The sequence below is a fragment of the Rattus rattus genome, chromosome 18 (assembly GCF_011064425.1).
Source record: "Rattus rattus isolate New Zealand chromosome 18, Rrattus_CSIRO_v1, whole genome shotgun sequence".
NCBI classification, from domain to species: domain Eukaryota; kingdom Metazoa; phylum Chordata; class Mammalia; order Rodentia; family Muridae; genus Rattus; species Rattus rattus.
This window is the reverse complement of record NC_046171.1, coordinates 10,005,349-10,075,473: the sequence shown is the minus strand read 5'-3', so window position 1 is coordinate 10,075,473 and position 70,125 is coordinate 10,005,349. Positions and strand designations below refer to the sequence as shown.

At 47.6% G+C, this 70,125-nt stretch overlaps 3 protein-coding genes and 1 long non-coding RNA gene across 5 annotated transcripts in view; 2 read left to right on the top strand and 2 right to left on the bottom strand.

The window, feature by feature from the left end:
- Positions 1 to 10,409: 10,409 nt before the first annotated feature.
- Positions 10,410 to 38,628, bottom strand: Gabbr1 (gamma-aminobutyric acid type B receptor subunit 1). 2 transcript variants are annotated; one of them, XM_032888309.1, is made up of 24 exons: positions 38,327 to 38,628; positions 37,828 to 37,909; positions 36,965 to 37,168; positions 36,025 to 36,210; positions 34,822 to 34,842; positions 33,448 to 33,608; positions 30,404 to 30,538; positions 29,834 to 30,004; positions 28,840 to 28,941; positions 28,479 to 28,544; positions 27,755 to 27,946; positions 21,720 to 21,962; positions 21,067 to 21,130; positions 19,670 to 19,747; positions 16,635 to 16,785; positions 16,072 to 16,204; positions 14,735 to 14,851; positions 14,543 to 14,650; positions 13,917 to 14,010; positions 13,688 to 13,780; positions 13,218 to 13,345; positions 11,681 to 11,809; positions 11,428 to 11,571; positions 10,410 to 10,863 (listed from the first exon to the last, which is right to left on the bottom strand). In XM_032888309.1, the coding sequence occupies exons 2-24, from the start codon at positions 37,907 to 37,909 to the stop codon at positions 10,690 to 10,692; spliced, it is 2,976 nt and encodes a 991-aa protein (XP_032744200.1). In that variant the 5' UTR covers positions 38,327 to 38,628; the 3' UTR covers positions 10,410 to 10,689. The 2 variants fall into 2 exon arrangements, with proteins under 2 accessions (XP_032744200.1, XP_032744201.1); XM_032888310.1 differs by lacking the exon at positions 13,688 to 13,780 and having other exon boundaries at positions 38,327 to 38,626.
- LOC116886856 lies at positions 34,322 to 36,869 on the top strand. The gene is made up of 2 exons (XR_004386190.1): positions 34,322 to 34,669; positions 36,658 to 36,869. It is a non-coding gene; the product is annotated as an uncharacterized LOC116886856 (long non-coding RNA).
- Positions 38,629 to 57,568: 18,940 nt separating the features above from the next.
- On the top strand, positions 57,569 to 68,842 carry Mog (myelin oligodendrocyte glycoprotein). Its single transcript, XM_032888441.1, has 8 exons — positions 57,569 to 57,804; positions 60,197 to 60,544; positions 63,666 to 63,779; positions 64,639 to 64,659; positions 64,948 to 64,968; positions 67,121 to 67,237; positions 67,505 to 67,525; positions 68,049 to 68,842. Exons 1-8 carry the CDS (start codon positions 57,723 to 57,725, stop codon positions 68,060 to 68,062), a joined length of 738 nt encoding a protein of 245 aa, XP_032744332.1. The 5' UTR covers positions 57,569 to 57,722; the 3' UTR covers positions 68,063 to 68,842.
- The window catches only part of Zfp57 (ZFP57 zinc finger protein), a 6,442-nt gene continuing 5,063 nt past the window's right edge, over positions 68,747 to 70,125 (bottom strand). Inside the window, exon 5 of the mRNA XM_032888442.1 lies at positions 68,747 to 70,125. This exon is cut by the window's right edge and continues 8 nt beyond it. Within this exon, the coding sequence (XP_032744333.1) occupies positions 69,085 to 70,125 (1,041 nt within the window). The 3' untranslated portion in view covers positions 68,747 to 69,084.

Here is a 70,125-nt window from a genome sequence, read left to right as displayed (position 1 = left end):
AAGACACAAAGAAGAGAGGTTCAGTAAAGGAGCATAACTGTGTGAAACCTTACCACATGAATCAACATACTCTATCTGTATCTTCATTTTATTAATTCACCCTTGTCCTCAAACGCCCTGTCGCACCCAGTGACTTTGTTTCTAATTCCCTTCCCTTGCCAGAGTGTTGCTATTCTTTTTTTAAAGGTTACTTTTTAAAGAATTGTTTATTTTATGAGTACAATGTAGCTGTCTTCAGACACACCGGAAGAGGGCATCAGATCCCATTACAGATGGTTGTGAGCCACCATGTGGTAAGGGGAATTGAACTCACGACCTCTGGAAGAGCAGTCGGTGCTCTTCACCGCTGAGCCATCAAGGTTTGATTTTTATGATATGTCTCTGTGTGAGAGTGTGTACGATGTCTGTGGAAGCAAGAAGAGGTTCCCTGAAATTAGCAGACAGTTGAGTTATCCAACATGGGTGCCTACCTTGAACTCTGGTCCTGGAAAAAGCACAAATGCTCTTAATGCTGAGCCATCTCTCTGGCTCCTTGTCATGTCCGTGTTGCTGCTCCCACACCATAATAAAATGACCCTGTATTGTTCGCTGGATGCCAGATAAAAAGAACCTTGGGGAGCAGCCTGAAATGCAGTCAGTGGTCTCCTTACCAGTACCAGCCAGCCAGCTCACAAACAGGAATGGCTTCTCCTCAAAGGAGGGAGAACATTTTCTGCCCTGGGATTTTGGTGCCATCTACTGGCCACATCTGGAACTGCATTGATATACCGAAAAATCACCAAAGTCCCCTCCCTAAATAGAAGCACACACCAGGGTTGCTGGGGGGTAATTAACGTTATAGTTGGTGTGATATACTCATGCTTTGCGATGTTCCAGGTACTGTCTAAAGTTACTTACACTCCTTGACCCACTTCATTCTTGTAGTATTATGAAGATTTATTCGGAAGCAAAAACGAAGAGTTCAAAACCATCTCTCTCAAAGTTCTCGGCTAGTACTGGCACCCACCCAGCTAGTAATCCTGCTTTGATATAAATAGAGCCCTCCTAGCTCAAACGAGAAGCCTCAATTTGTCCTCAAGCTTAAGAGGAGTCAATCTTAACTAGACACATGTCCACAATGAAGCTAGCCTCCATATAGGTTTTCCAAGGGTTTCAAAGCCCCCTGTGAGAGCACTAGAGACAGAAGACAACTTCGGCAAGAAATTTGAGCCTGGAGGTTCGTCCCAGGACAGCGCTTCCTTGCACGTGCAAGGCAATGGGCTGGATTTCCAGTATCTATGATGATCTGAGAACTAGGAAGCTGGATGAAGGGAGTAGGAAGGCAGGGAGGGGGGTCACCATAAATCTGTCGCCTGCCTGGGCTAAATAGGAAGGCCCCATGGGAAAAAATAAGGATAATTTGTCTCAATGTGTTCCTGCCTTGGCTCTACAATTTCAAAGCTTTTGGTCATGAGTGGAACTTGAAAGCTGGATACAAAGTGGCATGAAATTTTATTCCTGGAACTATGTGTAAGGTTCTAATCTATCTAGCTTTCCTGTTAAATGTAGCAATACCAAACTCCCTTTGGGCACAGGATACCAGTGAAGGAGGAAGAGGGAAATCCTAGTTTCATATCTACTTCAAGTGTTAGCATTTACTCTGGCATGAGCCCAGAGTGTCAGTATTAGCTCTAACCTAACCCCAATCGTCACTGCAGCCTTTCCTGAGCCATAGTATGTCTGCTCAGCTACATTTTGGGGCTGTCCTAATGCAGGGCTCCTTCTAGTATGTTTAATAACCCTAATCTTAGACCTGTAAGTAATGCAACCTTATAATTTTTTTTTAATTTAGGATATTTCGGTTTTTGTTTTTGTTGGGTTTTGTTTGTTGATACAGCATTACGTAGGCTTGGCTGGTCTGAAGGCTTGATACGAAGACCAGGTTGGCTTCAGACTCACAGAGAGCTCTGCCTGCTTCCGCCTCCCAAGTGCTGGAATTAAAGGCCTGCATGTGCCACCATGCAACTTGGCCTGCATGTATATGCCCTGCCGGTGTGCCTGATGCCTACAGTGGACCCACGTGTGACACTAGGAACCAAACCCAAGCTCTCAGAAAGAGCAACAAGTGCTCTTAACTACTGAGCACTAGTCCAGAACTTTTGAAACAGGCACTCCAAGCTGCTCTAATGCCCCTGAAAGGAAGGCTTCTTGGCTCTGGAAGCCTGCAGTCCAGGAAAGAACTGTGACTTTGGCTGGCCTACCCCACCCCCATACCTCTAGCTTTTCTCAACTAGTGCTAAACCCTGACAATGTCAGTTTGCTTGGAAAAGAGGCTTCTGACCATCTTCCCCGAATGTCCCATGCTCCTGCCATCCCCTAGACATCTCATCACAGATTCCAAGTCCTTGTAGATCATGGTGTAGGGCAGAGGTCAGCAAACCAGTCTATGACCATGTGTAGCCACTACTTGTTTTTTTGTAAAGTTTTATTGGAATGGCAGAAAATACTGTAAAGTTACCAAAGCATAGTATAGGCTTAGAAGCTAACCCAAATAGAACTATCAGTCACCAGGATAAGAAGCTGCCCCTCAGGAATGCTGCCCTACTTAAAGATATGTTAAGATGAAAAGACTAACTACCCCCCCAATGAAACGCGTATGCTAGAATCCCTTTTCTCCACATAGTAACTTAAAATCCTCATTGCTAATCCTTCCTGCTTTTCTGTTTCCTAAGCATGATGTCTCCTTTTGACCTCTATCTTGGTTATTAGCCAGTCAAAATCTTAAACCTCTTGCCCTGACAGTTTCTGTCTCTGAAGAGCCACGCCACCCACCCCACCCCCCATACAAGTCCTGAAACATCCACTGTTGAACCCATGCTTGCTAGATTTCAATCCAGAGAGCTTAACTCTCCCCCCTCTTAGCCATCTCTCCTCTTGGCACAGCTAAAATTTTGGGCTTGCCTGTCTTTTCTTCCTCCACCCCCAAGCTCCAAATTGTCCTCAATGTTCCTCTGAGTTCTCTTTTAAATATCTTTTTTTTTTTTTTTTTCAAATCTATGAGACCAGGAACCCTTGGAAGGAACCCAGTGTTCTCCAGGGCAGGGCATTTTTCTTGAAACCTGTCCCACAGCAAAGAGAACAAAATTTGAATTATCTGCTGACTTGGAGAATCGGCATTATCTGAGAAGGAACTGTGGCCTTAGATGTGTAGAGAGAATAATGCAAACTGTGGCCTTAGCTACAGTTAGAACTATGCAGGATGCACATCAAGGTGGGAGTTAGATAAATGGAGGAATGCAAAAGCTGCTGGGTCAGATACAACTTCTCAAAAGATCCTTCCTTTAGTTTCCAACCTTCAGTAGTTAGGGTTTCCAGAGAGTAAGCACCGTAAAGGCTAGGCGGACTCCATGTCAGGCTTCAAAGCCCAGGCAAATCCAGGCCTTGAAACTGCCCCACCACTTGGCCCGAGGCAAGGACAAATGGGTCAGCAGCAGTTTCCAGACTTCCTCAGCAAGTTTCCAGTCCCCACACCCTGGTAATGGAACGTCCATAGAGATGGACCCAACAGATTAACACAGAGGTCACCTACCCCAGAATTCCATAATGTCCTTTAAGTCAGGACTGCAAGCTCACTTGGTTGTTTCTCTAGTCTGGTAATGGGAGACCCCAGCGTGCTGGATTTCCGCAGAATAAAACACTCTTTGTGTTTACGTACTATTTGAATCCAGGGTGTTATTCTTTGGGGAATCATGGACCCTTACAGCACTTAGCACAGATACCTATGAATACCACAGGAATCTGAGACATTAGTGTGGAAGCTTGGGGCTACACCTGCATGTCATTTCTGGCTATCAGTTCACTTCTGAGTCACCAACAAAGCTAGCCTCTCTGTGCACAACTGCCCTAAACCCGTAGTAGAATAATTCCTCAAAACACACAGCTTTATTGTCTATATTTGCGTTGTGAGGATAACATAAACCCCATTTGTCTCCACATAAGGACCCTGTGTGACTCCATTTAAGGACCAGGCGTTATTTTGAGAAAAGGCCAGAAGTCACCAAATCTAGACCAAAAAACACCCCTCCCAGGGAACAGCCTGGGGATAACCACAACAATGGGGAAATGTCTCAGAATAGGCCATCTGCACTGGGCAGTCCTGTTTCATCACTCAGTTAAACATTCTTGATATAGGAATGCAGACTACAGACCCCTGTGAACCCCTTAGAACACACCAATGAAACTTCAGATTATCTAATCCTTCTAGAGAGCTCCCCTGGTTCCCTATAAAGCCTGGGTGCCTTTGTCTGGAGTTGCCATTTCAAAGAATGGTCGACCCCCATGGGCTGGTTGTTTGAGGAATAAACACTCTTTGTCTTTGCATACTGAGTCTGGGGTCTTCCTTCAGGGACTTTCGAACCCTTATAGTAATTTATTTTTGTCTCGCCAGGTAGCCCTGGCTGGCCTGAAACTCTCAGGTGAGGCTCCAGCTTCTGACTTCAGAGATAAAAGGCACAACACCACACCCTGCACAACAGGAGACTTTAACACAGGCCTCTAGCGATTACTTGGAGGTAAAGGCTACAGGAAATCAAGGAATTCCTCCCCAAGGAATGCTGCCCAGCAGGGAACAAAATTTCCTTTTCTAAAGGAAACTCGCATTTGAAAAGGTCTTATCTTAGCAAGCAAGAGGGCTCATGTTTAAATCTACATAACAAAGTTCTACTCACAGGCGGTATTTACCGCTTTCCCAGATCGTGTTGCTCTCACACTTTTTCCCCTCTACCAGCTCACTCAGAAATGAAATTCATCCCCTTTGGGTAGACTAACTTTTACAGCCATCCTCCCCAGTCTCTATGTGTTCCTTACTAGTATTCTCAGAAGAATGTGTGTAGCTGGTCTTTGCTACCTTATGGGTTCTTCTTTCTTCCACAACTCTCCACTAACTTAACTCCCTAACACTAAACGGAAGGGAAACCAAGTGGGAGGGGACAGAGGAAAGAGACCCCTAAATCTAATTTTGTTTTTCATTCCTCCTTGTAGCACGATTCCTAACAAACCCCACGAAATGACCAACAACCAACCCAGTCCGCTTCTCGAGGCACTACCATTTATACTCCCTCTGAAAAGTTCCCAGAATGCTGCTGGGTCCGTTCTTGATAACTGACATAGTCTTATTCTACCTTTTATCATTAAATCAGAAACTTTTTTCTGTATAAGTCTTTGTGTGCGTGCGTGTGTGTGTGTGTGTGTGTGTGTGTGTGTGTGTGTGTGTGTGTGTGTGTGTGTGCTTGTGTATGTATAAGAAAATCCAATCCAAAATACTCTTCCTTTGCATGGTGAGTCCAGTAAGTTGTGTTGGGTTTCAGACCTCTGACCAGCAGATGCCTATTTAACATACCAAAGCAGTCCTGGCTCCAGGTTCTCCCAGCATCCCTCAGTCCCTACCTATTGCAGGGAAAGGCTGGCATACCCTGCCCTCATCCCTGAACTTTCCAGCCCTGGGGCTGGGTTCTTCACTATATAATCCAGACATTTTGGTTCATATTCATTCATTCACTCATTCTCCCTTCCTCCCATACCCCCCTCCTCTCTCTCTCTCTCTCTCTCTCTCTCTCTCCTCTCTCTCTCTCCCTCTCTCTCTCTCTCTCTCTCTCTCTCTCTCTCTCTCTCTCTCTCTCTCTCACACACACACACACACACACACAGAGCTGCCCCAACAAACCTAAATTTTGTCTGTGGGGAAAAACACTTATCAAGTTGAAGGCAAAAAGAAAAAGAGAAAAGTTTGAGATCTGCGCAATCACATATGCGCCTTGCAGTATACTCTACCAGAGTTAACTCTGCTTCAGCTGTCCTGGCATCCATGCCTCTGCTAGATCACAAGGCCAACTAGAGTCAGCTACTGCAGACAGCCTGAAGCAGCCCCGTATCCCACACCTGGAATTAAAATGAGACTACACTCTTACAATACTTGTTCTTATAAAGAAACCAAAATTCCAAATGTGTGCACAAAGCATGTGTTAATTTCACATCTGTCTCTTAGTAATCTTCTACCTGCCTGCAAGACCTCAGCGGGAAAACTTATGACAGAGGATTTTTCCTTCTTCCACAGTACACCCACCAGAAGATGCATACCATTTTCCTGCTCGGGAGACCATCAGACCTGTCTGTATTCCCGTCTAACAGTACCTGCACTGGGAATCACCTTCCCTCAGCCTCTAGTCACTAAAACAGTGGTTCTCGGCCTTCCTATTGCTGTGATCCTTTAATACAGTTCTTCTTTGGACCCCAACCGTAAAGCTATTCCATTGCTACTTCATAACTTCAACTCTGCCACTGTTGAGCCGTAGTGTAAATATCTGATATGCAGGATATCTGAAACGTGACCCCTGTGAAAGGGTCATTTGGCTTCCAAAAGGGGTCATGATCCACAGGTTGAAAATGGAGGCACTGGACTCCAGTGTTACTTCTTGCTCCAGCGGGGGGCGGTAAGGGTGAATGCATTTACAATGGCTGTCAATGAGTTTTTAAAATCACATGCTTGAGGCAGCATGATGTGGAGACCACTTTTTTGGTTGAAGGACAAAGTGAAGAATTCTCTGCTCTAAAAGGCCTTGGTGAATAAGCCAAAATTCACCTGTTTGGGGCAGCCTAAGGTTATTCTGATTATTGTCAGGGGAAGCTGCAATTAGCAGAGTCATCTTCAAACTAGACAGGAAGGGAAGGTCTAGGGTGGCAGCCGGACCCCCTGAAACCTCCAAAAAGAAGAACCTGGTGAAACACTGAATGTCAGATGAGATAAACAAAACTGGCTTGGTTAACGGGCTCCATACAATGGCACACACTGGTAGTTCCAGCAATCCAGAGGCAGAAGCAGGTGGATTTCTGAGTTCGAGGTCACCCTGGTCTACACAGTGAATTCTGGATCACAGTGAGACAGTTAGGATCCTGTCTCAAAAAGTAAAAGGGGGCTGGGGGGTGGGGTGGGGTGGGGAGAGGCACAAACCTGGGTGACCATCCAAAGAGAAGGTGCACGGTATGGGAAGGTTATGACACTGCCTTTGCAGAGGGAAGACCAGCCTCAGCGGGCCATGTTTCCAGATGAAGCTGCAATGATACACTTAACTCTGTTCTCCATGTGTTTTCCCCAGAGCTACCCTTTGAACCTAGCACGGTAGAACGCGCTAGAAACCGTGCCGTGTGACTTCCAAGGGCTGCTGACAAATTGCCTGTCTCTCCCGCCTCCAGGGAGACTCAACTTTGGAGACCTGAGTAGGGGTTTTAGCCCACACCCTAGGCAAGCAGGGTAGTTCCAAGACAAAACTCACCTCCAGAGGTTAAAGAGGACTTGATTGCTCCCTTTCTTCAAGCCTGCATGCCGTTGTGTAGTGTGGACCCCCAACCCACCCCCTGTAGCTTATCCCATAGAAGCAAAGATGTTGCTGCTGTTAGGCTGCTGTGGCTACCAGGCTATCCAGTAGCCCATGCGTAGTCTGCATGTTGGCTCCACCCTTCCTGCTGACAATGTTCCTCTACCCCGGTTGCACGCTCCTGGCCCGGTAATGAGCGTGAGACCCCCTTCCATAAGACTGTCCTGAGGGGGTCTGTTTCTCTCTCCCCTCCCCCTTACAGAGGCCATCTTGCTCACTTCTCTCTCCCAGTTCTTAGAAGCACACCCTGCCACAGTAACTGACTTGTCCAGCCAGCACTTCCTAACTGCAATCCCCAGGGAGGCTGCAGCAGGATTCCTGTAACATTCCAGCCTGGACTACCCAGCCGGAGCCCCTTCTAGGAAATAAGATAAAATTCTGTTACCAGACGCAGTGCTTAACACCTATAACCCAATACTTGGAAGGCCGGGGCGAGAAGACTACCATGGGTTCAAGACAAGCTTGGGTTATTGATTCAGGTAGAGCTGTATGACAAGACCCTGGATCAAAACAAAACACCCTCCCTACCTCTTAACAGGCGTGGCAGTACGCCCCGGTAACAGGATACTTGAGAAGTTTCCACAAGAGGACAGACGGTTCAAGGACAGACAGTTCACTGTGAGCTACATAGTGAGGGTGAGGCTAGCCTCAATGCAGTATTCACGGGAAGCTCTAGTGGCCGGGGCTAGGGCAGAGCTGAGAACGATGTCACAGGGATGTGACAGAGCATGGGGACTAGCTGGCAGCCTAGAATGCAGGATACACTGCCTGAGGAAAAGCCACGGGTAGAGTCAGCCCCACAGAGCCCAGGGACGGATGCTTCCAGAGTTCCCTCAGACCTTTGAACTCTGCACTCTTTGTACTTCTCAACTCTGCTGCTTGGGGTTACTGCATTCTCTTGCTACCCTCTGCCTCACCCTTGGCTGTCCTGGGACTTCTGAGTTTCCATTAACTATTCACTTCCCACCTAAGTGCGATATAGGTTTAGGAAGTAGGTTTAGGACGTAGCTTTAGTCTACCCAGGGGCCGTTCTGTGGCTACGGATGCAGCTTCTAAAGCAGACTGTTAATGTCTACACTGTGGGTTTCTCTACTGCACAGACCTCTCCTTTCTCTAAGAATATTCCACTGCAGGAAGAAGGGGAACTCAAATTAAATCCATTTGGTCCAGGGTGGACAATCACTACGGGTTGTTTTCAAAGGAAGCCTAAGATCTAACTGCCATAAAGAGGACAGTGAAACAATAGGGCCCACCCAACCCTTGAAACTTTCATGCAGCAAGAGAGGAGAGTCACCCTAAACAAAAATCCCAAGTTTTCTCCTCCAGGCCTTTCAAACATTCATCCTGATCGAAAATTCTTCCCAGGATGCTCAGCGTTCCTTAGATAATGGTTTTCAAGCTCAGAGGCACTTATCCAGAACCTGGCAGTCATCGTTTGCTTGTGAGTCTTCCTTTCCGAGGAGCAGACTCCTCACGTCTGCTCAGCTGCCTGCTCCAGGTTCCCAGAGCATGCCCACCGCAGTCAGGGAATCCGGGAGGCAGCCATAACAGAGGCTACCCTGGACCAAGCAGATCCAAGCATTGGGATGCATAATTAGTCCAGTTCTTGTATGCTGCACTCCATGGAGAAATGCATCATCACCATTACTGTTATGATCAGATCACAAACGTGGAGAATATAGATTAGGGGACATTTCTGCATTCGGTGCAGGCCTGACTCCAGAGCCCACACTTTTAACCACTAATGCCATCACTCACTAATCGGGCCCTTCATCTTATCCAGCTCTGCCCTCGCTAATCCCTGCATGGATCAATCGCACAGCTCTCTGCACCTCTCTGCCTCAAAGCCTTTTCATCAAGTCCAATCCTGAGAGCCTGGGCTTCTCCCTTGGCGGAGTCCACTCAGTTCACAGGACAGAGGATGAGGTGCTGAGTCATACTGTTCACTGCTTTATTGAGATTCGGGGAGATCCTTCCCCCCAAGAGACACCACAGTGTGAAAGGGACGCCGCCTCCCGCCCCGTCAGTCCATCTGTCCGTGCCTTCATTTGGTCAGGACGCGCACCCACTATTCCACTGGAAACAGCCTCCAACCTGTCCCCATTTCTTTTTCCCTTAAGTTCTGAAAAATAAAGACGACGATGATAATGAAGGAAAGGAAACCACGACACAGCAGTTCTGAGAGATGACTGAAGAGAATGAAGGTGGATGCACGAGAGCAAAGAACAGAGGGAACATCTGAGGATGAACCTAAGGCCAAGGAGAGGGTTTGGATGGCTCAGAAAACATGGACTGGGGGGAGCCTGATTAACTGTGTGTGTCGGGTGTTCACGGCTCTACTGGAAGAAGACAGGAGATGAGCTAGACAGACAACTGGAATCCCAATTACTCAGAAGGCTGAGACAGCCAGTCAGGACAACACGAACGCATGCACACGGGCGCACACGTGGGCACACACACACACACACACACACACGCACACGCACACGCACACGCGTACATGCATGCACATACACAGTACACAGAGGCATACAAGTAAAACATAGGCAGACACAACGCGTGCACATGAGGGAGACAGCGTAGCGTGCTCAACGCATCATACACACCTACCGGAGCACGCCGCTGCACGCACCCACAAACCACCGTGCACTCACAGACCCAGCTTATGCAGACAGCACAAGTGAACGGCCGCACAAAGCTCTCAGAAGCGAGCACATTTGTACAGGACAACATGCAGCCCTAGGAGAGGGGAGGATGCGGGGGGTGTGTGTGTGTGTGTGTGTGTGTGTGTGTGTGTGTGTAGAACGAGTCCCCTGGGAGAAGCAATGTCTAAGGAAAGGAAGCCATGGGGACATGTAGAAGGAGAAGAATAATGGAAGGAGATTCTGAGGCTGAAAAATGGAGAGAGAGCCCTGCTAGTGTAGGAAGACCCCTGCTGCTGAAATGACAGGAGTTGCTGTGGTAACTGTACAAGACAGGCTACAGGAGAAAAATGAGATGCCCCTCTGGAGCCATGAGTGAATAATAACTCCAAGCAGGGTTCAAACAAAACCTGTGAAGTGGAGATATAAAATTATAGGGAAGAAAGAAAACAGTCTGTTTCCCAGAGTACTGGAGACCCAAATAACCCCAGATGCACAGAGCGACATGTATTTATAAGAGGGGGATTGGAGCGCGTGCTCTCCAGGTTGGAGATAGTAGTCCTTACCCTCCTCCCAGGCCCCCACCCTCTTCCCAGACCCTTCCCTCCCCTACTGGCTCGATCCTTCTCCATGCCCCCTCACTTGTAAAGCAAATGTACTCGACTCCCATCACAGCTAAGCCGGTCAGGGGGCTCCGAGGGTCCCCTGGGAAGGCCCCCAGAGGGATCTGGGGGTGTTGGGGGGTGGCGCCGTGAGCGGAGTTGCTGCCGAGACTGGAGCTGATGGCGCAGTTCAGAGACGCGCTCCTCTTTCTGGAGGAAGAAACACAATCGGGAGTGTGGGAGGAGGGCGATGTAGAATGGAAGGGGGGGGCGTTGAAACGAGATGTACGAGTAAGAAAGGAAATTAAAAAATGTGAATCAGGGGAGAACAAAGGAAGCCCACAGAACGTACTGGCACCGAGAGAATAGATGGAGAAAAAATCAGTGATTTAAAAAAAAAAAAAAAAAAAAAAAGGAATAAATGAAGATTGCATCAGACAAGTGGAAAGGCCATTTCCCGCCCCCACCCAGCACTGCACGGTCCCTAACTACAGCCTGGACACAGTAACACTGTGGGCAACCAATGTCTCACAATGGCCTCCCCCTAACTACTGCTGGTGACTGCTCTTTTGCCTCAGGTGGGCTGAAGTCTGCAGAACCCCCTCCCTCTCCTCGGCTAACGGGACTGAAACTCAACCTTTCCCCTCTCCCTCTCCGGTTCCTCTGCAGGCCGAGACCCTCTGTGAACCACCAACACTCGCGCCTCTATCGAAGGCCCCACTACGGGCAACCCACCCTCAGACACGGGGGCCCCGGTTGTTTGTCACCGCACACCTCAGCGATGATCTTTTCCAATTCTCGGTTTTCCTTCTCCAACAGTCGGGACTTCTCTTCCTCGTTGTTGTTGGTGGATGATCCTGTTTTCATGGTGTCCTGCGCTTCGGACTGCCATTCCCCTCGGGTGATCAGCCTGCGCATCTGGGGGGCGGGGCAAACAAACGTCTGGGCGTGGGGTGGCTGGGCGAGGCTGCATGAGTGAAAAGAGTAATGAAACACTGGAAGTCCTGCCTCCATCTGGAGACCTCACCTTGGGCACAAAGAGCACAACCAGAGTGATGTAGGAAGAGAACACGATGGCCAGAGAGGCAAAGGCGAAGGCGGCGTCCTGCTGACTGGAAAGGATCATGGTCACAGGAGCGGTGATGAGACACAGGACCTAGGAAGACAGCGTTTGGGAGACTCAGGGCTACAGCTCAAGTGAGATGCGGGGTTTTCTACCCACCCCCACCCCCCAAGAGTCAAGTCAGTAAACGCAGACTTTCGATGAACACTCCACAAATCCTCAACTTTAAAAAGCTAAAAAGAAAAAAAAAATCGGAGATAAACTACCAAACCAGCTCTCAGCTCTAGATCAACCCTTCCCTCAAGACTTTCAGCATCCTCTGTCCTTCGGACGACATCACTAGGTCGCCGCAAAATGATATAAGGTAGCATGGTTTTTTTAAAAGCTTTTTTTTCTTATCTCTTATATCATATGTGTACATGCACATGCATCGGGGTGCACGTACGTGTATACCAAGGCTAGAGGGAAACCTCAGTTTTCATTTCTCCTCCACCTTGGTTTTTTCATACAGGGTCCCTCACTGACTGGAAGCTGCCTTATCCCTGAGAGCGGAGGATCTACGAGTCTGCCTCTTATCAGAGCTGGGATCACAAGCACACGTCATTACACCTGGTTTTTCTGATGTGGGTTCTAAAGTTGACTTGTAAGCACCAGAACCTATCACCCCCAGTCCCCGGTGTAATGTGCTTTCTAAACCGCTGTGTAGTATATCCTCTGAGTTCAAACATTCCTTTCTCAAAGAAAGAGGGAGACGTGTTTGAAAATCAGTCAATGCGTTAAGTTATGTAAGCAGTACCCAATTCCCGGTGAGAGAGAATGCTCTCCTGCGCGTACAAGTCGGGCAGTGGACTCTGCGTGTGCCTTTACTGTGAGTTTGCTGTAGTGGGCATTTTAGACAATCATAAATGTCATTAAGACCCTCGTACTCCTGCAGTAACCGACGTACGGGTTCACCAAGTGTGATGGTCAGCTTTGTCAGTTTGACAGTCTAGATTCTAGACTCTGGAATCACTCAGGTGATAATCAATGAGGCCTGGTTATATGAGCATGTTCTGGGGGGATTTCAGGTTGAGCGTGAGTAGGCATGAATGCTGCTATGTCTCTCCACTCCTGGATGACCAGCCTCAAGGTCCTGTGCTGGCTTCCCACAGTGATGGACTAGAGCCTGGAACTGTGAGCTGAAATAAGCCCTTTCCCCTCAAAGTTGCTTTTTTATCCAAGTATTTTTGTACAACAGCAGAAATGGAAACAGAGCGCCAAGCCAGGCTCTGGTAGAATCGTTTCTATTGTGATTCTCTATTTAGGGTTGAGTCAACATTTGCTCACCTCTTCTTGGGAAAAGTCATAAAAAAAAAAAATGACCTTATAGATCAGACATTAGTCAGTGTTTTATGACTTCTACACAAACGGCCTCAGATCTAATTTTCTGATTCTTCTGGTTCTATCACCTTAACCGTGCCACGCGTTTCCATGACCAACTCCAGGCATCGAGAGAGCTTACCGCGACATTGTAGATAGCCATGCCCACGGCCCTGTGGTCATTGATCTTTTCAGTGGACACGCTCTTGGTTTCGTAAGCAAGAAAGATTCCCAGCAGCAGCAGCAGCCCCTTGTAACCATAGAAAATGCCTAGAAGAGCAGGAAAGGGTCACGGGGGCAACAAGGACCATCGTACTCCCAACCCAATCCTCTCCCTCTCTTTCCTCTCTTTGTAGCTCACTACTGTTCTTTGTAGCTCCTCTGTGTAAAAAAAAAGCCCCCGCTTTCCATTCCAGACCCTCTGCCTGTGGCTTCCTGTGGAGCAGCTAGGAAGGATCCAATGGATGTTACCCCAGTATCTCAACCCGTCCCCTCCAGGCAGCAACACACAGCTAAGGGTCTTAGTTCATCGGGGTGGATTTGTAGACTGGATGAATGTTGGTCAGGCTGAAGGGAGGCTAAGCCCACAACCTCGCGACCTTGGTCACTTACTCTCAGGAGCTGGCCAGACACAGATGGGTGAGTCACCGCCTACAGTGGCCCTCCGCTGAACATCACTACTCACAGCAAAAGACCAAAGCTCTCCTATTGGAAAAGTTTAGTGTAGTCACAGGGCACTGAAGCTGTCTCCTCGGAATGTTCCTTCCCTGGTCTGTTGCTGTTACCCTTCTCTCCTGCTTATGTTTCCTCCCTCCCCTCCTCCTACCCGTGTCCCACACACCAAGCCACGTATTCATCTTCTTGGAGCTGCAGTGCTCCAACTGGGGCAGAATGGAGACATCGATGTCTTCCTTTGGTTCCTCCTTGGCAAAAGTCTAAGGGAGAAAAAGGAGCAGGATGACGACCGTATTCTTACCCAGCTCCTGGGTCTTCCCGCTGAGACTCAGTACTGTGCCAGGTCCTACTCCAGGCCTGGGGACATCCTCCTGAACACACTAGAAGGGCTTGCTCCCCACTTTCCCCAAGGCTCGGAAACCCTACGCACCCTCCCGGATCCCCGACTTCCCTTCTTTAGATAAACCTAGACGCTTCTGATAAGGCTCCACCAGGCAAAGACAGAGGCAACCCTAATAGATAGAAGATGGAAAAGTTCTCTCCCTGAGTAGCTTCCTTTTCTTTTTAAAGGTGGGGAGGTCTCGCTATGTAGCCCTGGCAGGCCTGGAATGGAACTCACCATGTAGACCAGGCTAGCCTCAAATTCACACAAATCCGTCTGTCCCTGCCCCCCCCCACCGAGTTTTGGGATTGAAACCATACTGGGATTAAAGGATGTGCGACCCTGGAAATGCTAAGCTGGTGAGCCCTGCCTAGTTTCCTGACCCCAGCAACTCCTCAAGTGACAGATACCTCAATGGTTCGGTGCAAGGGGTCCACAATCTGCCAGATGGCAAGAGTCAGGACGTCCATGCCCACCAGCAGGCCCACAGTGGCATACAGTTTCCAGGGCTCTAGGGTCTGAGTAGACAGCCAGAGAGAAGACAGGTCAGGAGGAGGTCTTCTCCGCCCGGGATCAAAGGCTGCGTCTGGGAAGTAACTCACCTTCCGCCACTCCTTCTTCTCCTCCTTCTTCGTGAAGACGGTGTGGACCCACCAGATCTTGGTGAACATAGAGCCATAGCCCAGACTAAAGCCCAAGCCCAAGAGCCAAAGGCGGGCCTAGAAGGGGAGAAAGGGAGGGAGATAGGTTGGGACTGAGGCCATGGTGGGTGGAACTGCAGGAGGCAGCGGGAGTAATGACCAGATGGCCAAAAGCAAGCAGGATACAGCAAGCAGAGCACCTTGGATGGGAGGGGAGGGGACGTAAGGGGAAGGGGTCTGCACTCACCCATTCCTCCCATCTGTCTGCTCTACTGCTACAGCACCAGGCTATTCTTGCTAAACCCTTACCGACCTAATCTAGAACCTACAGTTACCACCTGCACACATCTGACTACGACACAGCATGGTCCATCACCTCCCAGGCCCTCACTGACCCTGTGCTCACCCACGCGGCTACGCTGAACTGTGCTCAGTCTCCCTTGCCTGCTCTTTCAGATCCCATGCGTCCTTGCACAAAACCCATCTCCTTCCTGGGGCCCACTCAAGCACGGACAGTGAGCCACTTCCCTTCCCTTCTACAGTCAGTCCTGCTGCAGCCGGTTGGCTATCCCTCCCGCAGTATGCCGACCCCACTAGGAACAGACACCTCCGAAGATGTGAACGCATGTATGTGTCCACATGCTGTATGCATAGCGCAAGGTCAGGACAGAAACACAGTGAAGGGAGGAGCCGGTGGGAAGAACCAGGGAAAGGGTAGATGCCTCATAGAGGAGAGAAAAACACTCAAGAAACATTCAAGAGAAACATCATCGAAGCCAGCCTTTCCTCATAATCCCAGAAACTCCATGAGTCCAGTCCCGGAGGCTTCCTCCCTCTCTGATGAAATGTCCTTTGCCCAAACAGTCTGTCTGCTTGCATTCTGCCTTCAACAAACATTTCAAACTCCGACCCAGGCTCCCACGGGAAAGCCCAGTTTTGTTTCTCAGCCCACACACCACAGACAAGCCACTATTGTTCACAGGTTCCGTGCACAGACCCCTTCCTTTCTTTGTCCTCAGTATGTCACCCTCTCCTCTCCAAGGCATGCCTAGCAACCTTGCAACCAGCCAGGGATCTGTAGAATAGAATAGGTCTGGAGCCCAGAAAGAAGAGCCAGGGCCAAAGCCAGAGAGAGAGAGAGAGAGAGAGAGAGAGAGAGAGAGAGGCAGCAGAGAGTGACAATAGGAGGCAGGAAAGGAGACATGAGTCAGGGAAAGAGGAGAGACAGGGAGGGTGCTCCTGAGAGGGCTAGGAAAGCCATATTCTGCAAGGTCTACACTGGCCCACCATATACTCACCTGGCAGACAAACGGGAACTGGCTTCTCCCTATGTGGTAACCATCCAGCCCGAGAGGGAAGACAGCAGCCAGTGCCAGGGAGCAGCCCACAGCAGTCAGATTGTTCAGGTTGGGCTGGGAGTTCTGGATATAACTAGGGCAGAGGCGGAGAAGGTGGGAGAAAGAGCAGAATTACTCCATCTCCTCCGGGGAGGCTTGGCTCTCCAAAAATGCCATCAATAGCACGACCCTATCCCCAGGGCCGAGAAAGGAGACAGGCCAGGGATGGGCGAAAAGAACACCCAGGGTAAGAACACCACTAGGCCAGAGGGCTGGACCTAGGGGAGCACAGGGCTTCTGCAACATAATGTCCTCCAGGAATGTTTTTGTTTTTCTAGCTGACTACTTTGAAACAAGGGTAGGGGTCATGCCTCATTCCCTTACATTTCCAGTGAGTCATCGCACGACTCTCTACGACTCGCACAGGGCCTTGAGAGTCACTATTTTCTTACTCTTCGGAGAGTACGACGGTCAGTATTTGCAGAGCCAGCCAGGACAGGGATCAAGTCAGAAGAGAAACTTACCGAACGTGGGAGTTGTAGATGTTAAAGGACAGACAGACAACAGCAAGAACAATGCCCAGGCTGGAGAGAACTGAGACGGAGATAAAGAGTTTCTGTGACAGGAAGCGGAATGTCTTGATGACCAAGGTCTGGTCAGCTGGGGGAGACCCTCCTGCAGGGCACAGGGGAGAAGGGGGGGGAGAAAAAGGAGGGAGGACGCGGCATCAAGGCAGGATAGGAGAGAGTGGTGAAAGACAAGCTTCTGAGGGAAGAGTCGGTGTGGGCTGAAGGAGGCACGAGGCCCTCAACACACTGAGGGGCTGTGGTAGCCAGAACGCTGGAGGGCACTGGGGACCTTGAGAAACACTAGAAATAGGACAATGGGGTCTGTGCTGAAGAGGGGCCCAGCCTTTGACTGTTCGTTCCCTTGGGGGGTTTTTTGTCTTGTTTTTGTTTGGTTGGTTGGTTTTTGGTTCTTCAAGACAGGGTTTCTCCATTTTCTCCATGTAGCCCTGGCTGCCTCGGAACTCTTGCCTGGATAGGCTGGCCTCAAACTCAGAGATCTAACTGCCTCTGTCTCCTGAGTGCTGGGATTAAAGCCATGAGCCACCACAGCCAGCTTTTAGTGCTTGTTCTTGTTGTTTCTTTGCCTTACAGCAAAGGAAAATAAGAGACGAAAGAAGGATGGGGTTGGGGATTTAGCTCAGTGGTAGAGCGCTTGCTTAGGAAGCGCAAGGCCTGGGTTCGGTCCCCAGATTCGAAAAAAAGAACCAAAAAAAAAAAAAAAAAAAAAAAAAAAGACGAAAGAAGGAAAAAGAGCTGAAATAACCCTATAAGGTCACCAATCACTTCATTAAAAGGTGCAAAAGACAATTACAGAAGCAGAAAATCAGAGGAGCCTCCAAGTACCCAGTGTGGTCTTCTAGCCTCCAGCAAAGGTCAGGAGACCAGTCCTAGCAGGGATGTGTTCCCCAAAACTGTTTTCCAGTTACTATTAAGAGGAAGCTCGGGGTTTAGGGATTTAGCTCAGTGGTAGAGCACTTGCCTAGCAAGCACAAGGCCCTGAGTTCGGTCCCCAGCTCCGAAAAAAAAAATAAAAAAAAAAAAAAAAAAAAAGAGGAAGCTCACATGTGTAAGGGGGTAGGGATGGGGTAGATGCAAAGTGCCTACTTAATTTCAATTTGCTCAGCTTTTAAAAGAAAAAAATTAAAAAAGCCAATTTAGGCCATGCGGTGTTCATAACCGTACAGAGCAGTGACCTGAATTCAGGCTACAAAACTAAAGAGATAATAGAAACGGAAGTGAGGTCTAGACATGTTAGCTCACACAGTAATGGAGACAACCTTTGGGAGGGCTAGGGCACGACTGACATAACTTTGAGGTCAGTTTGGTCTACAAAGTAAGAATCTGTCTCAAAATAAAACAGGGGTTTGGGGGGAAGGGAGATGGCCCACCAGTTAAGAACACTCTGCTCTTCCAGAGGACCTGAGTTCAGTTCCCAGCACCCACGTGGTAGGTCACCACCATCTGTAACTCCAGGGATTCTGGTGGCTTGTTTCACAGAGCACCGGGCACACAAATGGTGTACACACACACACACACACACACACAAGCAAAACACTTACTGACCCATAAAAATTAGTTAAATTTGTAAAGTTAAGCCAGAAAGATAGCTCAGCGGGTAAAAGCAATTGTTACGTAAACCTAGCAACATTAAGTTGGATCGGAAGAACCCGGTAAAGACCAGAAATGAGAGGACCAACTTCACAAAGCTGCCTTCTAAGCTCTACAGGAACACCACGGCTACACAGCGTGAATGTACACACACATGCTAGCTAACTTTCCCAGCAGTGCTGGGAATAATGAGACTTTACAGTAGACAAGGCTGCCTTCAATGGGCCTTTCTACCACTCCTCATCGGTAGGAACTTCTTTTTTGCCTACCTCCTGTCATTCTTTCCTATTTCCTATCATTTAGCACATCAAAAGTAACAGCTCTTTTTCCCTCTTGAAAAAGTATGTGGTAGGTAGGGGGCTGGAGAGATGGCTCAGGGATTAAGAGCACTGGATGCTCTTCAAGAGGCCCAGAGTTCAATTCCCAGCAACTGCATAGTGGCTTGCAACCATCTATAATGGGATCTGATGCCCTCTTCTGGCCTGCACCAGATATGCACACAGAACACTCATAAGTAAATAAGTTTTTAAAAAGTGCATGGTGGGTCGGGTGTGCATACACTTTTTTTTTTTTTCGGAGCTGGGGACCGAACCCAGGGCCTTGCGCTTCCTAGGCAAGGGCTCTACCACTGAGCTAAATCCCCAACCCCGAGCATACACTTTTAATCCCAGCACTTGGAAGGAAGAGGATTCCTGTGGATCTCTATGAATTGGAGGCCAGCCTAGTCTACATTGCAAATTCTGGGGCAGGCAGTCAGAGATTCACAACTCTCAAAACAACAAAACAAAACAAAACCCTGCAAGATAAGCCAGGCATTGTGATTCACACCTGAACTCCCAACACTTAAGAGGCTGAGGCAGGAAGGTCATCCCGACTTCAAGATGGACCTGGGCTACCACAATGAGCTCAAGCCCAGCTTGAGCTATGGGATGAAGCCCTGCTTCAAAAAAGAGGGCGGGGGCGGGAACCAAAAACCAAAATCCAAAGCTGGCATAAATGACTCAGGGCATAAAAGTTCTTGCTAACAAGCCTGATGATCTGAGTTCAATTCCCAGGACCCACACGGTGGTAGGAGAGGCCACTTATGAGTTGTCCTCTGACCTCCGCAGGTACGCGAACGAAATGTATAAAATGTGAGGGGAAGACAAAACAAAAGAGCACAAAAGAGCCAATGGGAACAGCGTGAAACTGCCTCCCTTCCTCCAGTTAAACAGATAAGTGAGGTCCTCGATAGGGTAACCCCTGGCCCACTCCAGCTTCACCCCAACTCACCTCTCCTCCCTCCTTGGCGGCTATGTTCACTCCCAATGCCCGCCGGACCCACATGCCATTTCAACCTAAAAGCACCCTCCCTTATTCAGAAACACCAAAGAAGAGCTCACCAATCCACTTGTCCGTTTTGGACCAGGAAAGATCATCCTTGGTGCTGTCGTAGTAGCCGATCTTCTTGTAGCTGCCTCCTGAGCAAAGGACAAGGGGTTGCCGTACATAAGGAGAGGCCATTTTTCAAGTGCCCATTACCCTCAAGGTCGCTCTCCGTGGTTGCGTATAATAACACATAATAAGCAACTCAAGGATGCCCGTAAGGACGCAAGTCACCTGGTTAGGCAACCTAAATCCACAGCAATGCAAGGTGGTTCCCAAGGCAGTAAGTATACATGAATAAGCAGGAGGTATATATGAATAAATAAATATGTATGTGCGTGTATACATGAATAAGTAATAAAACCCCTAAGCACACAAGGCTCTCTACAGAGGAAGGAGACTTGGCACGTCTACCACATATTCTACTGCCTCACACCTCTCCCAGCAACACGTCTCTCGCTTCCAAAGCTTTAAACAATTTCCTGCCCGTTCTCCCTCTTATGACGGACAGAATTGCAGGATCCTCACCCCCCACCCCCCGCAACCCCCCAATGGCTTTAATTTTAGAACCTTCTCTCCCTCGGGTTCTAATGCCTTGGCTGGGATACATCTGCCTCTTAAAGTACCAGTCAGTAAAATGCAGTAGCCACTCCTAAGACGTCTCTTTGCAGAATGGCCACAGTTAATACAACTTTCCTTCCAAACACCAACTCACACCCACTTCGCCCCGGCTGAAGTCCAGCCCCACTTGTCCTATATACAAAGAGAGCTGAGAGGATTCGGTGGCAGAGCCGGGAGGTGGGGGTTGGGAAGTGGAGGTGGGGGTTGGGGCGGGGAGAGAAACTTTTCACAGAGGCTAAGAAATGGGTCTCTTGGCCACACCACAAGAGGCTAAGTCAGGTGGGAACTGAAGGATTAACTCACTGAAGCTCTCTCTGTAGACTCCTCAGAACTAAGTTACGACAGGGAATGCTATCTAGAAGGGGCCGGCTATTTGTATGACTGGAATGCTGTTCTCACATAGCAAGGGACTGAGTGGATTCCTTTTAAACGGAGCCAGCTTCCCAGGGCCAGCTTTCCTTGATTTTTTTAGGACACATTAACAGCTCTTCACCTTTCAACCCAGCCTCAGGCAGGCAACTTCTGGGACTAAAACTCAAGCCACTGGGAAGAAAGAACAGCTGTTTTTTTTTTATAACCCGCACGCCCCTTGAAAGAAGAGAATCACTGCAAAAGGCCCATCCGTGTTCTTTTTTATCATTACTTAAAGCTTGATGCAAGGTAGGCAAAATGTACGGGGCAACCTTGTGGAGGTTCATCACTGTTCTTCCCAGTGCTCACTCAGCCCAGCCCCTGCCAGCCCCTGCCTGTCCCCCCCCACCCCCACCCCCAGCTCCCTCACACCCGGGCTCACCCTGTAGCTGCTCGATAAGTGTCCATGCCATCCGGGAGCCGCTGGCATCAAAGACCACATGGCCCTGAGGAGAAACATGTGGAGGAAGGCAGAGGGGATAAAAGCAGGAGGGAAAGAGAACATCAGGGACTCCTAAAACCTTCTGGTTTTTGATGTAATTGAGCTTCTGAATGAAGGCTATTTATGGCATCGGCTGCATGTAGGACACACCCCAGATGCACATACCCTAGATTCTGGAAACGGTATTCTTTGGAGAAGAAGCTTCACCCTTAAGATCTGAGTCAGCGAGTCCCCAGAGAGAGGGTCAGGAGCAGTCACTAAACTCTACTGGGTACTAATTTCCTGACTTTAAAAGGAATGGGGAGATGTACCCTCAAGCCGTCTCTTTTTAAAAGCGTGTATTTCTCATCTAACCTGTAAACACCTTGACCAGCTTGGAGAAGCGCTAGAATACAGTGATTCTTTTCACTGCCATATTGTGTATGGCTTTCTGGTTTGGTGGGGGGCGGGGTGGGGGTGGGGTCCCTCCTCCATAGTCTAAGACTGCTTCATTGACTCTTACAGAAAAATAACTGAGAAAATGCATGTTATCTAGGGACTCTCCAAGCATTTCCCTTTTCATGGGGTGCACAACAGAAGCCGCTGTAACTCACAGAAACGCCCTCAAAGGAGGAGGAGTTCATGGCCCGGTAGATCTGGTCTGTAATGGTCTGGTTGTTGTAGTTAAAGTCCTCCAGGCGAACGCCCGAACGGCCACCTCCTCCAGACGTCTTGTTCAAGGCCAAAGCCAAGGCCCAGATAGCATCATAGGCCAGTGGTGCCTCCTGGAAGCCTCCAGTCTCCTCGGGGTGTCTTTTCAGCCGCTTGGTTAGTTTCTCCACAAATTCCTGTGACGTCTGGAGAGAAGAACAAGAGGAGAGAGCATTGAAATGAAGCGCGTGGGCGCGGGGCGGGGGGAGAGGCCTCAGTTCTGGCTCAGACACTGTGACTCGAGCGGATGGTTTGTGTTCATGTTGTGGGGTAGACCATATGTACAGACAAAATCGTTAGCTATACCCATGTGTCTATCTTGGGTTGGAAGCTACAAGACTAAAGCGGGGATTAGCTGAGTCCAATGGTCTTAAGAGTGTACAGCTGCTAGCTCAGAACTACAAACAACAGAGAAATCTGATGAATAAACACTCTGGGAAACGAATGGCACATGAGAAAAGCAAAGACCCAGCCAAGGGAAGAATGGCAGCTGGCGTTCTCCCAACCCTCCGGCTCTTACAGCAGGGGTGACCTGGGAGCTAACAGCTCCTACCATTTTTTTGAGAGATCCAGAAAAGGCGACACCACAGCCTTTTGCACCCTGCCTGCCAACCAGGAAGATAGCTCTTCAGGGAGCTAACTTCCCGCTACCCTGGTATGACTTCTGTCGGCTGCCATCCCTTGGACTGGCGACAGCCACAGGGAACAGCCTTCACACCGTAGAAGGCCTAGATTCAGTCCTATTCACACCCCTCTTGGCACCCCCAACCTTCCCACCCCACCCCACCCCACTCCCGCCCGCAAGAAATCGTAAAAGAATGGCAGTCCCTTTAACTTTCATGGATGAAGAGATCTGGCTTACGATAGCTCTGCTTGGCTTTCTTACTCATGGGCGAACGAATTCCTGAACCTCTCAGAATCCCCTTCCACACAACAGAGGGCGTCACGCCTTCCCTTCCTGACCACGGTAGGAAAATGTTTAAATGTTTCTCGGCAGAACACGCGCACGACGCAGAATCGCCACACAGATAATTTTTTTTGGATTTAGAAACGTTCACGGGCTCACTCTAGCGAAGGGATGATAGACGAATGAAGAATCTTTGTTCCTGGCCAGTGAGATGATTCAGCAGTGTGAAAGCACCTACTTTACTGCCAAGCCCAAGTTGGATTTCTGGTGCACACATAGTGGAGGGAGAGAGCCAACACCCAAAGGTTAAATTCTGACCTCCGCACGTGCACCTCGGTGTGGACACTTACATAAAATAAATGGATAAAATGTAATTCAAAAAAGTTTTTTAAACCTTGTTCCCATGCCCTAAAGACATTTTATTTTCTGTCCAGTTTTCTAGAAATAGCCTAGGTCTTGAAACACAAGGGTCCAGGCTCAACTACCCTAGAACAGGAGCAGGGTTCATTTCTCTCCTGGGGACCAGAACCTGGCATTGCACACAGCTCGCAGTGGACATACTATAAACGCCCCTGGAACTCAGTACTTCACATGACACTGTGAAGGAAGATACATGTCACATGTACCCATGGAATGCAAAGCCGCCAACAGCTGGGCCTAATATAAGCCATGGGCTTTGGATGACAATGGCTGGTTGATAAAGATCACCAACTTCCACAAGTACACTCGTGTGGTGGTGTGACCTGATACATGGAGAAGTCGTGCGTGGGGAATTATGGGAAGTCCGGGGCTTTCCTTTCGATTTTGCGCGAACCTAAAACAATACCGTCTCTAAGTAAAAAGAAAGTCCACTGGATGAATGAGTAGATGACTGGATTCTAACTCTAATTAAACCATTTACCTACTAAGAAATCTCAGGTAAGTTATTAAATCCCACTAAACTGACTATTCAGCTTGAAAATGGGAATAATACTGCCTGAAAGAGCTCCGGTAAGAATTAAGTAACACATAAAATGCTACGTATGAAGTACATTACACTCTCTCCCTGTGAGTTCCGCTGGTTGCGCCCTTGTCTTTGTTCCCAAGGCCAAGGCCTGTAATTCTGGCCCCAAACCTTACATCTTGCAGGTCCCCATTTACTCAAACACGTGGTCGCCACCTATGACCACCGATCTCAAATTCGAAGAGCAGTAGCAGCATAACCAAGCCACTGATGAGACTAAAGGGGATGGGGGAGGTGAGTCTTAGTCTGTAGGTTCAAGATCAACCTGGGAGACCTCAGAGAGAAGGGTGGGGCCAGGGAGAGTCCATAGCGGTGCACAGCTATAATCTCACACCCAGGAGGCAGACAAAAACAATAGGGTTTCCAACTCGAGACAATCCTGGTGTTACATAGCTAAGTTCAAGGCTAACCAAAGCTATACACAGTAAGACTCTCGTCTCAAAACGAAACAAAAGGAAAAGGCAGGTGGGCTGAAGGCGGTTCAGTGGTCCAGGGTGCAGAAGCTATCGTGAAGGTCCCACGGAACCCCAGCTCTATGGGACCTGCTATCTCTCTGACCTACACAGGCGCCTCCATATACACGATTAAAAAAATAATAAAATATGGGCTGGAGAGTTGGCTCAGCAGTTAAGAGCACTGACTGCTCTTCCAGAGGACCTGAGTTCAAATCCTGGCAACCACATGGTGGCTCACAACCGTCTGTCGTGGGGATCCAATGTCCTCTTCTGGTGTGGGTGAAGACAGTGACAGTGTACTCACATCAAATAAATGTAAAAATAAAATAAAATGAAAACCAAGACAAAAGAACCAAAGACACAAAACTTAGTTAGTTTTTTTTTTCTCACGGTCCAGCGTCCAGTGAATAAGCCTCCAAGTAAATTACTTATCAAAATCAGCAAATCCTCTTAAGCTGTCCGTTCAAGTGTTTCATCAATGCCATCCCTCTCCATACAGGAGGAGGAGGCGGTGGTGGTGGTGGTGAAGATGGTAATGGTGGGGTGGAGGGTGGCGGTAGGGGTCATGGTGACAGCTACATTTATATTGTCCTTACTTGGTTTTGGGCACACGGATCAATGTGTTCAATCCTCAGACATTTCAGTGAATGTGCCTCGTGATTATCTCTATTTTAGAGAGGAGGAAACAAAGACACAGGGTCCTGTAACTAAACTGCAGGCCGGGAGCGATGCTGGCTGGGATTCCAGCCCAGGGTGTCTGGCATTCACCATCGTGCTTATTGTGTACTTACTGCCCTGAGCTGCTTCTGGGCAGGAAGCTCTCAGACAGCAGCGAGCTAACACTTTCTGAGCAGTCCAGGCCTTCAGCTCTCAGGTCTAGCCAGTCCTCAGTTCAAAGTAAAGATTACATCAGAAAATCACCATATTGGGAAGGGATTAACCTGCTCAGCACGATATTATCCCCAGATTCTCAGCTCACTCAGGACAGGACAGCTAGCCAAGAGGAGTGCCACTGAAAAATCGTGAAGAACCACTCTTTCCCTTTGAGTCAGCAAAGATTATGGTCATACTTTCCTTCCTTCCTTTCCTCCTTTCTTTTTTTGTAGAGGTGGGGTGGGGTGTATATGATCTCAGACCCTCCATTTCCCCAGACACGGTACCTAAGATTCTTTCTCTAAACCAGGGTTTCTCAATTCCTATGCCGTCGAACTCCTTAACCTCAGAAGTCTTATCGCTGGAGGTTGAACCGTGTGCGCTGTAGGAAGGGTATTTAGAGGCTCCCTTGTCCTCACCCTCCAGACATTGCAACCTCTGTCGATCAAACACCACTTCCCTATAGTTCTCATGGGTGACCAGATCACCAGAATCAGAAACTTCAGGAATTTGCCAGAAATGAAACCCTCAGGCCCCACACCTCAGATCTAGGGAGCTCCAGGGAGGCTCCAGGGAGAGGGTTCAGTAACCTACACGCTAACCTAATTTTTCAGGTGGCTCTGATGGGTGTTTGGGAACTGATCCAAGCACACCTGAGGCCACCCTTCTGTGAGGAAGGTAACTCTGCTATTATTTCGCTACCTCTCTACGATCCTGCCCATTCCACCCCTCAGTCCGACTCTTGCTCTAATCCACTTCTTTTGGTGCCGATTGACCCACCGCCTATAACCTTCCCTGGTCACCTGAAGAGGCTGCTTCTTTCTGATGTTAAAAAAAAAAAAAAATCTAGGGTGCTCCATCTGACGTTTTCAGCTGGGGTCTCAAGAAAGCTGAAGGCCTTCTTGAGAAAAGAGCGCCTTTTAATATATATAAAAAGATATGTTCTCTGAAAACCCAAAGCCAGAAAGACATCCTACCCCCGAGGCCCAAGTATCCAGGGACATCCCCCCAACTCTAGGCTCTCATCAATTCCTTTTCTCTCTCCCCAGGTGAGACAAGAGTCCTTGATTGACAGGTTCTGGGCTTAAGACACTAATGAGCCTCTCTTTGGTAGCCAACTCCACTTCCTTGGACTCTGGAAAATGGCTCTGTTTTCTCGTCCTGTGAAGGGGAGTAGTTGTCCAGTGTTTCCTCACGGTCGTTTTTAATTGAGGTAAATTAAGCGTAACATCCTGCTAGGACATTCCAGAACACAGTTTATAACCAGAATCCACTTTTCTTTTTTTCTTTTTTTCTTTTTTCTTTTTTTTTCTTTTCGGAGGTGGGGACCGAACCCAGGGCCTTGCGCTTGCTAGGCAAGCGCTCTACCACTAAGCTAAATCCCCAACCCCCCACTTTTTTTTTTTAACCACGACCTACTGCCAGAAGCAGGTTTTCAAATCTCATTTCTCCTTTGATTAAACACCATCATTTTGATAAAACGCACCACTATCTGAAAGCAGTATTTGCACACAAGGGTATAAAGATTTCGGGTCAGGCACTGTGCTTTGCCATGGACAGGACAACTTGGAGTTCAACTCCATGGGGCACGAGGAGATGCACAATCGGGGACAAGTCACTAAACCTTCCTGGTTCCAATTTTTCTAGCTCATAAGATGTAAACAACAAAGCCGTTTTAGAGCATTTCTGCTAAGATCCCAAAACTAAACGCCAAATATCCTGATATTCCTCATAAAAACCAGCCATTATTAAAACCACCATTTTTCACCCCTCTGAAAGCTGTTGTTTCACAGATGGAGTTATATCAGGTACACAGGTTACCCTACTGAACTATGTATGGAGATCCCTGCACCGTGGGGGTGGTGTTGGGCAGCGAGGGTCTCTTCCCCCCATATCCACACCCATGTTCACTCCTCACCTCCCACACAGGGCTACCCTGGCCCTCTAAATCGAGACAGTGGCAGTATGCCCTCAAAGTGCCTATCACCAGAAAACAATCTGGGGCTCAAGGATTCCCAGTTTTATGTACATCCAAAATTCTTATTAAAAAAAAAAAAAGCAAATTACTAAAAACTACATTCACATGAATACAAAGTGAATATTAAAGCCAGTCATGCTAGCACATGCCTTGCCTTTAACTAGGGAGGTAGAGGCAGGAGGATTTCTGTCAGTTTGAGGCAAGCCTGTTCTACATGGCCAGTTCCAGAACATTCAGAGGTACAAAGAGAGACGGACTCTGTTTCCAAAATAAACCAAGAAAGGGAATATGAAGCAACCCCCTGAAGTACTACCGTAAGTCAGACACACACAGAAATAATAATAATAATAATAATAATAATAATAATAATAATAATAGCAATAAATAAAACCACATCTGTGCCCAAGGGGAGCTCTCTGGAAAAAAAAAAAAGTGTGCTTTGCGTTCAAGACTGCATTACCATTAATGCCTCTCTCCCTCACTTGACTTCTCACCAACTGCTCCTTGTTTCCATGGTAACAGCCCTTCCGCTCATCAGAAGCCTACTGCTCCTCCTCGCTCCAAAATTTTTCTCTCTCGCCCAAGGAAATCAAGCACAGGTAGAACCCACAAAACGTGACGTAGACAAACAACACAAGACGGGTACCGGCCCCTTCCCATCGCCTGACTGCCCTGCTATCCTCAAACCCCCTCCCCTTCCCTCCCCATGGATGCTCCCTCACCATGTTGGAAATGCTTCGGGTGTTGGCAGGGTTCAGCATGACAATCTCCGTGGTGATGTGGCCCTCCACCGCCTCGGTCATTTCTTCTACTGTACAATTGATTGACGGGTCATAGGTCTTGAACCAGTTGTCAGCATACCACCCGATGAGGAACCAGACGTACTTCTTCCCAAAGAGCCTTTCCTTATAGACCTGCATTCAAAGTGGGGAGGGGAGCACTGGAGGTTTGTTTTTGTTCTGGAGCAAGTAGTGTCACCTCGCTAGACACTGTTTAGCCTCTCGAGGATCAAACAGTCTTCACTGAAATCCACTATTTTGTATGCTGATGTAATAATATGTATAATTAATTAAAATCTTCAAATCATAGGAAAGTCTCGACAAAATGCCTCCCTTGGGCCACTCAGAAAAGATGGGGTCAAAACACAAAGCAGTAAAATGAGAATATGTGTGTGTGGTGTGGTGTGTGTGTAGTGTGTGTGTGTATGTGTGTGTGCATGTGTGTGTGTGCATGCGTGCGTATGTGTGTGGTGTGGTGTGTGGTGTATGTGTGTGTCTAAACTTAGAGGAATAATGGAGTCAGGGCCTACAGACAGGTCTGGCATTCATTATCACCTCAGGTCATTTGCTATCAGTTTGAGCAGAGATTCAATGAGGAGGACCCAGGAGGAAACCACGGTAGAGAGCCCATCCAGCCGCCCCTCCCTGTTCCAGATTCCATCTCCACCTCACAAAAAACTTTCCGGGCTTCCGTCTCATAGAAAAGTCCCACGATGATTCGAGCATCTTGACGCTATAAAACAGAGACAGAAGCAGAGCTCCTGAGGGATGCTAAAAGCGCCTGAGGGGTTAAGCTGGTGCTTTCTAAACGTTGATTTCCCAGCTCCAAGTGCTTAGTGCAAAGAAACGTTCAGTGAATGGGCAGTGGATAAATGTCAACCGGAAGAGAGAACTAAACCTTTCCAGGAGACCAAGCTGTCTCACAGAATGAACAACTGCCTCTTCCAGGTTCTCCTCCCTAGCTGACCACCACCAGCACTGACCCCACATTGGGCTGCCCCCGCCCCCCATCGTCCCTGCTCTCTCACCTTCAGGTTTTTAACAGGCACAGCTGGATCTGAGAAGAAACTCTGTCGGAAAGTGATCTCGATCCCAGCCTCTTTCACTCGCTCCTCCAGGTCATCCAGCGTCTTAGGTGGGGGATAAAAAAAACACGGAGAGTAAATCGGAGCTTGGGAGTGAGAACAGACTGAATGCTCACAGCAAAGGAGTAGAATCTGAACCTTATTCCAGGAGCCCCTGAACCCCATGAGAGGATAAAAGAAAGCATCCCAGGTCTTAAGAGGCAGCTTCTGAGATGCCTGATGAGCTCCTCCTCAGGATCTGTATCCGGGGATCCTGCCCCATCTACCCCACTCCTGACATTGAGAAGAAATCAAAGAAAACAGAAAAGAGCAGGGCAGGGTCTGGAATACACAGAATGGTGCCAACTCAAGAGGCAAGTGGGCAGACAGACAAAGGGATCACAGGAAAATGGACTGAGTCACTAAGGGAAAGTGGGAAGGGAAAATTAAAGGGCCACTGAAAATAATGAGCTCAGCAGAAGACCCAAAGAGAAGAAGAATCGGGCTATTTTCTCCAGTGTGGAGCCATTTCCTCTCTCTGCCCCTGCAAACCTCCCTGTCCCTGTCTGTAAGCATCTCTCTGGCTCAACCACCAAACCCACACCTGTCACTTGTCTCTTATCTGTCTTTTCTTTTCCACTCCATTCCAGCAGCTCCACACTCAGCTGCCAATCACCCTCCACCCATGAAGGCACTGGAACTCACTACTTCCCTAAAACCCTACTTCCTACGCCTTCTTGTGTCAACTGTGGTCAGACCTACTTTCACAGAACAGAGTCCTGTCTGTCTGGGGAACAAATGGAAACGGTGGAGAGGACTCCGAAAATCCAATTCATGTGTTCCCCGGGCTACAGAAAGAACAGGCACTCCGCCCACTGGGAATGTGTTCTCTTTGGATAAACCTCCGAGGAGCAGACACCCCTGGGGCCTCCGGTCCCACCCCCAGGTCCAGACTCACTGAGGTGAAGACCTCGGTGGTCTGTTGGATGGTAGCGATCTTCTTCCAGCCCCACTTTTCAAAGAGTTTCACCCGGGTGGGATTGTGGAGTGTGGCGGATGGATGCGTCCGGAAGAACGTGGGAAACCGCTGTCGGTTTGACAAGGCTGGTGAACTGGAGCCATAGGAGAGCTGGGGCAGAAGAAGGAGAGGTGTCCATAAAAAAAAAAACTGAGGGGTTTTTTACCACTGAGTCTTTAGCTCACTGACTTTTCTCCCAACTCTCCAAACTTCCCCACCTCTGTCCTGGGAAAAGTAATTTTCAAGAGCAAGCCAGCAAGCAAGCACACCCATCACACACACACACACACACACACACACACACACACACACACACACACACACACACACACACATCTGTGGATCCCCGTAGCTCTTCAGGCAATTCTACCAGAAAGCCAAACAGCCCAGCTCAGGTTCTCAGGAGGCTGAGTCCTGGAAGTGGTCCCTCTCCCTAGTCCTCAACATAACCACAATCTCTACTCAACGCAGCCCAAAAGGAAGTGATACCCCGTCCCCTGCCTTGCATACCACAATAAGGTTCCACATCCGGGCAGCCTCAGCTACAAGTGTGGAGACAGAACTACAGCCAGGCATGAGAATGATCTTGATGGGGTCATTGTAGAGTAGTTCGTACAAGTACTTGGTGGCTTGCCCTGGGTCACACTGCGGGAGGAAGGAGGAAGTGAGGTCTGGCTCCCAAGCCCTCCCACCCCACATACACATACATCTTGCACTGCCTACTGCCTTGGACAACCTAGTGCGCCCTTCCTTAACTACTCCCTTCCAACACCACATTCTTCTTCCTGAATCTCTTCCTGTCAGGTTTCTAGTTCCGCCTCTTTTCCTCAAGCTCCCTTCTTCTGTTTTCCGTCTGGCACCTTGGCCCTACTCACAACTGCATGCCCTTCTTTCCATATTAACGTATACTCTACACACACACACACACACACACACACACACACACACACACACACACCATCCCATGTTTATAGGGTCTGAACATCTGCCCAGGAAAGTCTGCAGGAACACACAGATACATTCTCTGCAGATCCCCCAGACAGCTTCCACAATGAAATCTCCACCTTCAGTTTCAGAGAACAAGATCAGTAGGGCGTCTGCTGGGTGCCCTAGCCTTCCCTGCTGGGCCCTGACATTTGACAAGTCCATTAGAAAAAGAAGGGAGGTGGGGAGGGCAGGAGAATCTAAAATGAAGGAGATCCAGATAAATACATTGAGTGGAATTCTCCACAAGCCAGGTGATAGGAGGGGTGCCTGAAAGAGAAACAGGAAAGCTTAGGGAAATAAAGGTAGGAGAGGAGGTTGGGGGAGGGAGGGCCAGCCGTGGGTCCCCTGCTGTCTGTTCCCCTCCTGCTGAAGCGTGACATTTCAGAAGCCGCTGGAGCCCCCAAAAGAAGTGGAGAAGAAATGACAGCCAGTGGGGAACCAGAGTGGACGTAATAGACACAGGAGGCATAGGGGACCGGAGAGAGTGAACGTGGTGGAGGGGGTGAAAAAGAAAATAAAGAAGGTATCCGGAGTCTGCTTGCTCCCCACTGAGGCCTGACATTTGAGACACTGTGGGAAGTTGGAGACAAGAAGCCCAGGGAGCCAGGGGGAGCTGGGCAAATCTGAGCACACACACATACACACCCCAAATAATGTACTCTGAACACTGATGTCTGCTCTGTTCTCCACCCTGTCAAGGGCAGGGCTCACCTGTAGGAACAGGCCTTCTACTTGGCATCTTCACAGTTTTGTTTTTGTTTTTTTGGTTTTTTTTTACCATTATTGGTTCCTTCCCGACTTAGAACAGATACTGACCCCAGCTTCTCCTAAGTCCTAAAAGTGTCCCTCCACTGTTTGCCTGAAGAAACGATTTCACAGGGAACAATGAGGATACTCGGAAACCTACAGTTACATAAAACAGGGCCTTGTGTGGCCAATGTGTGCACCATCTTCTGTTTCATTTCTTCCCTACCTGTTCTTTCAAAAAAAAAAAAAAAAAAAAAACACAACCAAGTACCCCCAATTCATGAGTTCCTATCGTACCACAGGCCAAGAATCAAGACCTTGCCACACCACATCCTCTCCCTCACACCTACTTTCTTCCAGTGGCCCCCCACCTCATTTGCTCCCCAACACCTCTAGGGGAATCACTTGTCATGGGGAAAGAGTCTGAACTCCAGCAAGGCCTCCCCTATCTTCCTGCAGTGCCCCGTCTCTGGTCTCTTCCCACCTCCTCACCATACACAATGATCTATGTTGCTCTCTAACCAGATCAAGACACTCTCTCTGCCTGCCTCCCTACCCTCACGTCTAATTTTTTTCCCCCCTGTGCTCTGCCTCTCTTCCCACAAGCGTCCTTGGAGTAAGCTGTATGTAGCCATCTCCTTGGGCAAGACCTCTATGGATAAAAATGAAGACACGACTTGGGATTCCTTCCTGACTAAGGAGTTCGAACTAGTGTTTTAAACAAATTGTGCGTTTATTCAGTGATGTTTGAGACCCACAGAGAAGGCATAAATCCAAGGGAATTTCAGGGTTTTTTTTTTTTTCCCTCCAAGCCCCTTCCCTAGCATTCTGCCAGCAGGCTTGTTTCTGACCCCTTCGGGGGGCACGTGTCTATTTTTAGGTGCACACCAATGTACCACACACCCCAAGAATAAAATGGCCTAATCTTCCCACCTGTACAGTTTTCCTAACCTCAACTCTCTGGAGCCACATGTCAGAAAGGACCCAAACTTCTGTCCTGTCCTCCCACTTAGGGAGAGACTAAGTAAAGAAATCACATTATAGACCATCCTCTAACACCACAGTCTCTTCACCATGACCAACCTTCTCCTCTTCCTCAAACTACATCCTGTTTCTCTTCTCAGATCCACTAGGCCATGATAATAAAACTAGAAGCTAAAATCAGGATGCCCCCAAGTTCCACAGGAGACCTGGGGTTCTGACTGTCCCCCCCTCCTCCCCACCCCCTCCCTGATCCATTCTTTTTGATCTCCCTGTACACTGACTCTTCATCCCCAATGCTGTTGGAGGGTTCCTTATGAACCCCAATCCGTTCTCCCACTGCCTCAGCCCACCTATTAACCATTATTAGTCTTTCCCAGAGCTGTAGGCCACATTCTCAGAATCAGGCAGCCTTACCTTGCTGTTTTGTTTTGATAGGTAAAGTAGAACCCTCTTGTCTCTCTAAATCCTCCCCCTTCTCTCCATATTCCTTTCAGCCCCAACCTACGCCAAGATTTACCTTGTTACCATGGCAAATGTAAACCCCTGAGCCAGCTGCCCACCTCTGACGTTCCTTCCAGCCCCCAACCCTGGCCAAGGATAGCATATCCCAGAGGATCAGCACCTGAGAAGACCCCCACCACTTCAGTGAATCTCCTACAGCCTGCAAGAGAGTCAGTCGGCCGGCCTTCGGAGCCACTGAGACATCCCAAAGCTCCTGCACCCCCTGTGCGTCTCCAACCAGTCACCCTCAGGAGGGGTCTGCTTCGAAACCCCAAAGAGGATTCACAGCCCTCGCCTCCCACCGCCCCAGCCACTCTGTCCCTCACCCCGACTACCTTGCTGTCGTGGTGGATAAGCTTGAGCTCGTAGTCCGGCAGGATGTCTCTGCGGCTGTTAACGTCCTCCAGCGCCATCTCCACCGCGGGCTGGCAGGCCTGGCCCCCCGGCCAGCCCCCGCTCATGGGAAACAGCGCCCCGATGTATACTGCACGCCGTTCTGAGGAGGGGTGCGGGGGGACCCTCGGGTGAGGCCGCGGGAGATGAGGGGAGTGAGAGGCCCACACCGGAGCCACCCCAGCCGCCATCACCAGCAGAAGAGGCAGCGGCCACCCCACTGGGGTACAGGGTCCCCCCGGGCCCATGGCGAGGAGGGGCGGGGGCGGCCTCCTTGGGGTGGGGGGCAGCTCAGGGGGGACACTTCTTCTGGGGAAGGCTTCTGGGAGGGCGTCGGGGAGGTGTCTCCATCCCCGGTCTCATTGGGGAGGAGGGGCCAGAGCCCGGGGAAGGCAGAGACGTGGGCTTCCTAAGGCCAGGAGACGCTCGCTCCCGCCACCGCGGACTCTCCTCGCCGACTGACCGACCGACAGAAGGGAGGAGGGAGAAAAGGAGCTAGGAGGGGGGCCTTGACGTCACGGGCTGGGGGCGGGGACAGGAGCCAGTGCCGAGGCCCGGAGGGGAGGGGAGAAGAGGGAAGGCGCAAGGAAGGGAGGGGTCTCCGCCAAAGGAGACTGGAGGGGAGGATGGGGGATCTGGAAGGTGAGAGGATAAGCACAGAGCAAAGAAGGGAAGCGAGGGTGGGTAGGGTAGGAGGGGCTGGTGACAGTTCTGAAAGGGGGCTATAGGAAAAGTGGAGCGAGGGACTAAGGGTAGGTAGAGCGAGAGCGATGGGAAAGGCTTTGCAGAAAGATTGGGGTTGAGAAAGGGAGAACTGGTTTGGAGAAGTGCGGAATAGGGGAAGTGCAGTTGAGGGAAGGCTTGAAGAAGGGTGGTGGGAGAAAGGGTCTACGGAGGATGTGAGGCCCGAGGCCCGCATGGGTGGGACCGATTAACAGGGTCGCCCGTAAAACCTAGATAGGGGGTGGCAGGAATAGGTCCCCGAGGTCTGAAGGAACCCCACGAAGGAGAGATCTGGGATCCTCCGGCGCGCGGCTGCCCCCTACCGGGCTTCGCGCTTGGAAGCTGAGTCCGAGAGGAGCGCGACCCAGAGGAGCGTGGCCAAGCAGGGAAAAGGGAGGTAGCGCGACCCGCGAAAAACCGCGATTTGGCGGCAAGAAACAGGTAGGAGAGGAGGGCCGGGCCGCAAACTAGAATGGGTGGGGGTAAATGAGTAACAGGACACCCACAACCTACGCAAAGAAATCCTGCTGGTGGAGGGTGAAGAGTGAGGGGATGGGGGCGGCAGTGCACGCGGGAAGGGTTTCTGATCTCACCTGAGTGTGGCGTTCGATTCACTGGCAGCAGGAAAGACGGGGATCAGAGAAGAGTTACCAGGGGCGCCCAGCTTCCCAGGCCTGATCCCCAGCCCCCTCCCACACCTGTTCATGCGGAGCGGAGACTGCCTTGAGGGTAGGGTGCCTGGGGATAAGAGCAAGGTGGGGCTGGGGGTCAGGACTTGTGTTCTCTTCTATTATTCAAGGGACGGCAGAATTTGTGCCAGCAAGTAAAGGGGTTCGGGGTGCAGCTCAGTTTTGTAGAGCTTGAATATTATAACATATATAAATCTATGATCTCTTTAAGAAAACAAATTACAAAACAATTGGTTTTAAATGAGTGCTGTTTAAACACCTTAATTTAGTAAGTTCGCCAAAAGTTGGTTAGCATATGAACACAGTTTTAAGAGCTCATAATGAGGACTTAGTCAAAATGAAGAACTCTGAAGCTTAATTCATTCCAGGAAAGAAGAGTATATATATACAAGAGTTTGGGTGCCCAGAATAGGGAGGAGACATTTGCAGGAAAGACAGCAAAGAGGCAGGCAAGGGGGTGGCAAACACAAAAGCAATTATTTCCTCAAGGAATGATCAAGGTTGTAAAATGTATACACAAGACTCATAGACTTCTTCCATCTGCCCTTGAATTATCACTGTTCTGGTCATTCTGCCCCGACTTTTTTGCTTTTTTCCATGTTTCCAATCCCAGATCTCACCGGCTTTTTTCTAAGTGTAATGTATGGTTTAATTCTGAATATTTACAGCAATTCCATTATAGAGTGAATAGCAAAGGATCAATTCTAGAAGAGAGATACAGAGAATGTTCTACATCTACAGCGAGGGGGTAGTTTTTTTTCCGGGGTTTGGGGAAGAGCAGGTTTTTTTTTTTTTAACTTTAAGAAGCTGAGGGGTTCGAGGATGAGATTAATGGGGGGGGGGGACCAGAAAAACAAAAGGTCCAAGATTTGAAGTCAGGAAGAACACATTAAAGGAAAGGAGGGTGAGGGGAAGCCCAACAAAAAGGACCGTGGAACCAAGCCTGAGGCAGGTGGTTGGTGTAAAGATGGGCTTCACCTGCGTCTTCCCAAAGTCCTCCCCGACATTCTTCATAGCAACCATCCTTTCCCTCTACCCACTCCCACCCAACTCCCATTCTAGGGCAAGCACCCTCATCAGCTGCCAGCAGGCAGCTGTTCCCCTCACCCTGGCAGTGGGGCTTGGGGGTGCTCCACTGGCCCTGACTACAGATGCTCCGGGAGCTGCCCACCAGATGGAAGTCGGGGTCACATCGGAACTCCACCCGGGCTCCATCCAGAGCTGGGAGGTCCCCACCCGTCAGGAAAACCTTCCCATTTTCCAGGGTCAAATAAGACTTGGAGCAGATTCGGACTGTGGAGAGACAGGAAAATAAGAAGAAAGGCAAGTTGCAGAGGATTCTTCCCCTAGGGAGTACAGAGAATTAGGTTTGGGTCTAGGTTCACAAGCATCCTGCTCCACAGGAAATCAGGTGTGCAATATCTATGTTTCCCTTCCTCCTCCCTTTTCTCCCCAGTCCCCCTGTATCCACATTCCTATCAGGAAAAAAAAAATAGCATTTCTATTGTAGGAACCCAAGATGGAGCTATAAGCACACAAAACAGATACTGCTCACAGCACAGTGAAGTGGGTAGCTATCTGCCTTTGAAATGTGCAGATGCATGTGAGTCTGGATGCACGATCAGGCTTGCTTTTCTTGTTATGGCTGGTCTGTACTACTACAGAGCCGGCTTATATATGGTCATTGAGTCGGAGACAAAGGTATCAGGAAATGTAATGAAATCGTTTTATAACTTAAAGAGCAATCTCTCGCTAACGGACCTCGAAGAGTAACTCAGATGAAGAATCAAAGTTATTTCATCCAATGATCAGTATCCTAATGAAGACGATGAAGTGAATGTGCTGGCTGCTTAGCTTGCTTCCTCCCACTAGAGGCTTCACCGCGACACCCCTCCTCCTACATAGTACTCATTCATTAAACGTATTTGTGAATTTGGTTCCACTGATTTAAACTGCTGACTTGCAAAACAATTAAGGTCGGTCTGCAACTGGGAAAGGGCCTGAAGGAAGAGGACAGGGGTGGTGGATGGCTTCCCAGGCTACTCACCACAGCGGCTGGGTGTGTCCATATCCGTCCAGGAGCCGTTGGCCAGGCATTTGCGCACCTTGGGCCCCACCACCTCGCGCTCCCCACGGCACACGTATTCGATCTCATAGTCCACAGGCAGGAAGTTGATGGCCTTCACCTGGTCGCGAGTCAAGCCACGGTACCTGATGCCACCTTCCCAGGGCGGATGTATAATCTGGCAACCTGAAAGGGAATGGGGAGGCACAGGGGGAACCGTGGGAGAGGGAAGGCAGCGCCGCAGTGGAAGGGGGAAGAGCAGGGCGTGGTCAATGGTGGGGCTGGGGCTGGGGGACAGAAAAAGGGGCGGGAGGGCACAAGGGGCACACGACTGGAAGGTGGGAGTGGGAACAGTTAAGAACCCCAAGCTGCTAGTACGAGAGTCCACCGGTAGAGAAGTATAATGGAGAGAAATAGCTAAGAAGAAATCGTAAGGGCTATAATGTTCGGTGGTTAAAATGAGGGACCAGGGCTGAAGGGGAATACCTGTGAGGACCACACAAACCCCATTGAACGAGGACCACACGAGCCCATCAAAGCAACAAGGTGGACCACGGAAGGGGGGCGCTCTAGTAATGTGGGGCCCGGAAAGGGAGGTGGGGCTGAGAAGATAATTCGGGGTCACAGCAAAACCGTGTAGTGTAGCAACGTGAGGCAGAGGAAATGGGTGCTGGTGATGATGCGGAGTGACAGAAAGGAGGTCAGGAGTAGTGAAGTGGCTGCGGACCAGGATGCCGGGGTGGGGGCGGGGGTGAGGTCCTGACGCGAGAGTGATGAGGAAAGGAGACGTGCAGGGAAGGGAGCTGTGGGGTGGAAGAGGTCCGGGGCGCCGGAGAAGGGTGCACCTTCCGAGGTGGCGTTGGGGGTCTGCGCCCCGCCAGCGCCCAGGGGGCGGAGGAAGAGAGGCACCAGCAGCAGCAGCAGCATCTGAGGAAAAGACAGCCGTGAGGGCACGGAGGAGCCCGCCGGCAGCGGCCTGGGCCAGCCGACGGACAGGTCTCGCTCCGCGAGCCTCACGGGCTCCGACCGCGCGGTTCGGGACGCGGAGGGCGCCCCGCGGAGGAGGCGGGGGCGGAGCCGCACGGGCTGGGGGAGAGGAGGAGAGAGCGCCTGTCCCCACCCTCCTCCGGCCTCCCTCGGCCCCCCACCCTCCCGGGACTCCACCTCTCTCCACCTCCTCTCAGCAGCCCCTGTGGCTAGCGCTAGCCCAGCTTACCCACGCTCCGGGGTCCCCGCTGCCCCATTACTCGCCGCTCGGACCCGAACCCCACGTACCCCCCCCCGGCCCTGCCCTGCGTCCACCGGCCTCCTTACCAAGCCCGGGTCGTGGGGCCCCGCTCTTACCTCGGCGGCCGGTCCCGCGCCGCGGCTCTCCCCGGGCCTCAAGGCCCCAGGCCCGGCCGCGGCTCCCCGTTCTCCCTCCCGGTCCTCCAGCTTCCCCTCCCCCTGTTCTTCTTCCACAGGAATCCAGGCTCCTGCCTGGCCGGGGTCTCTCCCCTTCTCGATCGCTACCCGCAAACCCCACCCCCGTCTCTCCTTCCCCGGGGCGACGGCGGCCGCGAGAGCACGGTGCCGGGAGGGAAGGAGGCGGCGCCGGGGACCGGGGAAGCTCTCGGGCGGAGGGAGGAAGGAGGGTGCAGGGGAAGACGGGGCGGGGGGAAGGGAGGGGGTGAGACAGGAGAGGGCGCCTCCCACAACCCGAGCCCCAGGAGCCGCCCCGGATCCCGGCCCCTCCCTAGACCGCCCACGGCGCGGGAGGGCGTAGAGGTAGGATGGAGGGGAACACAGGCGATCTTGCACGCAGGCAGGGACTGAGAGCTGCCGAGGGACCTGCTGGCTAGACTGCTGGAGACCGTGGGGGTGGGGGTGGGGGTGGTGATACGACCCAAGCCTAAAACAGAAAAGCTGGCACAGAGACAGGAGCCTGGATGAAGGTGGAGAAAGGATGTTTGGACAAAGGGAAGGAAGACAAAACTGGACCTGGTAAAAGGAGGGAAGAAGATGTCACATGCTTGGAGAACAGACCTTGAAAGGGAAGGGAGAAGCAAGGGTCGGAAGAGCAGCCGTGGTGGAGGGAGCACCAGGAGAAAAATGGGAGAAGAGCTGGACTGGGAGCCCAGGGTGGCTCGTTGGTCCAGCAGTGGGCTTCTTCCAGCTTATGGCGGGGAGCAAAAGATCAGGGGGCATCAAGAAGAGATACTGAGGTAGATGGAGAAAGGAGGGGACATACAGAGAACCTCTACGTGAGCAGGAGCCTGTATTGCTCACCAGACCAAATACCTGCGCTTCTTGACTAAGGTTAAACTGGAGGCTCTGGCAGAGAGGTCTGACAGCCAAGGCTCCTGCATTGCGATTGCCCTTAATGATGATGAACAGAAAGATGAAAAGGGGGTGAGAGGCACTCCCTTGCTGGTTAGTCCTTCCAGAGAGGTGGGAGGAAACCAGATATTATGGGACGCAGGAGAACCGAGGCTCTCAACCTTCAACCCTATGTTAGAACAAATATTTGTAATGACTCCAAAACCACGAACTAAAAAGCATAGATTACATCACTTCCCTATGCACGTGACTAAAAAAAGAACAAAATATTTTCCCGTCTATAAGGAGGAGCATAGCAATTTGTTATAACATAAACAGTGTTTTAGTGTGAGTGCCCAGTTTCCCTCGAGGCAGGCAAATGCTTACACCTCTCCACAGAGTCACAGAAAAGGATCTTCTACCAACACACACTGATACAGGTGCACAGCCAGTGACTCAACTACCTCCGGCATGTTGCCATCAACGAAGTGACTTCAGGAAATGTTGAGCGACTCTTGGTAGCAAAGTCAAGCTTCCCTAAACTCACACAGAACTGTAATTGCATTCCTAGAAAGTTCGCCACATATTGAGACCGTTAAAAAAAAAAAAAAACTATTAAGTTCTAGGCTCAGATAATTAAACACAAGTTTTCACCTACATGAATGTCCTAGGGGACTTCTGAAAATCTGGATAAAGGAGAACTCTATCTGACAGGAGGACAGCTTTTACACAGGCTCTGCCCATACGTACACCCCTCTCTCTCACAACTAAATACAAAAACAAAACCCCACAAACTTAATGTTGCCTGGAAAGAGCCTGAGAACCACTGGGCTAAATAATGGACACAAAAGGGCTGGAGAGATGGCTCAGTGGTTAAGAGCACTGACTGCTCTTCCAGAGGTCATGAGTTCAAATCTCAGCAACCACATGGTGACTCACAACCATCTGTAATAATGAACACAAGAGAGTAGGAAGGATTTCTAGCCACTAGAAATGACAGCCACCTTTCTCTGAGTAGCCTACCCTCTCAATAAGGCCAACTGAAGTTATGGATACAGCAAGGGAAGTTTCCCAGATAGTCAAAGAGAAGAACTACCTGACTCTGATGATGTGCTCGTCCTTACAGCCACATGGTGCCCTGTGATCCTGACAAAGCTGAGTTCACGGACCCCTCCCCAAACCCAGCAAGACTGCAACCATGGAACATCTGAGCAGGCATGCTCTCTAGGGTCACAAACTACTCTCAAGATCCTCCTGTAAGCACTCTGGTTTCCTCTCCTCTAGAACATTCCTTAGCTGCCATTTTTCTCCTCTCTTGCCTTTTCACTCTCCATTATAATTTCCAGAGTTCCTTGTCCATGTTCCTCAGGACACCTGTCTAGATCCCTCCTCAAACCACAGCGTGTCAGCCCTGTTCTCACCGCAGATGATAATGTATTTAGCAGAGATAGGATGTTGGGATGGATGTAGGGGACTGGAACCCTCCACCTCCTATTCTTCACAGGTGTGTGTGCCTTTACAATGCTACCTTCTTTGTGCAGTTTTTGTCCGTTTATTTGTTTTGTTACCATATCCCATGGAAACAGGAGTTTCTACTCAGATTCCCTACAGAATGACCAGGCTTCTTGTTCATCTTGTTCCCCATTTTCTCCTTCTGATGCCTTCCCCCGACCCATTCTTCCGCTTTCACTCCAGAGAGCACAAAGCTTAACTATCAGAAGCCATGAAAACACAAGAGACAAAGTAGCCCAAGTTGTTGATGACCTATAAAATTCTGGGCTCTTCGGGTAGATGACCTCTAATCCTCACACCACCACACAAAGAAAGATGGATGTTCATGCTCTTATATTCAACTAAACTGCTTTTAGAGAAAGTGAGAGGTGAAGCAAGGGTAGCATAGCTAGAAGTCGGCAGAGCCAGTATTTGAACTCCAGCTCCTTACTCTGCATCCGAATTAACTGTTTTAGACAGTCTCACTGTGATAGTGTGCATATGCTTGGCCCAGGGAATGGCACTATTTGGATGTGTGGCCTATGTCACTGTGGGCATGGACCTCAATACCCTTGTCCTAGCTGCCTGGAAGTTAGTCTTCCACTAGCAGCCTTCAGATAGAGATGTAGAACCCTCAGCTCTGCTCACACCACGCCTGCCTAGATGCTGCCATGCTCCCACCTGGTTGATAATGTACCAAATCTCTGAACCTGTAAGCTGGCCCCCATTAAATGTTGCCCTTTGTAAGACTTGCCTTAGTCATGGTGTCTGTTCACAGCAGTAAAACCCTAACTAAGACACATACTATGTACTCTTCTCTGGTTGGAACTTGTTGCATAGAACAGCGCAACCTTTCACTTGCAACAATCCTCCAGCCTCTACCTCTTGAGGGCTGGGGTTATAGTTCTCTACTATCATGCCTAGCCTATATTCAAATTCTTCACATTGCATTTCAAGGTTTAGTTTTGCCAAACATCAGAGTACATGCCAATGACCCTTAGCACTTGGGAGGATGAGACTAGAGGACGACTGGTTCAAAGCCAGTCTGTGTTACATACAATATGAGGCCAAACTGAACTACAGAAATAAATAAATAGGTTAGAACTTAGTCTTTGTTTTGGGTTTGTCTGTCTGTGCGGTTGTGTTTTTATTGCTTTGTTTGAAGTATTGGTTTTTGTTTTAGAGGGAGGGTCTTAAGTACGTAGCCCAAGGTAGTCTCAAACTCTCAAATTTAATGGGTAGCCAAGGATAACCCTAAACTCCTACTCCTCCTACCTCTGCCTCCTGAGTGTTGGGATTGTAGGCATGTACCCCCAACATGGAAATCCTGGCTTGGTCTTGGTGTACTCCTTTTCTCCAAAGCTCATTCCCCATAGAATTCTCCTTCAAAGGCCAGAATGCAATTTTGTTCTGTTTTCTTGCCCGAGGAGGAGTGGAAAGTCTGTGAAGAACAAGGTGAAGGACCTTGTCTTCGGGGAGTTTTCTCTTTCATACAAATCGTATTATTTAGAAATATGTATAGAACAAGACTTCAAAATCAAGATATTTTGGTCCTATTTACACTCTGGACGGCGCTGTTTCCATGTATGGGTTGCGTGTTAAACTGAATACTTGCAGAGAGGTATGTGGTGACTAGAGCCTGTAATCTCAGCACTTTGGGGAGGCTTGAGGCCAGCCTGGGCTACATCGTGAGTTCCTGGCCAGGCTGCTGGACTTTAGTGTGAAACACTGTGCTCTCTCTCTCTCTCTCTCTCTCTCTCTCTCTCTCTCTCTCTCTCTCTCTTTCTCTCTACCACACACACCCCCCACCACCACCACACCCCTCAGAAAAACCTAGAAATGTACGACGAGCATATCTGGAAGTTGGAAGCATAAGCTTGAGGTTTTGTTGCTTCTTTACAGATGACAACCCTCCTAGTTACATGCCCACAGTGTGCTTTCGGAAGAGAAACCCACATTCCTCTTCCTACCCCCGACTCCCACCTCATGCTGAGGAATCCAGCCCTTGTGTGTACTAGGCAGTCATTCTCTCGCTGAGCCAAATCTCCAACCCAAGTGGGCTTTCTCTATCAAAACACTTATCACCTCCCAAATTGCCTGTAGTACTGGGAAGTATTAACAAGCCTATCTGATGCGATCACAGTAGGGCCTTTTTATTTGAGCTAGCTCAGGCCCCTCAGCGCACCACCATGACACTGGATGGATTGGTGTAGAGTTGACTCCGAATATCTATTGGGCAAAGAGGTAACCCCAAATATCTATTGGGCAAGGCTTTACAGAAGGTTACAAGGTGGGGAGGGGGAGTGTGCAAGCATCTAATTGGAAAGTTTCTATGGCCTTTAACATAATTGGCTGGTGTTGGGAGTCATTTCACAAACTTAATTCCTGCTTCCCTTTGCATTGGTGGTCATTAGGCAGGGTGTGGGCTTCTAACCTTGGGGTGCAGGTTTGTTGGGGGAATAACCAGGAGATGCTGATCTTGTTGGGGTGTAACCGGAAACTTGGAAACTAATGTTATTTACTGCCTGTTAGTCTGTCTGAGTTCAAACTTAGGTCAGGTTCTGGAAAACAGAGTCAGAACTTAAAAGATTTGGTCTCTCAGTCCCACCTCTAAATACTATCATATCCCACTGGGTGCATTAGGTCTCAGCATATGAACTGGAGGAGCAGGGTACACACACATTCAGACGACAGCAAGTGGATATTCTTAACACTTCTGGCCTTGTTCTTTGCTCCAGCCTAGGACCTAGGAAGATTGGTTCCTCCTGTTGTGCCTTTGCAACCATACACAAGTAAACCTAGCCTAGAATTCACCAAACTTCAGTGAAATAAGAAAATGACACCGTGAAACCCTTTCTCTAGCTCACATCTCCCTGTCTCGGGGACAGGATACCAAGTTGGCGGTGTGAATTGACTCTCCACGAGTGGGTGCTTATATAATAAAGTGAATGAGTATGGTGTCATTAAGCGTTAGCGTAACCAAAGCAATAATAAATCAGGGGAGCTTATCTTTACAGTATGGGCAAAGAGGCTCAGTAAATAAGAGAGTTTGCAGAGGATCTGAGTTTAGTTCCCACCACCCAGGTCAGCCGTGCAGCTCACAAGTGCCTGTAACTCCAGCTCCTGGGAATCTGGCCTCCAAGGACACCTGCACACACATGCACATAAGTATACGTAGACATACACTCCTATGCACAAAAGTAAAGTAGTGAGGTATGGTGGCACACACCTTTAATCCCAGCACTCCTTAAACAGACATCTGGTCTACCAACCAGATGACATCCAGGCCAACCAAGGCTACGTAGTGAGTCCCTGTATCAAAAAAAAAAAAAATGTATATGCAAATCTGAAGCCCATAACATGCACAATTATATTTCTGCATTAAATGTAAGACTTACCTTGGGTGGAATAAATAGTCGGTAAAAAGCTTCGCACCCAATTTTGCCACAGAATAAATGTAAATCTGGCCAGATTTTTGCCCCCAAATTAGTGAGATACAAGCTTTGGTTTTGAAACTATTGGCAAGTTTGGAATTGCAGAAAATGACATGTGAAGCTAAGCTTATATATATATACACACACACATGAGAAGTTATTTGCAAGTGGATATTTTAGGAGTCAAATCAAGAAAGCTGAGGCAAGAGACTAAAAATTCTATTCATAGAAACACCATAAAACTTCCAGCCAACGATCCACACAGGCCTTGCCTGTGAATTTAACCAAGTCTGCACCAATGAGCCTATCAGAGCAAAACAGACACCAGGCCCAGAGAACCACATAAGCCACTGGGATCCCAGCAGAGGGGGAAAGCCAGGAACAGGTGTGCTAGTAGCTCTGCTTTAGCAATTGAGAGTAAACAAACACCTGTTGGGTTTACTCTTCCCCGACTGTCTTTCTAAACCATCACTCTGGAACAACAGTGTGACTCATACACACCTTCAGATGCTTTCAGTATTTGTTACGCTTGAATCTGTGCAGAAATAGAATACCTTAATGGTGCATAATTTACATTATGTTCTCTTCTAATTCTCTCTCTCTCTCTCTCTCTCTCTCTCTCTCTCTCTCTCTCTCTTCCCCCTCTCTCTCTGTCTCTCTATCTCATGCGCTTGTGCACGTGCAACAGCACGTGCGTTACAGGAAATAGAACCCAAGGCCTTGTCCATGTAGCCATGGACTCTGGCAATCTGTCATATTCCCCAACCCCTTCTGTCCTATTATTTTTGTTTCTTTATAATAACTTCTCCACGTGTCAGATGAGAACGCTAGAGTTCAAAATTTTTAAATAGGGCCTGTGAGATCGCTTAGCAGGTAAAGTCACCCGTCACCAGGCCTGAAGACCTGAGATTGATATCCAGGAGGCACATGTTTGAAGTAGAGAAGCAACCCAGCAAGTTGTCCTATGACCTCCATATTCTTTTTTCTTTGTTCTTTTTTTTTTTTTTTCTTTGTTCTTTTTTTTTTTTCCGGAGTTGGGGGCCGAACCCAGGGCCTTGCGCTTCCTTGGTAAGCGCTCTACCCCTGAGCCAAACCCCCAGCCCCCCCCCCCATTTTCTTACACACACACAAACACATACACACACAGAGAGAGAGAGAGAGAGAGAGAGAAATACACACGCATACACACACACACACACACACACACAGAGAGAGAGACACAAACACACACACAATAAATATATGAATAAATAAATAATATTAGGGAGATTGACTGCAGAAGGTGGTTGTGGGAGCTACTCCAATGTAAATCTATCCCCAGTGGAGGAAAATCTTTCTGACATAGATACTACTATTTCCATTCTATTAATAAAAAACTCAAACTTCTGTGACCTGGGAAGAAGAAAACACTGACTCCAAAGATCTTACTTGACATGAGGTGCAGCTGTGGGAGGCATTGCCTAGCTCGTCCCTGTCTTCCTGAAACATCTCTTGTGTTCCTGTAGTGCTGTTGTAGATAAATCCACTAGGGTCATCGTTACCTGGATAACAGTCCTTCTGGGAGTAGATTCATCTTTCCATGGAGCTGCCAGTAGTATGGCTGGGCCCTAGGCAGATTCTTCTGCTGTTTGTCATAGGTCATGGTTTTATCAATTTCTTTACTAACTTACCTCATTTATAAATGCTATCTAGGATGCTGTCTTTAGGAAACTGAAGTTTCTTCCCAGTACTAGACATGGCAGGATCTCTGGGCCCTGAAGACATTGTATGATCTCTAGAACACAAGTTCTACTCCACACAGCTTCTACTCCACATAGCTGTGCTAATAATTGTGTCCCAAGTCAGACATCACCTATGAAGGGGAGGAGCCAAATCAATCCTCCTTCTACTGTTCTCACCTCTGCTCTCCTCCTCTTCTTTTTTGATTCTCTCCTCTTCCTTTTTGGTTTTGGTTTTGAGGGTCTAATGTGGCCCAGGCTGGTCTTCCTTTCTCAGACTCCTGTGTGCCAGGATTATAGGTATGTGCCACTGTGCCTGGCTGCTATCACTCTGCTTGTCTCTGACAATGTCCATCAAAGGACCATGATTCTTGAGTTCATCCCAAGCTCCTGCTCCTATATGCGTACTGAATCTTCACCTGTGCCAAGGCCCAACTTTTTTTTTAAGATTTATTCATTTATTTACTTATTTATTATATATAAATACACTGTAGCTGTCTTCAGACACACCAGAAGAGGGCATCAGATCCCATTACAGGTGGCCTTGAGCCACCATGTGGTTACTGGGATTTGAACTCAGGACCTCTGGAAGAGCAGTCAGTGCTCTTAACCGCTGAGCCATCTCTCCAGCCCGGGGTCCAACTTTCATTCTCTATGGATAAGTATTGCCATAGGATAAGAGAGCTGTCTCCCAAAATGGTAGGACAAATGTACCACACAAATGCTCCTCGATCCTATCTTGCCATTTTCCTGAAGGAGTTAGGGATGGTGGTGCCCCTAACTCTAGAAGTCGATGACTCAATGGCACAAACTCAGAACCGGTTAGTGTGTCGTTGGTGAGAAGGTGAGCTAGACGTACTGCTCTCACAGAGGACTAGAGTTGGTCTCCCAGCAATTATGCTGGGCAGGTTGCAACTCCCTCCCTGGGATATAACCCACTCTTCTAGCATTACATACAAGTGCGTAAACCCCATATGTATATTCATGTTTCCATACAAAATTTTGGTCATATTGTTTCTTCTCCTCCAACTCTTCCAAGATCTTGCTCCATAGTAAACTAAATTAAATTAAATTTTATCTCTCTCTGTCTCTCTCTCTCTCTGTCTCTCTCTCTCTCTTTGTGTCTCTCTGTCTCTGTGTGTGTGTGTCTCTCTGTCTCTCTCTCTGTCTCTCTCTCCCTCCTCTCTCTCTCTCTCTCTGTCTCTCTCTGTCTCTCTCTCTCTCTCTCTCTCTCTCTCTCTCTCTCTTTCAATAAAAAAAAATCAGTAAGGTGAAAATAACAAAAATAAAACAAAAAGTGCACCACAAAACGGTGTCTGTTTTGTGTTTGCCAAATACTTCTGAGCACAGGGCAGCCCTGGAGTTTGATTGATCTACTCCGGTGACTCCCTCGTAGAAAACTGGCTTTCCTTTTCTCAAAGTCAATCCTCAGATACCAGTTGCAAACAACAATCATCATGGCAGGAAGCAGATAAGCCTAGCACTGGCCCAGGAGCTGAAATGGCTCAGATCCTGCAGGCTGCAGACAAAGAAAGAGCCAGACTAGGCCTGAGGTGTGCTTTTGAGACCCCAGACCCACCCCAGTGACATGCCTTTGACAACAAGGTCACACCTAATCCTCCCCAAACCTCTCCACTAACTGTGACTAAGCATTTAAACTGGGGAGCCTAGGAGGGCCATTCTCATTCAAACTAACACAGCTTCTCCCATAACCTTTGTGCCACGATTTCACTAGTCTGTTTTGCAGACAGGTTGCTACGGTCGGTCCTAAGGTTTATTACTGGGTGATATTAATGAATACTTTCCTCCTCGAGTCGCGTGCAGAGTACCTTCCAGCACCATGAATGCTAATCAGTAGGAGCGATTAGGGCACCAGCAGGATATCTCCATGTTCAACAAACGTAAGTAAGTTGTGTCTTCAGCAACATGGCCTTACCATCAGGTTATGGAGAATAATAGGGCAATAAATGTGATGTTTTTGTCGGCGGTGTATAGGATCCCTTTGGCCAATAACCAGAAAAGACGTTGCCCGTCCATTGCATTTGAGGTTTTATTTGGTAAGAAATACACGTGATTTCAAAAAAAAAAATTTTTTTTTTAAATCAAGCGTTGACAGTAATAAACTATAACCTCAAATATAGTTAACATGAGTATATATCAGTAAAACCATTTTCGGGAAAGAATGGCACATTATGAGATAAAGAACTTATAAGTCCCCTTTCCTGAGTCTCAAGCACTCACCGTGGATATGGAGGAGATGATAAAAACACTTTGAGAAGAATTTCAGTCCGGTGACCAAAGGTCTAGGGCCCTAACCGTGTAAGAACAACAACCATCTAATTTAGGGTCTTTTCACAATCCCTCTGGCCTCCATCTCTTCTTCTGTGACATTAGAATAAATACAGCTTATCTACCATTATATATAGAGAGAAATATGTTAAAAGAAAAATGTGGGCTCAGAGGTTAAGAGCACTGACTGCTCTTCCTGAGGTCTGGAGTTCAATTCCCAGCAACCACACGGTGGCTCACAACCATCTGTAATGGGATCTGATGCCCTCTTCTGGTGTGTCTGTAGACAGCTAATATATATATATATATATATATATATATATATATATATATATATATATATATATATATATTATATATGTTTAAAAAAAAAAAAAAGTTCTAAGGCTGAGAAAACAATCTGACACATATTAGTGATCAATATTTTCTCTGTTGAGTGGCATACAGATGTTGGTATGTTTTACCAGCATTTGGTGACCTGATAGTATATAAACTTTGTGCAACTTCAGTGAGTAAATTTGCCGTGTCATGGTTCACTCTCCTTTGAGGTTTCCAGCATTCATGTATCTTTTATGTGCTCTTGTACAACTGATAACGTGTGTGTGTGTGTGTGTTTGTGTGTGTGTGTGTGTGTGTGTGTGTAAGACAAAAGTCCTTATTTATTTTTTTATATGAGTACACTGCAGCTGTCTTCAGGCACACCAGAAGAGGCATCAGATTCCATGACAGATGGTTGTGAGCCACCATGTGGTTGCTGGGAATTGAACTCAGGATCTCTGGAAGAGCAGTCAAGTGCTCCTAACCTCTGAGCCATCTCTCCAGCCCAGACAAAGTCTTACTATATAGATTAGACTCGTCACGAACTCTAGGTAACCCTCAGCCACCAGAAGGCTGGAATTACAAGCGTATGCCATGGTGCACAGCTCAATTACTTAATTAGTCCATTAGATGGCATGAGTGACAAAGCAACTCTCCATCTTCAGAAAAGGACCCAGTCTGCAATGCTTTTTCAGTTTTGTTTGTCACATAACATTTTTTTTTTAAAAAAAGATCATTATAAAGTCCATATGTTCGCTGTGAAAATATATCAAAAACACTAAATGAAATAAAAAAATATATAAATTTCTCATTTCTGGTAAGCTTCAAGACAGCTTCTGGCTCTGATTTGAATACAATAGTATACAGGCATGAACTCTTAGTTCAACCCAGTTTAGCCATTTTTAGCAGAGCTCTGTACAGGAAATTGGGCGCGGTGACAAAAATCTGTCATCCCAGCACTTGAGAAATAAAGATAGGAGGTCTGCGTTTATAGTGAGCTTTAACTATATACTGAGTTCAAAACTGCCTAGGCTCAATTAGACCTACAGAGTAGTACTGGTGGGCATGCCTGTTACTAGCAGGATAACAAAATCACTGTGGCCACATCAACCCTGTTTCCTACCGTACCCTCATTCAGCTCCGGAGTTAAGGTTCCAGACTTTATAGTTTGCTGGATCTTACAAAGTCCCCCTGCTCTCCCTAATCGGATGACTAAACTGTCTCAGCTTTTGAAGTTTAAGTCCATAACAAGGTCAACAGTGTCATGAGTTATATTAAGAATCTTACTGGGCTGGAGAGATGGCTCAGCGGTTAAGAGCACTGACTGTTCTTCCAGAGGTCCTGAGTTCAAATCCCAGCAACCACCTGGTGGCTCACAACCATCTGTAATGGGATCTGGTGTGTCTAAGACAGCTACTGTATACATTAAATAAACAAATAAATCTTTAAAAAATGAAAGAAGTCCAATGTGGGAAAATTCTGCTAATCAACGTCGAAGTCTACCTTTGACTGGATAGCCTTCTGAGACTCCCTTCATTAGCAAGGCTTCTCCTCTGACCTTGCCTGGGGAATTCAAAACCCCCACACAGATCCCTTTCCCTGAGGAATGTCACGCAGCCTCAGTCAGATTACAGGACCAAAAATGTCCTTTTCCTGATAAAACCTATTCAGCTAGCGCCAGAGATTCCTGAAATGCTTCCTCATGCTAATGAGGCATTTCAGTGCCCTTGGCCCCCAGCCAATGACCTTTGCCCATCCTGGATGTTCCTACCCTCAGTCCTCTGAAACTTTATAAGCCTTGAATCACCCTAAGTTAAGTTGATCTGCCTCCTGATAGCTCTTCTGGGTGTGGTCATTCACTGCATGTTCTCACAGGGCTTCTGATCCCTGCCACATGTCATCTCTGCTCCCACTGCCCTTGTGGACCACATTGGCTGATGATCCAAGATGCGGGGAGACCCACAGTCCAAGCTGGCATTCTCCATTTACCGAGGCTCCCAGGTTTCCACCACTGTTGTTGAACCCTACAATTTCATCCTCACCATACTCTGATTATGCTTTTACGGTAGACAAGGAGGCCATCTATGACATCTGTCATAGAAACCTTAATATTGAAAGTCCAGCCTAGGGCTGGGATACATATATATATCTTTAAAAAAGAAAGTCCAACCTATATTAACTTTATCCACCTTGTTAGCCATATTGTGTCTTGCCCAGCCTGGTCTACAAGCAAGTTCCAGGACAGCCAGAGCTATATAATAGAGGGACCCTATCTCTTTTTTTTTGTTGTTGTTTTCAAAATAATTTATTTTATGTATGACTACACTGTAGCTGTACTCATACACTGTAGCAACGATGTGGTTGCTGGGAATTGAACTCAGAACCTCTGGAAAAGCAGTCAGTTCTCTTAACTGCTAAGCCACTTCTCCAGCCTGAGAGACTCTTTCTCAGAATGAAAAAAGAAGAAGAGGAGGAAGAGTTAGGGAGTGGGAATAGTCAAAATACTTTATGTACAAACACAAATTGCTGAATAAATAAAAATAATAAAAATTTGCTAATACAGAGGGTTTTTCTCTCCTTTAATATGACTTTTTCTTGGGTACAACTGTAACTCGATATGCTTGCTTTATTTAGTAATTTAATAATGCCAGCTATTCAGAACACTGCTGAGAACCAAGGACAAATGGAAATTATATCACTCTACTTAGTCAAGACAGCTGTCATGTAATTTATTCGGCAAGAGATATAGAACTGGGCATGGTGGCATAGAACAGAAATCCCTTCACTCGTCCTAAAGCAGGGTTCGAAAGGTCGGCATTTAGTTGTGAAGAAGACAAGGCCTTTATAATGCATGGATAGGAGTTTTCCAAATGTGGGGAAATGGGTGGGGTTACCGGAGCAGAACATAACTCATGGTCAGAACAAAGTAATCACAATAGCAATCACAATAACAAGGTAGTCATAGGTGGTTATGATGTAAGAGTCCAAGAGTCGCTGAAAGAAGAGCCCAGACTCGAATAGAAGACATGGAGCATTTATTCTTCAGAAACAGCCAAGGTGCGGGGTCAGCCATCTAAGCAAAATGGCGTCCGCTGGGGAAGCTTGCAGACCCCTTTAAAGGCCAGTTAGGGTTTTTCCAGGTGCGTTTGGGTCACCTTCATCAGGATTGTTTGAGCTTATGGCATGGGATATTTGTACACCTCTGATGGGTTCATACCTGGAGAGAAGGGGGGATCGTGTGCCTTAAAGGGACTTTGTATCTGCTTTAAGCCCCCGGGCAGATGTCGGATTGACTGCCCTTTTCTTGCGGTTTTTCCGAGAAGCCTGGGCTGTCCTTCTGGGAAATTGAAGGTTAAAGCTTAACTAACATGGCTGCCTGTTCTAAAATGGAGTGAGTTGGGTCCTCTCAATATAACCTTTGAAACAAAATTGCAAGATGGTTGTAAACAACGTTTTAAAACAAAGAGGTGATGGCACTACAGAACTATTTGTAGTTAAGGTTACAGAGGAGCATAGCCCAGTCCTTGAGAAACAGGGGTTTAATCATAAACAGGAATGAATCTAGTTTGTCTTTATTACAAGATAGCTTTTAAGTTGGTTCTTTAGTAGTTCCTGTTTTATAAATATAGAAGTTGGGGTTTCTTTAACCCATGTGCAGGATTCGAGTCTCAGACATTCCTCAGTCAGTTAGGAAGGTGTAGACTTAGAATCCGCTTCTGCGAATTTCACTTCTGACAAAGATGGAGAAACAAGGTCCCTGGTATTGGAGTAAAAATTCTAAGAGCTCAAGGAATTTCAGGCCACATACTTAAGCCGTTATATAGTTTTCTCTACTAGGAAAATGGGCTGGAACGGGCTGTAATTAGAAGGTATAGTGCCAGCCTATCCTGGGTCGAATCCCACAAAAGAAAACAAAGGGGAGAGACTGTAAGATTTCAAGATGGTCTGCAAGGTGACAGCTGCTCGGCTCGAAAACCGCCTGCGCACACAGGTCTCTTGCGTCAGAGCCATCGAGGTGATTGACAGCCCACCGCGAGGCGGGGCCTTCTTCTCCGGGTCTTGATGGCTGCCGGGGTCTACATTGTACCGACCAGAAATGAAAGGGACAGTGGAGGAAAAGCAGGTGACCAGAAGCAGCGAGTCCGAAGAGAAAAGGCTAGCTAGGTTTTTCCTGAGGGGACCCGGTATCATAGCGACACTGGCAGATGCTAGAGGCCCACTCCCCTAAAAGTCGCCTTGTCCTGGGCAACCAATTCCGGATGATCAGGCGATGGGCGTCACTGTTGCTGGGCAGACTAGAAGCTTCTTCGGTCTCCCTCCCAGCAAGGGGCCTGCTGCAAAGATACACAGAAATGCAGAAATGGAAAGGAGAGGGGAAAGATACTGAAGGAAAACGTTCTGTGCCGGCTTTCCGATCCAAAATGGCAGGCTCCTTCTTGCAATCTTTCCTCCCGGCGACTACAGCTCCCATAAACTTTAGGGTCTCTCCCCACCCTACCCGCGAGACAGGATTTTTCTGTGTATCCGGGGCTTTGCAGACCAGACAAAAGAAATTATTTACACTGTGAGGAAGGCGTAATAAAATGTGCCTTCGAGTTCTCATACTCAGCTGTCCGGGATATTTCAGCGGCCCCCGACCCCCACCTACCAAACAGCTAAATGCTTCTTCCACAGGATAACCCTTGCTTGGTTTTGATTAAAATCAGCAGTTCTCCCGCTCATTTAAAATGGAAGCAAGCAAATGCGTGGCTTTTCTGACTCACTAAGCTACATGATTTTCTTTTTAAAATTAAAAAGAAGCGGTAATTTTTCAATGATAATAATTCCAATAACAAGACACAAAAGAAGTTTCTTCCTTTCTCTCTTTCTTTCTCTCTCTCTCTCTTTCTTTCTTTCTTTTTTAAAGTTTGTTTTGTTTTACTTGGGGTTTTCTTTTTTAGGCCCAGTCTGTCCCTGACCTGTACTTTGTAGCTAAGTATCCTACTGCCTTTACCACCAAATGCTAACACTATGTATGGCTTGCACCACCTTTCCTGCCCTGCTGAGGAACTTTGAAATGTAGCATTTTAATCTTTAGTAGATGCAGTGGTTTGAATAAGAATGACCCCCGAGGGCTCATAGATTTGAATACTTTGTCCTTTGGAAGTAATGCTAATTGATAAGGATTGGGAAGTGTGGCCTTGTTGGAGGAAGTCTGTCTCTGCAGTGGGCTTTGGGATTTCAAACGCTAAAGCCAGACCCAGAATCTCACTCTCTCCTGCTGCCTGTGGATCCAGAGGTAGAGCTCTCAGCTACCCTGTGTGCTGCCATGCTAGCAATAGACCAAACCTCTGAACCTTTAAGCAAGCCGTGATTAAATGCTTTCTTTTATAGAAGTTGCCACTGTCTCGGCATCTCATCACAGCAATGGAACACGGACTGAGACAGTAGAACGGAACTGATTCCCACCCCCGATTTTTCTACACCATCTTTTTTTTTTTAAAAAAAACACAAGAAAATGAAAGTGCAGCCACCCATCCACGTTCACTGCAGCAAGCACACAAATGCTACATGATTGCCGCTCTTCACTTAGATCCATTAAACCCACGGTATAATTTCCCTATGCTTAAAAAGAAAATTGTAACAAACTAGTGAAAGGGAAAGTAGATTAATTTAAAGTTTAGCCAAAGTACATGTATGGCCATCTTAAAGTTTATGAAAAGCCGTAGTGTAAAGGGTCCATGGTTCCCCCGAAGAATGATACCCTGGCTCAAATAGTGTGTAAGTGAAAAGTGTTTTACTCTGTGGAAGTCCACCATGCTGGGGTCTCCCATTACCAGAATAGAGAGACACCCAAGTGAGCTCATAGGTCTGATTTAAAGGACATTAGGGGAATTCCAGGGTAGGTGACCTATATGTTATTCTGTTGGGTCCATCTCTACCGACATTCTAGAACCATTGCTGGGGGTGGAAACTGTTGCTAAGGAAGTCTGGAAACTGTTGCTGATCCATTGTCCTTGCCTCAGGCCAGATGGTGGTGCAGTCTCTGATGGCAGGGCCTGAAGCCTGTGGTTTTTTTCTAGTAACTGATTTGCCTGGGCTTGCCTGGATTTAGGCATAGTCTCCTAAACTGCCAATTTGAAGCCTGTCGTGGAGTCAGCCCAGCCTTCTCAGTAGGACAGAGGCTAAGACTGTCCAGTTAACTGTGACTCTGGATAACTCGTCCTTTCCTAGGAGGAAGGGGACCTTCTCAGATGTCTCTTAGATAATTTCCCTATTTGAGTCCTGGCTGAAGAAAAGAGGGTCTTAAAGGTCCCTCAAGCTGCAAAGCAGAGACGGGTTTTATGGGGTGTAATATTTCGACCCTTTCTAAACCCAGTAGAGTTGTTTATGCATACACTCCATTCCTTTGGTGGTCGAAGAGCTCGAGTTTTTGTGTCTTTTATCTGGAGGTCAGCTTCAAGACCCTCCAAATAGTAACCGTGAAGTGGAAACAGATGACACTCTGACCGGCCAAGCATTTCTGTCATCTCAGCATTTGGGAAGCAAAGGCAATAGAATCAGGAGACCAAGGCTATTCTCAGCTACACAGTGAGTTTCAGGACAGCCTGGACTACTTGATACACTAAAAACATAACAACAACAAAATGTCAGTTTGCTAGCTAAACGGAAGTGAGGCTTGGAGAACCGATGCTTTCTACCATGTGCCTGTTTCTCAAGCACTCATTGGGTAGGAATTGCATCAGGCTGGTTCACGTCGGCATCATTATTTCCCAAGCAGGCCTATCCCTTATGAGGCTTCTGGCTTAAATGGGGATAGCCTGGACCTTTAATCTATCAGTCATTGAATCCCAGTGGACTCTTAGGATTCATTCAAGCACACCACTGTGATTCAGGCAGAGTAAACTTTATAGTTGTGTGGTCAGGGCTTCAAGGTTTCCTTGCTAGATAGCAGTTAGCAGATTGAAAATAATAGAACTGGATTCCCTCCTTCACAATCAACATCTTACATAAAAACCAAGGACTGGGAACTTCTGTACCCTAATTATGGGTCAGAGGATTGCCATCTGAGCCATTTCTGTCCCTGGAAGAAGATTGGACACTCTACATTACCCAGGAGATCATTAATGGATACCTTTCATACCCTGCTTCCTGGAGCCCTGAACGCTTTAAGATTTTATTTTATTAATTAAGCACAGCACATGCCATACTGCTAAATAGTTATTAGTTTAAATTAACTAGATACATTTTTCTATTTCAGCCTGGCAGATTACTTTTTAATGGGAGCAACCGAAATATTGTGGGATGCCTGCTTTAGACAAATACGGAAAGTTTGTACAACGAGATACTGTGTAAAATAACAAGGCTGTTATTAGAGTCCTGATAAGGAAAGATCAATAAGATATATTAAAAAAAAACAGAAATGCAAATTTAAAATGACTTTGAGATTTCTATCTCACCCTAGTCGGAATGGCTATCATCCAGAACAAAGTTAGCAATCAATGCTGTCTCAGCCATAAGAAAGAGGCATGTGCACAGACACGACAATAATAACAACAACAGGGGGCTGGAGAGATGGTTCAGCAGTTAAGAGCACTGATTGCTCTTCCAGAGGTCCTGAGTTCAATTCCCAGCAACCACATGGTGGCTCACAGCCATCTGTAATGCTCTCTTCTGGTGTGTCTGAAGACAGCGACAGTGTACTCAAATACATGAAATAAATAAATCTTTAAAAAAAAAATAACAACAATCCAACCCAATTCCATGTTTAAGAAATAAAATGAGCCACGCCTTGCTTAATGGCATAGACCTATAACCCTAGCGCTTGGGAGACTAAGTAGGAGGATCCTGGCTTACAAGCCAGGTAGGATCCTGTTTAAAAACCAAAAGGTCATGTTTTCATATATCAGTTTCAGCTGTGTACATCTGCACACCGGATCTGTTCCCAAAGCCCATGGTGACTGACAATTGCTGCTTCTCCTCCTCCTCAGTGCTGCCTCTCTGGGCACAAATGACAGTCGGCTCCTAATGTCTCCTTTGTGACTTCCTCAGTATACTCTTTGATAGCCAGGCAAAATGACTCACACCTGAAATCCCAGCACCATAAAGGCAGAGACAGGAGTCTCCCTGAAAATTTGAGGCCAGCCTGGGCTACAGAGTAAGACCTAGTCTCAAAACCAAGCAACAAACAAACAGATAAACACAAAACCACCAACTTTCAACAAGAAAAAAATTGCATGCATCCTTTGGCGACAAAAAAGAAGACGCTGGGCGTGGTGGTGCACACTTTTAATCCCAGTACTCAAGACACAGAGGCGGGGCTGGAGAAATGGCTCAGCGGTTAAGAGCACTGACTGCTCTTCCAGAGGTCCTGAGTTCAATTCCCGGCAACCACACGGTGGCTCACAACCATCTGGAATGGGATCCGATGCACTCTTCTGGTGTGTCTGAAGACAGTAACAATGTATTCACATATCTAAAAATAATAAATCTAAAAGAAAAAAAAAAGACAGAGAGGCAGGTGGGTCTCTGTGAGTTCAAGTCCAGCCTAGTCTATGAGTCAAGTTCCAGGGCAGCCAACCATAGGGAGACCTTGTCTCAGAGTTGGGTAAGGGAGGAGGAAGAGGAGACTAGATTAGGGTATGGTGATTATAGGTGGTTTATCATCTAGTAGTCAGGATCCATAGTTAAAGGTTGTCCTGTGTGCTATAATTAGTTTGTGACCAGGATGGTATACAAAAGACTGTCACACACAAACAGAAGATAGATGCAGCAAGTCAAGGCTGAATGCTTTTTACTTTTTAATCACTCTCCCCTAGATAGTTTTTGGTGGCAACAAGAATTAAACAAGCCTCACACACTTCATCACCGACTAGCCACGACATGCCCTTCCCAAGACTAGATCCGTGGAGGGGAATAGAGAAATGCCCAGTACCAGGCAGTCGCTGCTCCAGTGCTGTGAGGGGTTGGGTCGGGAGGCAAATCCTGGTCATCAATGGATCTGTAGTCCTTTTGTACAAATATCTGGCAAGGGTGACGTGGGGCCATTCCTCAGGGCACAGCTGTGGTAATGCTTACATGGAGGTTGGGCTTGGGCAGTAGTGCCCTCCCAGATTCTCCCTTCAGGCTTCTTGGGGTAAGGGACATGCAGCCAGAGGGCCTTAGCTTGGCCTGATCCTGCTGTCGGGGACCCTGTCCCCAGTAACCATAAAGATGGCCGGTGTGTGGAGCCTTTCTCTGCCCAGCTGCCTCCTGTCCCTGCTCCTCCTCCTCCAGTTGTCACGCAGCTACGCAGGTAAGCATGCTCCAGCCCTGCAGAAAACCAAGAGCAGAAAGGGAGTACCCTTGGCTAACCTCCTCTAATCATCCTCAAATGGCTACCCGAACTTCCTGTCTACACTTGGGTCTGCTGGCATGGCTTCTCTCCTTAGAGACCTTCCTGACTTCTTGGAGAGTAAAATCCAAACCTTTCCTCATTCAAATGGTGATGGGAATGGTGCAAGCTGAGTTCTAAGCTCTATCTATAGCACTAACTTCTTGGAGTTACTGTCAGAGTTAAGTGAGAGTGTTTTGGATTTTGCACATTAAGGCCATGCCTGTTTGTAGTAAATCTCAGTAAATGTTTGTTGAGGGCTGGTGAGATGGCTCCGTGGGCAAACGTGCTTGCCTCTAAGACTGGATGCTAACACGAAACAAGGCAAATATTTAAAAAAATAGAAACACATTGAGTTATAGCACCGTGTTATGTTTGAGAACTTGCTCTGCAGAATAAGGCAGTGATACGTTTTTATCCAGGAGGCTGTTCTCCAACGAGGAGAAGAAATAAACAGTAGACAGAGTTCTACCTCAGGGAGCCATGTGATTGACAGAGCCCTGGCCCAGGCACCTTCTGCGGACACCCTGGTACAAGGAAGAACCCAGCTTGCTTGCCAGTAGCCTAATCTCACTGGGGAGGTGTTCAGAGAAGGTTCCAGAGCTGGGATGAGGTTGAAGATACAAAATGAAAAGAGACTTAATAAATAGGGGTTAGAGAGATGGCTCTGTGGTAAAGAGTATTCCTTCTCATACAGGAGACTGGTTTTTTTGGTTACCAGTACTCATATCCACGGGGTGGCTCACAACAGCCTGTTACTATCTGGGGAGGCAGCTATCCCCAGAGTGTGTGACTTCCTCAGTGGAGAATGAGATGTGAGGAGAGAGGGCTGGGAAGCATTTAGAAGCCACATGACAAGGAGGAGGCAAGCATCTGAGCTGAAGGGTCAGAGATGAATGTAGCTGATAGACAAGTGGAAGTCACTGTCCAGAGGGTTTCATATCTTTAAGTAGAGACTGCAAACTTCGTATTTGTTTAAAGTTAAAGGAAAAAAAAAAAAAAAAAAAAAAGCCCTACCGAGGCTCGTGAATTCCGTTTAAAATTCCTAAGCCTGGCATGGAGGTGAGCCCTTGTAATTGTAGCATTTGTGGGATGGAAGCAAAAGGACCAAGAATTCAAGTCGTTCTCAGCTACGTGGAAGGTTAAGGCCTGCTCGAGCCATGAGCACCGTGTCTTAAAAACTGAAGAGTTGATTCAACAGTTAAGTACGCTTGCTGCTCTTGCAGGGGATCCAAGGTAAGGTTCCCAGCACCATCCTCTATGGCATAACTCGAAGCTACCTGTAACCCCAGCTCCAGGGGACCTCACAGCCTTTTACAGATTCTAAGAGTAAGTCACGCAAAGGTGGCATACAGTCACCCACGCTGACACAGACGCGAAGCTTTACCAGAGAAATTGATTGTCCTAAGCCAAGCATCATGGTGGCACATGCTCATAATTCCAGCACGTTGAAAGGTGAGACAGGAGGATTGCTGTGAGTTCAAACTCTGAGCTACAGAGCAAGACCCCGTCTCAAATTTAAGAACTAGGGGCTAGAGAGATGGTTCTGTGGTAGAGAGTACATACTTCTCTTACAAAAGACTGGGGTGTGGTTACCAGCACCCACATCCATAGGGTGACTCACAACAACCTATAAATACAGGGGGACAAACGCCTCTGAAGACACCTGCACTCATGTGGGTACCAATGTACAATTTACACACACACACAGACACACACACACACACACACACACACTTTAAAATAAAACAAATCACTGGATGTGGTGGTATACAGCTCTGAGAGGCAAGGGCAGGCAGATCTCTGTGAGTTCCAGGCTAGCCAAGGCTACGTAGTGTCTCAAAAATAAATAGAATAGAGCTTCCAGGGACTAAGCCACTACCCAAAAACTATACATGGACTGACCCTGGGCTCCAACTGCATAGGTAGCAATAAATAGCCTAGTAAGAGCACCAGTGGAAGGGGAAGCCCTTGGTCCTGCCAAGACTGAACCACAAGTGAACGTGATTGTTGGGGGGGAGGGCAGTAATGGGGGGAGGATGGGGAGGGGAACACCCATAGAGAAGGGGAGGGGGAGGGGTTAGGGGGATGTTGGCCTGGAAACTTGGAAAGGGATAACATTTGAAATGTAAATAAGAAATACCCCATTTAATAAAGATGGAAAAAAAGAAAAAAATAAATAAATAGAATAAAAATGAAAAAATCATGTTTCCTTCCCCTCACTCTTTTTGGAGCAGCTTTCCTATGATGGATGAATTTGTCATATCTGATTCTCGTTTTTTTTTTTTCCCCTCCCCTTTGGTGTCTTGGACAGGACAGTTCAGAGTGATAGGGCCAGGGCATCCCATCCGGGCTTTAGTTGGGGATGAAGCAGAACTGCCGTGCCGTATATCTCCTGGGAAGAATGCCACGGGCATGGAGGTGGGGTGGTACCGTTCTCCCTTTTCAAGAGTGGTTCATCTGTACCGAAATGGCAAGGACCAAGACGCAGAGCAAGCGCCTGAATACCGGGGACGCACAGAGCTTCTGAAAGAGTCTATTGGCGAGGGAAAGGTTGCCCTCAGGATCCAGAACGTGAGGTTCTCGGATGAAGGAGGCTACACATGCTTCTTCAGAGACCACTCCTACCAAGAAGAAGCCGCCCTGGAGTTGAAAGTAGAAGGTGAGTCCTCCGAAGCCATACGCAGTATGGACTGTGGGGTAGTTGACCTCCCTTCATCCTCCAATCACCCAGCTGAGGTAAGGTCTTTCTACCCAAAGACGTCACTTCCGAGATCGATTCCAAGGGGACAGACGCAACAGTAAACAGGGCTCTTATGCCGTGGCTGTTGGTTATCTCGTTATTTGAATCAGGAAAGAAACTAGAGTCGAAGTTCGTTCTCACGGCTAAGAACGTGACTTTTTGGTATCTAAGGTAGACAAATGCTCCTGCACTTCAGTTTCTGTTTCTGTTTGGTTTTGAAATGATGGCTTTTCAATATGTAGCCCCTGGCTGGCCTAGAACTCATCCTATAGACCAGGTTAGTCTCAGACTCAAAATGGTTCTCCTGTCTCTGCCTCCTAAGTACTGGGAGCTGAGATTAAAGGCATGTGATTTTTTTTTATTTTTTTTTTTTGGTTCTTTTTTTTCGGAGCTGGGGACCGAACCCAGGGCCTTGTGCTTCCTAGGTAAGCGCTCTACCACTGAGCTAAATCCCCAGCCCCGGCATGTGATTTATATATATATATATATATATATATATATATATATATATATATATATATATAAAAAACTTGGGCAATCCTCCAGCCTCGGTCTCCGAGTGCTGGGACTAAAAGCATGAATCACCATGCTCAACTTAAAATGATTGCTTTAGAAACATACCAGATAGCTTGGGTGCTTCCCTCAAGAGCTTGTTGAGTAACATAAGCAAGCCATAGAATATAGGGAACAAAAACATATCCCTGTGTTTGAGTGTATAATTATACACACACACACACACACACATACACACACACACACAGACATATATATATATGCACACTCAATATGTATATATGCATATATGTGTGTGGATTCTATGGCAGGGATATAGTGTGTGCACATGTGTGTGTGTGTGTGCGTGTGTGTGTGTGTGTGTGTGTGTGTGTGTGTGTGGTGTGTGTGTGTGTGGTGTGTGTGTGTGTGTGTGTGTGTGTGTGTGTGTGTGTGTGTGTGTGTGTGTGTGTGTGTGTGTGTGTGTAATATATGGCAGGGATAATTCAGTTGGTAGAGTTCTTACCTAGAATGAAAGTAACCATGGGTTCAGTTCCCAGCACTGCCTAAACTGATCTTAGAACCTGAAGCCTGTAACTGCGACTCTTAGAAGTTGAAGTCAAGAGGATGAGAAGTCAGACACTAACCTCCAATATGAGACTGCCTCAAACCAAACCAAACCAAACCAAACCAAACCAAACCAAACCAAACCAAGAGGCTGGGAAGATGGCTCAGTGCTTGGTAGCTTTTGCTGCTCTTGCAGAGAGAGGTTCAGAGTTTGGTTCCAGTACCCACATAACCCCAGCTCTGAGGGATCTGACACCTTTTCTGGCCTCCAAAGACCAATACCCAACCCCCAAATATAGACCTAAATAAAAATTAAGCACACATACACAGTGGTGGAGGAGACCCGTAGCTTCAGGACACTGCTTTGTTTTTTAAGATATTTATTTATTTATTTATTTATTTATTTATTTATTATATAAGTACACCGTAGCTGTCTTCAGACACATCAGAAGAGGGCATCAGATCTCATTACAGATGGTTGTGAGCCACTATGTGGTTGCTGGGATTTGAACTCAGGACCTCTGGACGAGCAGTCAGTGCTCTTAACCGCTGAGCCATCTCTCCAGCCCTCTGCTTTGTTTTTCTAACTTCATTTTTCAGTGTGCTTTGTGTTGTGCGGTGGCTGACTTTTGGAGTTACTCCTTATTATGTGTCCTGCCTCAGAGTGGTTAAAGCATGGATATGAAAACAGACAGGGAGCGTTGAAAGTTAACCGCGATATAACTGAAGAACAAAAGTGTTGTGAGCGCCGCCGGGCCTCTGATCCTTTCCCTTCCTCCTCAGCACCTGCAGTGTGAGCATCAGACAATCCATCATTTCTGTTATCTGAGGTGGGGGTGACTGTTGCCAGGCTGAGACCAGAAGATGCATTGTATACCCAGTAACAAAGCGCTATTTCTAGAGACAGCTTGCAGGGACATGAAAATAGCTGTGTGCCACTGAATGTTCTTCAGACAGCTGGTTTTTTTTTTTTTTTTTTTTTGGTTGGGAAATTTTACTCACAAAAAAAAAAAAAAAAAAAATGAAATGAGGGTCAGAACTTTAGCATACAGATTTTTCTCTCTTCCTGATGAGCAAATTCCCAGCTCATCTGCCAACTCCAGCACACTCATTGAGACTCAACAAATTACAAGTAAGAAAGGTGGGGGTGGGGGATAATGTGGCGGAACAGGCATTATAAACTGTGCCTTGGGGAGAATGCAATGTTTTCCTTCAAGTTGGTTTCCACATTCCAAATTCCTCTTGTCAGCTCCCCGGTTTGCTTGCCTGACACACACACACACACACACACACACACACAGAGAGAGAGAGAGAGAGAGAGAGAGAGAGAGAGAGAGAGACAGAGACAGAGACAGAGACAGAGACACAGAGACACAGAGAGAGAGACAGAGACAGAGACAGAGACAGGGAGAGTGGTTGGAGTTCCTTTCAAAACATTGAATAAAATTTGGGGAGTTGTAGCCCAAGCCTAAATACCCAGCATTTGGGGTGTAGAGGCTGGAGGACAAAGAGTTCAAGGACAGATTTGCCCTGTTTAAAACGAAACAAACAAAAAACAATGGCCACATTATCTCTTTTAGAAACAAACACACTTTACCAGCATTTCCATTCTATGTTACCTCCTACCCCTCACCCCCCAATTTTATTGAGACAGGTCTTGCAGGCTGGCCTGTGAGTTGCAGCAATCCTCCTGCCTTAGACTCCAGAATGCTGGGATTAGCGGGTATGCGGCACCATGCCTGGGTGTGTCAGTATTTTTTTTTTTTTTTTGGTTCTTTTTTTTTTTTTTTCCGGAGCTGGGGACGGAACCCAGGGCCTTGCGCTTCCTAGGCAAGCGCTCTACCACTGAGCTAAATCCCCAACCCCAGTATTTTTAAAATCTTGATGTTGGTTCCTTTATTCAACCCAACCTACTGTAGCACAGGCTCTGTACAGGGTGTTGAGGAATCGGTCTGGGTGACGTGTTCCTTCTGCCTTTCAGATCCCTTCTACTGGATCAACCCTGGTGTGCTGGCTCTCATTGCCCTTGTGCCTATGCTCCTCCTGCAGGTCTCTGTAGGCCTTGTATTCCTCTTCCTGCAGCACAGACTGAGAGGTATGGGTCTGTCAGGATCCTTTTCTGACTCCTAGGGACAGTTAATCCTTAAATCTTCTCAGATCAGAAGTACATAACAGGTTCTACTGAACAATTTACCTTGCACCTACTTGTGAAGTAAGACTGACAGCCTCGTTGCTGAGGAAGAAATTGTATCGAGGGGTGGTTCGGTGATCTGCTCAGATGACATGTTACAGGCAGTAGAACTCTGCCCTTCTAGTCTTTAGCAGCTTCATGAAACTGGGCGAGTAGACAGTCAGATGTAAAATACTATGCATTTAAAATAAATAAACCCTAAGGAAGGGCTGGAGAGATAGCTCCACGGTTAAGAGCAATTGTTCCTCTTCTAGAGGACCCTGAACCCACATCAGGGAGCGTACAGTCATCTGTAACCATGATGTAATAGCCATCTAGCTCCATGGGATCCAACATTTCTGGCTTCCTCAGGCACCTGCAGTCATGTGCATATACCTACATTCAGACACACAATTAAAAATTAAATCTTACGATTTTTTAAACTTTCAAATTTATTTTTGTGCATGCTTGTCTATGTGTGCCCATGTGTTTATAGGTGCTGTAAGAAGCCGGGAGAGTGTCAGAGACCATGGAACTGGAACTATAGGTGGTTGTCGTTAAGGTGCTCAGTTCCAGGCTCTTGTGGTCTTCCATTATTTCATTCAGACAACACCCACAGAAAGAGGCTGAATTCTTGGTTTTAAATCTCGAGTTCTTCCTACTCTCCTAAGACACTCCCAGGCCATCAAACAAATCCCCCACACAAAGGTCAATGGTGCTGGGTGTGGAAGGGTCCTCATTCTGTCAGATCAAGAACTAAAAAACCTGCCCTTTTCTATTTTAGGAAAACTCCGTGCAGAAGTCGGTGAGTTCCAGGCGCCCTCCCTCCCCGACTCATCTGGTCTTTTAGCTTAACCAAAATGTCCCTCTCTTCAGACCATTTCTGCCTCTCCCCCAAAGCTCCGCGCTCTCTCCAATTGGGAACTTTAATATTTGAAACTACAGGCGGCTCAAATTTAGAAGTTGTTTGACCTGAGTTCGGTTTACTTTTTTGTCAGGGCTAGAACCAGCCTTGGGGGATTTAGACAGGTCCAGGGAAGGAACTCCCTCTCTCTCAGCTCCTTACTGAACCTATTCTTATTTGTCCTTTCAGAGAATCTCCATCGGACTTTTGGTGAGTTCAGACATATCCCAACCTTCCCAAGTCACTGTGGGATTTCACTAGTGGCCTGGGGGATGCGGTGGGAGGGGGGTGGAGACTAGGAACAGTGGCTTTTTGTAAGGCTCCCCTATATCTCTTTTCTTTGAATTCAAGATCTATAGGAATGTAGCAAACATTTATGTACCATATTCCAGTGTCAGGCCCTGCATTGAATTTTACAAATTGTAAACTTATTATATATATATATATAACTATCTATATCTATCTATATATTATTTTATATATATATATATATATAAAATCTTTCAAATTATAAAAAAGTGGTTGAAGAAATCCTTTGCACATAAAATTGTTTTCCCGATGGGAAAATGAAATATACGTCAATAAGACACCGTCACTGGGCCTAAAGACATGGCTCAGTGGTTAAGAGCACCTGTTGCTCCCCTAGAAGACAAGTTTTTTTCTCCTGACCCCGCAGCAGACAGCTGTACGCACAAGGCGTACATATGTAAGAAAAAAATAATTTTTTTTTTTGAGATATGGTCTTGCAACGTAGCCCTGGCTAACCTGGAATTCGCCATGAATAGGCTGGCCTTGAACTCACAGAGCTCCACCTGTCTCTGCTTCCCCAGTTTTGGGATTAAAGACATGTGCCACCATATCCAGAAAATAACATTTAAAAAGTCATCTGCTATACTTATAGGGCAGAATTGGTCTTCAGGAGTACAGTCCAAGCACACGATTCATCAGGGAAGGTTTCTCTGAGGAGAAAGTAAAGCCTCACTGGTTAACTTTTTTTGAATCAGGGTTTCATATGGCTATGCTGGGTGTGTCAGGATAGCCTTGGGCCTCTGATCCTCCTGCCTTCAATTCCCAAGTGCTGATAATGTACACATTCAACCATGCATGCCCCAACTAGAATACAAATTCCCCAGGAATCAACTTTGCCTTTTTATTCACTTCAGATTGCAGAGCTCCTAAGGCCACCACCAGCAATACCCAAATGCTTGTAGAATGGATTCCATACAGCTAAAAAGCAACATTAGGCAGAGAACGGGAAATCTGTGCTCTGATCAACCTTCCTAAACACAAACAGCCTTTCCTTCTGCAGTCATATGTAATCCTGTTCAGCCCTCCTGGTACTTGGCACACTTAGTAGGCTCCACCGTAGCACTTTAGTGTACGGATGTCACACATGTAGTCTTTGAACGCATTGTATTACCCGTGTGTGGAGGTGGGTGACAGAAAGTGCTCACACAGAGGTCAGAGGGACAGTAAGGAGGAGTTGATTCTCTCCTTCCCTCATGTGGGTCTGGGGATCAAACTCAAGTTTAACAGCAAGTGCCTTTATCAACTAAGCCATCTGCCGGATCCCATCCCATCCCATTTTGTTTTGAAGTGTCTGTCTCATGTATTTCAGGCTGGACTCAAACTTGCTATGAAGCCAAAGACTGCCTTGAATTTTGATCCCCCTGCCTGTACCTCCTATATTCGGGGGTTATAGGTGTGAGCCGTACATGCTGTGCTAGGAATGGAACGCAGAGCTCTGTGCAAACTACAAGAATATAACCCTACAAACCGAGCTGCCTTCCCAGCCCCCAGGAAGGGGCTAATATCAGTTTTTGACTTTTCATTTTTGCTATTTTTCTCTTCTCTTCGAGACTTGAACTCAGTAGTGTGGGTCTGAAGACAAATGCAGCCAGCGCACTCATATAAGTAATAAATAAATCTTTAATAAAAAGGAAACATTAGTGAAAAGCAGGGTTGACGACTTGTAATCCCAGCACCTGGAAGGCGGAGGCAGGAGGACTTCTCAAGTTCAAGGCCAGCCAGGGATTGTACAAGCAAGAACCCCCTCTTCAAAAAACACGCGCAAACACACAAATGCTAGAAGTGGGGGCGAGGGAGGGACAGCGTGTGGCTGAATATGAACAAAGCATGAAAGGGTCACACCACCCATTGTCTTCTACGATAAATCGGTTAAAAAGATACAGCTAAATTCAATCAGAAGCTAAAGGAAGTAAAAGCAAGGTGCACAATGTACCTCATCTAAATTCATGGACTATACAGCTTGTCCTGGCTTTGGAGGCTTCAGGTTAAGAGTGGGTGTGGCATGAGCGGGTGTGGCATAGAGGGAAACACTCTGTTCTGCTTTACCATTCAGATCCTCACTTCCTGAGAGTGCCCTGCTGGAAGATAACACTGTTTGTTATTGTGCCTGTTCTTGGACCCCTGGTTGCTTTGATCATCTGCTACAACTGGCTGCACCGAAGACTGGCAGGTGCAATGTCTGGGCAGCAAACAGGACCACTGTGAGCGGGGGTAGCTCAGGCAGACCAGAATGGGAAAAAGAGTGGAACCAAGGTTCTAGATCCCAGGGCTGAGAATCTTTTCACTCTCTCTACTCTCACCATCAGAATCCTCAGGAAAACTGAGGACCACTTACTGAGATGCACAGGCCCCTTAATGGAAAAGAAGGGTTGTCTGAGGAGGTGGGGGGGGGAGGCTCCCACTGGTCACCAATCGACTCATTTCTCTTTGTTTACAGGACAGTTTCTTGAAGAGCTAAGTAAGTTCTCCCTAACGCCCCCTCTCCATTCTTGAGACATCTCATTACGCAGCCCTAGAACTCACCATGTAAACCAGACTGGTCTGGAAACTATGGCAATCCTCTTCTCGGCTCCAAAGTGCTAAGGTCCTAAGCAAATACCACCGAGCCCAAGTGTTTTCTTCCTTCTAAACTGATCAAAAATCCAGCAGAGGAACATGGTCATTGGGGGACCATAATCCCAGGGAGGGCTGGAATGATTCCTTCTGTGATGGAAAAGGGAAGGGAATTAACTGTTAAGAGACACCATTTTCAGCGCCAGAGAGGTTGCTGAGCCACTCCGCTCTTACCTGTTGACTTAATAGCCTTTAATGCCCCACAGCCAGAATCCCATTTCTGTAGCCTCCTTTGACATTCTCCATAATAGTTAGCCTGAACTTTACCTCCCTTCGATAACATGACCCCCATGAGCTTTCTACCTCCTAGGTTCGATGACTTCAAGAACCCACTGGCAGATTTTTAAGTCACTTGTCTTTCTTTCTAGGAAACCCCTTTTGAGTGATGGTGCGTCTTCCTGGAGCGAAGGAAAGCCTGGCAGGTCCTCGGGGATGTCTCTCACTGGCCTCTCTGTTATGGACACATTCCAATCTACATCTACAGAAACACTCGGGATCTGAGTAGAACTTGATTTTCCTCCCACAACTGTCTTTCTTTCCTCAGCTCCTTCCTCTAAATCTTTTTTGACTCCTGTCTTAGTCTGCCTCTAGAAAACACCCCATGACTAAGGCCAGGGAGTCTATCAGGAGACACCTATGTACCGGAGTAATACAGGAGTGATTCTGCCAACCAGGATACCCAGCGCTTCAAACACCATTACGATCTACAGAACATCAGCTCTGCAAATGGTGGATATTTCTTCCAGAGCCACAGTCTTGACTGGGAAGAATATCAGTGGGGAGAGTAAGGGGGTGAGGGACAGAAGAACCCACAACATGAGGGAAAGCTAAATGAGCCAGGGTATGAATATGGGAGCCTGAACCAAAACCTGGAGATTAAAAAAAAAAGTCAAAAGAATACTGGATCAGAGCAACACCATCTTGCTTTGGCAGCCTGGTGGGAGGACCTTGAGAAGCAAGAGTCGAGAACTGGGTCTGTTCCCCTACGTTCCACATCTTCCTGTTCTCTCATTTTTCTCCTATCTTATTTGAGTACCCACTGTTTGGTTTTTTTTTTTTTTTTTTTTTGTTTGTTTTTTCAACAATTACTACTTGGTGGTGTATCAGACACAAACAAGCTAGGTGCTAATTAATAATAATACAAGTTTCTTTGTGCACACTTCTTTTTCTTTCCTTGTCTCTTTCCTTCATCATCCACTCTTCTCCTTGCTCAAGCCTCCTGATGCCAGAGGTCGATCTTCAGGAAAAACCAAATACAAGACCTCAGTTAGACCCCACCCTCACTTCTTTTAGTTTTAAAAATTGTATTTATTCTGTGAGGTGGGGAGAGGGGGTCGTGCACGGGCATGTGTGAAGCCAAGAATTAGGTTTTTCCTTCTGCCACAGGGGTCTCAGGGTTCAAACTCAGGAGAGGTCAGAGTCGGTGTCAACCTCCATCACCTCATCACTCCCAGACGGCTCTTCTGTTTCAGAACTATCACTGCTTATGCGTTTCCGTCTTCTCTTCCTGGATTCCCTTACTTTAAAAATATTTCCCAAGGGTTCGCGAAGATAGCCAAGCAGATGACCCAGGATTTCCCAGCATTTACTGAGCCTGATTGGTCGTCGGGAGCACAAGTGATTCAGCAGGCTCTCCTTCCCCCTAAAGGCGCTGTCGCAGATGGGGCAATTGTAGATCTTTTGCATCCTGAGTGTGGACGAGTGGGACTCTTTGCAACAGAAGTGCTGGTTGGGTTGACGCCGGAAGTGGATCTTGAGGTGGTTCAAGAGACAGGTTCTCATGGTAAAAGTGGTCCGGCAATAGGGACAATAGACCTTTTCTCTTGGGCGGGCCACTGTAACTGAGGTGGATCTGACCTCCAGGGATGAAGCTCTGCTGCTCCGTGCCTTAGCCCTGGCCACTGGTCCCTGGATCACTTTCAGATGCCTGAGGGCTAGCGCTGGGGATTCACGTGTTGTAGGTGGAACCCTACCCTTCTGCTTCTGGTTGCTAGCCACTGGCTTGTTTTGTTGTACTTTCAGGTGGCTGCCAGCCACTGGCTTCTTGTTTTGGTGTACCTTCAGGTGGCGGTTGACCTCAGACTGATCCCGGAAGCACTTTCCACACTCAGGGCAGGAACGGGGCCTATAACCTATGTGAGCACGTCGGTGACGGCTCAGTCCAGAAGCATCACGATAAGTCTTGCCACAGAGATTGCAAAAGAAAGGCCTGTCTCCACGATGCTGGGGCTTATGACCGAGGGCTTTGCGGCTTTGCGGCTTCGTGACTGTCAGCTTCCGGGACCTCACAGGAAACTGGTGACTAAAGAGGAAGGTGTTCTTTTTGAAACATTTGCCACAGGTGAGACAGAAAAATAATGGTCCACCTTTGAATACCCCTGTGCAAGTGGAGGACTTATCATCATCCTTATCTTTCAGATTTGGGTTAGGTTCTTGAGATTTCTT

Excerpts from the sequence above, each read along its gene's own strand:
- Gabbr1 (XM_032888309.1), bottom strand. The coding sequence starts at position 37,909 with ATGCTGCTGCTGCTGCTGGTGCCTCTCTTCCTCCGCCCCCTGGGCGCT. Across the intron at positions 16,205-16,634 it reads ATCTACAACTCCCACGTTCG|TTATATCCAGAACTCCCAGC; the intron begins GTAAGTTTCTCT and ends CCTCTGCCCTAG. Across the intron at positions 13,346-13,687 it reads TGTCTGGCCAGCTCCTGAGA|GCATTTTCTATGGTTACAAG; the intron begins GTAAGTGACCAA and ends CTGCTCTTCTAG.
- Mog (XM_032888441.1), top strand. The coding sequence starts at position 57,723 with ATGGCCGGTGTGTGGAGCCTTTCTCTGCCCAGCTGCCTCCTGTCCCTG. Across the intron at positions 63,780-64,638 it reads CCTGCAGCACAGACTGAGAG|GAAAACTCCGTGCAGAAGTC; the intron begins GTATGGGTCTGT and ends TTTCTATTTTAG. Across the intron at positions 64,660-64,947 it reads AAAACTCCGTGCAGAAGTCG|AGAATCTCCATCGGACTTTT; the intron begins GTGAGTTCCAGG and ends TTGTCCTTTCAG.